The sequence below is a fragment of the Phaseolus vulgaris genome, chromosome 1, assembly GCF_051622355.1.
Source record: "Phaseolus vulgaris cultivar YP4 chromosome 1, ASM5162235v1, whole genome shotgun sequence".
Classification (NCBI taxonomy): domain Eukaryota; kingdom Viridiplantae; phylum Streptophyta; class Magnoliopsida; order Fabales; family Fabaceae; genus Phaseolus; species Phaseolus vulgaris.
Window position 1 is genome coordinate 32,879,915 of NC_143498.1, and position 72,089 is coordinate 32,952,003.

Genomic DNA, 72,089 nt, shown 5'->3' on the forward strand with positions numbered 1-72,089 from the left:
CCGAATATCCTCTGTGTTTGATGTGAATTTACAAATATGCCACTTAAAATTAAGTCATATTATATTAGTATTAATTTATGATAAATTTGAATATTTTTAATTAATTTTTATCATTTAACATTTTATGTAATTTTTATTTTATCTCATCAACTTACTTATTTTTCTACACGTGGGTTAAGAAATATAGACTTTATAATTAATATAAAATTATATTATTATTAATAAAAATAATAAATAACTTTTTATTGTTTTTATATAAAATATATTAGATAACAAGATCGTCATATTATTATTTTATATTAATTAAAAGGACAAATTTTATTTTAATTTGTAAAGTATATATCCATCTTTTAACATGAATGATTCTTTGTCATCACTACATTAGACAATCAAGTTGGATATTAATCAAGTTGGATATTAAATTTCTTTGTATGTGGCCAACCTTAACCAGCTTAAAGGTCTACTTTCTGATTGTTCCTCTTTTTATCTTTACTAAATTTTCTTTATCTTTGGATTATCCGTTTAGCTTAAGATTCAAGACTAGTTTATGTGAAAAAAACTCAAGGTCAATTTATAATATGTTTGTAGTTGACCATGCAAAAGTACTTATGTTAACTCGCAAAAATAGTCATAAGCTTCTCTTCCAAAAGGACATTTTTGTTCAAAAACAAGCTCAAAAGAAGATGACCAAGAATGTCAACTATAAAGGGTCATCTCAACAAGTAAAGGAAGACCTCATCAATAGGAGGAATGAACAAGGTTCACAACACTTGAAGTTCTTCCTATTAGTCTTCTTAAATATTTAGAAAATGTTGTAAATAAATTGGGCTGAAATGAGGGGTCCAAATAGTAGAAATAAGCTAGAATAAAGTCTCTTTAGCATAGTAGGGGGTGTGGGTAGCATTCTAGCTTGTTCCTAGCCCATTTGAATGCATTTTGACCTAGTTTCTAGAAGGATAATCCTAGAATACGGGATTGACTTAGTCAAATCCTATGGTTGTCCACTTTTCCCCATTCTACCCTCTTTTCTTCTTTTCCAAGGCTCCTAAATCTATAAATAGGGAGGCCTACCTCATGTATTGATAAGTTGAATGAAGAGTAAAGTTACTATACAAAAAATTGTGTTAGAATTGTTCCTAGCCCATTTGAAGGCCTTTTGACCTAGTTTCTAGAAGAATAATCCTAGAATATGGGATTGACTTAGTCAAACCCTATGGCTGCCCACTTTTTCCCTTTTCCCCATTCTACCCTATTTTCTTCTTTTTCAAGGCTCCTAAATCTATAAATAGGGAGGCCTACCTCATGTATTGATAAGTTGAATGAAGAGTAAAGTTACTATACAAAAAAATTGTGTTAGAATTGTGAGTGAGAGATTCTCCTCCTAAATTGGTCTTATCTTGTGAGTGTTGTGAGCTCTCAAGTGGGTCCTTATATTCCTCACCTTATGTTTGTTAAAATTTCGCACCATTTTATGTTATTCATATTCACCATTAATTGTGTTTTTTCTTTGGCCTTATGGAAATGAACTTTCACATCTACTTAACACTTGTTAAGTTAATGTTCAGTGAGAATTTTCCTTAGGCTTCTCACCTATACTTGTTCTAAAATCTAAATCTAAGTAAAGTGTCACTAATAAAATGAACAATCCTAAAATCAACTCACATCATGTGGTATCAAGAGCTATGGTTGTGTTTATCTTTTTGAGTTGATTTGGCACTTTACATTCAAGCAATTTACATTTAAACAATTTACATTCTAGCACCTTTAATTCTTATCTTTAAATTCAAGTACCTTTACTTTCTTGTTTTTAAATTCAAGTACTTTTACTTTCTTGTCATTATTTTCTTGCTTTTAATTTTTCAGCACCTTAATTTCTTGCAGAATTTTTTTAAGCCTTTATTATATTCATAGCATTTTTCGTTTTGAATATATTCTTGTGATATCTTTTATTGATCTTGCTTTTTACTTTGAGTCATATGTTCATTAGTGTTCTAGGTGTCCTTTTTTTTATTCTTCTTACTTGCTTTTAATTGTGAAGTTTACACATTAATTAGAAACTTGTTTTAGTAGAAGTTGATGTTCATTTCCAAACATATGATTTCAAGTGTTCAATTATATTGAATCCACCTAAAAAATTTGTGAAAATTTCAAGTTCTTGAAAATGTGCATGATGCAACCTATGATCATTCTTTGCCATAAGTCACATTAGGATAAAAAATATACAACAAGGTATTTTAAAACATCCCAAAAAAATTTGTGAAAATTTCAAGTTCTTGAAAATGTGCATGATGCAACCTATGATCATTCTTTGCCATAAGTCACATTAGGATAAAAAATATACAGCAAGGTGACGTTCAAAATAGTACTATTTTTTACTGTACCACAAAGTGACGTTCAAAACAGTAAAGGAATTGCAAAAACAACAAGCTATTTGCCCAAAGAAAAACAATATTGCAATTACAAAACAGCAAGCACAAGTGACGTTTTGAAAACAACAAAAACAACAAGTTATTTGTACAAAGAAAAACAGTACTGCAATTGCAAAACAACAAGCACATGTGACGTTTTTAAAACAGCAAAAACAACAAAGAATTTTTCCAAAGGCGTCTTGGTTATCACTTGGTATAGAACATCATTTTAAAAAATTATGGATTCAACTTGATTGGCAAATTGTTTTCTACTTTGTGGAATTTTGTATCCTTTTGCTTTAGCATTTTTCTAATCACCAAAGTTTCATAGTTAAAAGTTTAGTGAGTTTCTTAGAGTCTTCTTTTCTGCTTTTCTTGATTGTCTTCTATTCAAAGTTTTGTCACATTCTTTTCCTTTAAATTTGGTTTAACCTCTTTTTTGTTTTAAGATTTTCTTGTTTGTCTTTTCTTCTTTCCTCAAGTTTTATGGTGAATTATCTTTGACCAAGTGTTGAGGCTTTGTCCTTTTTCACTTGAGAGTTGTTCATACCACAAGAAAGACTCTGGTTAAGGGTTTAGTTGTTCATACGCCGAGCTTGAACAATTTTCCTTCGATCTCCCTTTCTTGGACGTCGCCAACTTTCCTGGTCGAGGTCGGTGGTTGAGCTTGGTTTCCAGAACTGTGGCTAGATAGCGACGACGTTGTAACTCCTTCTACTTTTTAGGCTGCTCTCGTAACATTTCTGAGCGTTCTTTTGATTGGATCATATCGTGATCACCCTTCCCTCGAGGGATGACAACTTCATCTTCATGTGTTTTATGGACGCTATTGCTCCTAACCTGTTTAACGAGGGTCTTCCCAACAATAGATTATAAGTGGAGGGAGTATTGATTACCACATACCTGATGACGATAGTCCTGGCGACTTCTTCATCTAAAAAGGTTGTCCTCCGGTCAATATATCATCGGCACTCCACCTGGTCTCATGCGAAACCGATTAAACATATGTCATGCAGCCTCAGCTGGTCGGAGGATAATCACAAGTTGACGAATGTGGACCAGAACAACACGTCTGCCGAGCTCCCTTTATCAATGAGAGCTCGATGCACCTTTCTTCCCACCATGACGACGGATATTACTACCGGGTCGTTGTCATGAGCGACTACACCCACCAAGTCTGCCTTGGTGAAATAGAGATTCGGGTCTGGGGTGTCATCGTGACCTTTTATCTCCAACGTCATTACCGCCCTCGCGTACCTCTTACGCTTGGCTGTCGTGCTTCTTCCACCCAAGATCGTGTTTAGCTCCGCGTGTACGAGTATCTCATGCGGTGGTTCCCCATAACCGTTTCCCCCTGTCGCTCTCTGTCGTCAACCTCAAGATACTCTTTCAAGAGGCCTTCCTTCAAAAGCTCGGCCAACTGAAAGCCTAAGGTCATGCACCGTTAGACACCATATTCGAAACCCCTTATGAAACTCACACCTGATGTTTTTCCTTCCTCCCAGGTTCCTATCAGCCTTCTAGGGGAACCTTAACTTCTCGGCCACTGCGGGTATGGCTATTAATTCCTTGTATGATATGCAGAATTTGGGGCGGACATCCTCCTCTTTGCCCCTCTCTTTGGACTCTCCCTTCCGTTTCGGTAGGGGTGTTGTCTTCATTTTGCCTTCTTCTCGGTCGAGGTTTCGTTAACCCTCATAGGCCGAGGAGCCTTGCTTACCTCTCTCGGTTTAGACAGCCGAGAGTGCGAACCATTGTTCCTGGCTAAAACCGGTTCTTCAGTATTGATGTGAGCGACTGCTCTTCGCCTAATTTCAGAAAAGGTTTCGGTCGGGTTCCTTATAAGGGAGTCGCAAAACGGCCCCAGAGCGACCCCTTGCTCGAAAGCGGACACCATGACATTTTCGTCATGGGTTTGAAGTGTTACGGTGAGAGCCCATAACCAATTCAGGTAATATTTCAATGTCTCCCCTTCCCTCTATCGCACATTGAAGAAATCATACAGTATGGGGGGTTTGACCCGATTTGCATGAAACTGTTCCCGGAATAGCTTAGCGAAATGGGCAAAAGAGGAGATATGGCCATTGGGGAGTCCACTGAACCATTGTATGGCCGTGCCTGTGAAAGTGCCCGAGATTATCATCTGGGCATTGAATGCAGTGAGGTGACTCTCGGGGTCTTCCACCCCCGTGAAAGCAATCTTGGGTGCCATATAGTGCGCGGGGAACTGTCTCGTCCATGATGGGCCGCGAGAAAGGCTTGGGGCAGTCTCTCTCAGGCGGGTTCGTCTCTCGGTGTCTCAGGATACGTCGGTCACGTCGCAAATCCTCATTGGTTTTGCGTAAATCTTCTCGCAATTTCTCTTGTTCTTGTTTGGACTGTTCATTGGCTTCTTGGAGGGCCCTGATGGTCTCCATAAGCTGCTGCAAAGTGGGAGCCTCGTCTGCACCTTCTTGCACCACTGGTACTTACCTTGCGTTCCTCATCTCCATCTATGACTTTCAACAAAGTGTGGATGGGATCAGGTTTTAGAGGGCCCCACGGTGGGCGCTAAATGTTCTTGTCGGTTGACTGCGTCGCAGATTGACTTTAGGTTGAACACTGCCTCCTAGATTTGTCTCCTCTGGAACTAGAATCACGTCTCCTTGTTGCGCTAGAATAAGGCTCCGTTGGGACAGAGGGAGCCCTACCTGTTGATTACACTCCGACGATCAAGTCAGCTAGGGCTTCCAAAAAATAGTAATTTAGTCAAGTGTGCAAAAACAACGTACGTTTACCTGGAGACCTATTCTCCTTTTACCACTACTCATGTAACATGCCACTATCCTCCCTGAAGATCAACGAATCTTAACAGATATGCAACAAAAACATGTAACAAATTCGTAACAGAAAAAACATTGCCACATACTAACAATAATAACAAGATTATATCTACCACACAAATATATCTTTTAACGGGTACATCAATGAAATTACTTTGTCATTGGCCCAAGTTTGCTTAGGCCCAAGCACCGAGTAGGTCTCTCGCGGCGCAAAGGAACCGAGCAGGCCTTTCGTGGTGCAAAAGAACCGAGTAGGCCTCTCGTGGTGCAAAAGAACCGAGCATACGAAACTACTACTGAGAAAAGGGCACTGGTTAGTACATAAACACAACAAAAAATTAAATAATAAGAGAACATTAAGTAATTTTTTAAAATATTAAACATATACTATAAAATTGGAAAATAAATCACATCTTATATAAATTAAAAAAATAATATTTTTTAATATTAAAAAAACCTTACAGTAATAGAAAATAAAAAATACTACAAACAATAGAATAAAATAAATAAGGTTAAATTTGAAAATAAGACTATAAATAAAAAATATTACAAACAGTAAGGAAAGTTTATTTATCTGATTGATCGGATCGTTGTAAGGATATTTTGAATTATCTTTAATTGTATAAATTATAAAACTATAAATTTATCCTTGTGTTTAAAAAAAAGAAATAATAATTAATAATTAATTTTTTCCACATTTTACTTAATTAAAATAATTTAAATTTTTTCAATTATAAATAAAATAATAAAATGATATAAAATTCAAATAAATAAATAAAATTTAAAATTTAAATAAAATTTTATTAATTTAAATTAATTTTATTAGTTAAATTAATTTATTTAGATAATTTTAATATTATTTATGATTCTTTAAATTATATTATGTTATATATATATTATATTTATATACAAAATTAATATTAATCATGATTTTTTATTATTATTATTAAAAAAAAAAATATTTTATAAATTAAATAGGTATTTAAAACATAGTGTGAACATTAGTAGTCAAAAAAATATGTAAAGTTATTATATTTGATATGGAGAGTGATAAAAACATGTTAATTTTTTTTTATAATTTTGAAATTATGTTAAAATTAAGAACATAATAATGTTAACTAGATAAAAGGAAAGCACATCTTCACTAATAACATTTTAATCCTTCTTGTAAAATATATTTAAGCCAATTACAAACTTATTCACATAAATAACTACCGTAAAATAATTTAAACAAATTAAATTCCTAAATCCTAAACATTCAAACAAAATATAAATTTAAACCACAAATTTAAAACAAAAACAAAAATATACATTAAAAAAAAACACATAACTAAATAAGAACACAACAACTGTGAGGAAGAAGAAGTTGTGTCTAAAAACAATACAGATTTCATTAAAAAAAGAAAACAAAAATCACGCAAAACAAAAATTCAAAAAATCTGAAGAAAAAAATATGAACATAATCGATTACCCTCTGCCTTAAAAACACAACTTAATCGATTATCCAAAGGTTTCAGAAGCATAATCGACTATGCCTTCAGTTAGAAGTCAAACATAATCGATTATGCTACAACATAATTGATTAAGCTCATATTTACACACACCAAATAATCGATTATGCTCCCAAAAAACAACACATAATTGATTATGTATTCAATATAATTGATTATCAACTATTTTCAATGACATAATTGATTGAGTGTTGTATTATTTTTCAATGCTAATCGATTAGGCCCGCTACAAAACTCATTGACTGTTAAGCTGAGATCAAAGATGAAATAACAAACTCACTCTCATAGCACTCTGCTAACTCATGAACCTCTCCAAGCTCATTCAACTAATGCAAAAGTTTGTTTAAATGAAGAGTTTGTTTCAATGTATTCTTAAGTTTCCCAGAACCATGCTTTTATACAGGTCGTGAATAAGTAGTTTATATTTATGACCTATCTACTTTGAGGCACTGCATTGATTGCATTCAACTCGTTCATGGTGGTCAAAGAGATTCCTTGTGCCAAAGTCAGGAATCTTTGAAATGGAATATTGTGTTGTTGTGCATGGCATGCTCGTATACAATGATGCTTTTGTCATTGTGCATGGCATGACAGTGGATAGAACTATTGTTGTAAGCTACGTTCACTTTCAAAAAAGTGAAGAAAAGCAAGGGAAGCATAGTATTTTTTGGTCTGTGATGTGGTTTTCTCCTCACAAATCTCTCTTTTCTCTTCAAGCTTGAAAGGACCAACAACCCTCTCCACTTTCTCTTCCCGCGCTCCCTTATCCTCAAGTTTGCACTAAACCAAACAAGAGTGACATACTCTCATCCGTCTTCAACTACAGTGTCATCCCCATAACCAAACAGTGTGTAAATAAGAGATTGAGGAAAAAAAAAAGAGAAATAGGTGGAGAAGATAGAGGGAATAAGAGATAAGCGGAGAAATATTGAGAGCTGTTGAGAAAGGGAAAAAGAAAATGGTGCGCAAAGAAAAAAGCGCATCCAAAGAGTAATGAGTTAGATGGACTAGGTAGCGTGTGAAGGAAAACAAGAGAGTGTGAAGAGCCCATGAGCGAGATTGGCTAGGGAGTGCGCGAAGGGAAACAAGGGTGTGTGAAGAGAAATGAATAAAATGGGCTTGGAGTGGGAGAAGGGAAACAGGGGTGTGCAAAGAGCAATGAACAAGATAGACTAAGGGGTGCACGAAGAGAAACAGGGGTGTGCAAAAAGTTTTGATCAAGATGGACTAGAGGATAAAAGAAGAGAAACAAGGGTATGCTGCCAAGATGGACTAGGGGCTGCACGAAGAGAAACAAGGGTTGAAAAAGCAAAAAAGGATTTTTTATTATTATTTTAAAAAACATTTTACACTTATTTTTATTAGGAACAAAAGTTTTAAATATTTAGACGAAATTGGGTGTTGACACCTATAAAGAAAAAAAAAATAGAGTCCTCTTCAAAATTCGATCAGTCAAAATTAGAGCCCTCTTAAAAAATAAAACCAACTACTTGAATTTCAAAAGATAACTATAATTTTGCATAATAAAATGCCAACCATCTAGAGATTAGGAAAGGATGAAGGTTTAGTAGAGTCTTTCCTCCCATAAATAGACCTTAACTCCAAGGGGTGAGGGGGGCAAGTGATTTATTATTCACCATTATATACACTCAAAGTTCGAGCACATAATAGCCATTTATTCTTCTTGAACTGGTGGTCTCACTTCAAATATGGCCTTAAACTTTATGTAAAAGGTTTGAAAATAATTATTTCAATTGGGTTGTAACTTGTAGCACTTTGGTCACTTTAAGTGTTGTTGATAATATCCTAAAAAAATAGTAACATTATTATAAAATAAGTTTACCTGTATTTTGAAGTTCTTAATATGTTCATATGGATAAGTGGATTCATATCTTTCTATACTGGGACACTTCCAATTGTAAGGAAGGTTTATACCCATTATCTTGGTTGTAAATGGGTGATCATCTTCATCTCCCTCGTGTGCGATAATGGTTTGTTAAACTTTTGTTATATCTTTGCTTACACCTCGTCTTTGTAATTTTCTATCTCCGGTGTCGAACTCATTTGCATTATGTTCGAATGTCGATGGCAAGTGCCAACATTAGGTTGATAGTGTGTTGAATTAACTTGGGCTAGCTAGCTTGCTCAGACTAAATGTTAGTTTGAATAAAATTGCGAGAATGTCATGTCTTCCATACTATCTTGTCTTTGATGATCCTAAACCAATATAGTTGTCTATAATTTCTTTTATTAAAAAAATATTAACTTTTATTCTAAAAATTTTAAACACCTTTCGACTTAAACGCGTTCCAGCAAAACCCAAAACCTCATAAATCCTATATCCCAAATTTCATCCTCCAAAGCATTTTTCAAATTCCAAATCCCACATCACCTACTTCCAAATCCACCCACACACTGGTAGTCTTCTTCGAATGCTTCCATGGTTTGGTTCTTCTTCGAATGCTTCCATGGTTTGGTTCTTCTTCGATTCCTTCTTCCAATTCACGTGCTACTCAAGCTCACGGTAGTCGTCGTCTTCTTCTTCGTTCTTCTACGGTTCGTTCTTCTTCAATTTTCCTTCGATTTTCTCATGGTTAGAATTGATTGATTCTATTAACCTACTCTTATTTTGGCTATTTTGGCCCTGAGTGTGCCATTTTCTTAATTTCATATACATATTATTAATATGATGTGGTTCTAGTCCTTGGGATGTATAAAACCGCTATTCCCACTTCTTATATGTTTTTCCCTCTGCTAATGCTTTATACTAGAATGTTGTTCAGGAAAATCACAAGTTTTACCTATTTCTTTTACTAAATACTCAATGTACATATTTGTAGAAAATTTGTAAATTAAGAACTTGATGTATAACTGGTTATATATTCAACCTTTAGATCTGGAAAGATTTTTAGCTTTCTCTCCTTACTACATTTATTTTCTGGGCTAGTATTTTATCGGAGGTTATTTTCTTTTTAGGATAAGATTTTTTTCTTATAAATTTTCATATGATATGACAATCATCTTAGGTATGAAAAATTGGCTAGCAAATCTAATGTGGAGTACATTGCTAGGTAATACACTCGATTCGAATTATTAGATTTCTAGTCATAGATTCTAGCTTTACTAAAAGAGCGGGAAAGAAAAGAGATGAAAGTGCACATTTCATCTTGACGAGTTTTATAATTTTCTCATCGGTAGGTGCTACTTAGAATTCAATCCGGGTTGCTCAGGTATGTACTTTCTTTTATGTAATGAGCTGAGTCCGCAGTAGTTGTGTAGCTAATCATTTGCCTTCTCTTCGTAACAGTGGATGCTTCAAGTACCTAATGCCACAGGTTACAAAGGCTGCATGGGAAAGGACAAATTTGGGGAGGAAATGAAGAAGAAATGTTCACTTGATGGTTTAATGGTAAGTTTATCTTTGATTATCTTGTCACTTAGAATTCCATTTCTGAAATTAACTTTCTATTCATTCAACAATTAGGTTCACTATTATGAAATCGATACTGCACCTATGAGAACTTGTGTTGTTTGTGTGGTTGGTGGTGAAAGGTGAGACGATCAAGCTTTCCTTGAGTTTCTATTCTACTTATTATAGAAATCAATAATTATATTTTATGTTTTTTTTTTGTAAATAGTATACTTCAGATTAACATATATTTGATCGCAAAACAAGTATTTGAAGCCTCCTATTTGATTGCATCTAATACAGGTCACTCGTTGCTAACTTATCAGCTGCAAAATTGCTATAAGTCAGAGCATTTGATCAAACTAGAAAATTGGGCATTAGGTACCTAGTTGATATAGTGTCCCTTTCTATCTCATATACCTGAATAATCCAAATAGCCGACATTTGTTATCACGAGTTCTGTTTAGTTGAAAAGGCCAAGTACTTCTATATTTTTGTTTTTTTCTCAGTGTATCCCCTGATTCCATTCAATTAGTTGTTGAACACGCAGCTGCAAATAGCAAGGTTAGATATGATTCGAACTTGGCATTCTCATTTTAATAGTAGTTTCTAAGAATAAGTATTCCATTCATGTTTGCAGACCTTCATGATGAACCTTTCCGCTCCCTTTATCTGTGAGTTCTTCAAGGATGCACTGGTGAAAGTGCTACTGTAAGGATCCTTCTCTCTTTATATTAAAGAAAAATTTACATATTGATTTTATTAACGATGTCCATTCTTGGATTCAGATATATGGACTATGTTTTTGGAAATGAGACTGAAGCAAGAATATTTTCTAAAGTTCAAGGCTGGGAGGTAATAATTACTCAACAGATAGGAGAATTATAATGAGTGCATATAGAAGGAGAATTATGATGAGATTTTTGGAGTTAGAAGAGAAAGAAAATCAAGGAGAGAATGATGCAATTTATAGCATTAAGCCAATGGGGTTTATATACATTTGAATAAGTTGAGAAAGATAAAAGTGGGAAGAGCAAATTGAGTGATGGAGTGTTTGTTTTCTATTCCTGCTCTACAGGCCCTCTCTGTTTGGATTTCTTTGATTCTGTTTTGTCCATAAAATAATCTGCATTATTTATTAAGCTTTTGCTTCATGCACTATTAAATAATCTCATCTTTCTATACAAGGAATTGTGTCCATGTGAAATTGGAAAACCAAGTCTACCTAAATATTATTTTTATCCACCTAATATATGCAGTTGTCATTTACTTAAAGCACACTGCTTCATTAAGCTTGGGGTGAGTCATATTATGCGGCCAAAGGGTTATATAGAAAACTTGTAACTGGCAGGTAAGTACTCAATCTATTTTTTCTGTTCACTGCTTAAAATGATACATTTTTTAGGGAATGTACTAAGACCGAAATTGGCAGGTTATATCTGTGGAGCCTCTTTTAAATCGTGTTGAAGTTACAAGGGACACAAGTTATCTATGTTTTGGTTCTCTATATGTAGAACTTAAGGTAGCTGAATGCATATGTTATTGTTACTTCAAGATCTGCTTCATTAGTTTTAAGCTGCAGCACGGGTTTCTATTTTATATGATTGGTTTTATTGTATTTAAAATTGGATTACTAACACTTAATTTGCATTGGTGTAAACTAATAAATATATGGCAATGCTGTAGGAATTGTTTTTCTTACTTTATCCCATTCTATATTCCATATATTTTCTCAATTAGTAGGACTAATTTACAGGGGAAAAAAGAGAGTAATTCACAGGGCAAAATTATAGATTGGTTTCTGGGTATGAAATGCTCTAACCATCAAATATAATTCACAGGGAATAATTTTTTATAAAATTATATATAAAAAAAACCATCAAATATAAAAGGTCATAAATCATACTTACAGGATATAAAATGCTCTAACCATCCAATCAAGTCAAACCACATTAGAAAATAAACTAAGTTTAGAGATTTTATAAAAAAAACTTAAACTTATATAAAATTCTATTTAGATAAATAAATTGGTCTCTTATCACAATATTTTCCAATTAAAATGAAACAGTACATTCAAAGTAAATCTAAGTAGACATGATTCTGAATGGATAATTAGTATGTCCCATTTTTTTGACGTCTATGATAACTTAGATTTACGATATTCATTTCAATCGTGAGCTTCGCTAACTTTTTTAAAATTAGATTCCTTATTAACAAGGTATTTTAAGTAGGAAAGTTAATTCTCTTTTAATTTCTACTTAGGTTCTATGATATTAATTGATTTAGTGTAGATTAAAGTTTAATATGTATAAATTTATAATTTTCTTGAATAATTTAAGTTTATAAAATATTATATTTGTGGAAAATTATAATTAATGTTGGTTAAAGCTTTATGAGCATGAATTTGCAATTTTAATTGAATTATTTAAGTTTATAAACAGGTAAAAATACCATTTTAAACAGGTATTAATAATAATACATATAAAAATAGCCACAAATTTATGTTTGGTCGCTGTAATTAAAAAAAAAAATTTAGCCACCAAAATTATTTTGTCGCTATTGGAGTCTCCATTTAGTCACCGAATTAGCCACCACCAGTTTTTTTAGTTAATTATTTTAATCCATTAGTGACCGAAAATGGTGGTCGCTATTAGCGACCGAAAGTGGTAGTCGCTATCAGCCACCGATTTTGTTATTAAAATTTGGTTGCTAATTTGGTCTCTAAATTCTGGTGACCAAATTTTCTGCGACCGATTTAGCCACTAAAATTTCGGTCGCAAATTTGCGACCAATTTATAATTCGGTCGCTAAATGTTTTGCGACTAAGGTTTTCGCTTCCATTTTTATTTGGTGACTGTTTCGGTCACAAATATGCTTAGCGACCGATTATAGTGCTTTTAGCGACCGAATTTGGTGGTCGCTAAAAGTGATTTTCTTTGTAGTGTATTATCCTCTCAAATCTTATCTGATACTATATATTTTTTAAAGTTTGTATTTTTCTCAACCGATTTCAAATACTAAAAGTAGATATTCCCTTATTTTTGGCTAAGATTCTGGATAATTTTATTGAATCTATCTCTTAATGACAAATAAGCCCTATAAATGATTCTTTAGATAAGTTGCATTCTCTTTTAATAAGAAATAAAACTAATTAACGATACATAGTCCCACTACCTCAGGTTGTGCCTAATCATTTTTTGGTCATGCACGAAAACATTAGACTACTCATTTTAATTATGACATAAGTTGTGCAGAATCGGTTTAAGACCTTGTTTTCTCTTATCATTTTACCTAATTTAAATTACCTTACAAGTTTATTATTCAATTATTGCCTAAGTTAAAAATGAACTTGTGTTTGTTTCACAATGTTAAATTTTAAGCAAATGTCATGTTAGTAGAATTAGGCAGCACTTGTTCGATAAGGTCGATCTTTTTGTAGATACATATGATAAAATCATTCTTATGTAGATGTCGTTTGATAAGTTCAACTTTATTTAGATGTCACTTGATAAGGTCAACTTCATGTAAATGTCACCTGATAAGGTCGATCTTATGTAGATGTCATTTGATAAGGTTAGCTTTTCAACCAAATTGGTGGATAAATGTTTCCACTCGAGCCGGTGACGACAAATATTTGCTATTGAGCTAGTGATAAATATTTGTCAGCCGAGTTAGTGGCGATAAATGTTTTTTAGTCTAACAGGTGGTGATAAATGTTTTCCCGTCAAATTGATGATGATAAACATTTCCAGCTGAGCTAGTGATGATAAATATTTTTTAGTCAAGCTGGTGGTGATAAATGTTTTCAAACCGAACTCATGGCGTTAAATGTTTTTTTAGTTGAATTGACAGTATTAAATATTTTCCAATGAAACTAGTGACGATGAAAGTATCCTAACCGAAATGGTGACGATAAATGTTTTCTAATGAAAATAAATGTTTTCTAACCATTATCATGACAGTAACCATGATGATAGATATTTTTTAATCGAGCTTGTGACAATAAATGTTTTTTAACTGAGTTGGCAATGTTGTCTAATAAAATCAACTTTACACTTGTGATACTAATTATTATCTTCTCCTTAAATCAAAGACTCATTAATCTTAACCAAATCATATAACATATTGCATTTGAATCACCTAAATCAAATTTATCAACACCATCACCATAGGTTACATAAGACCTATAGTTCATCCCAGGTTGCATAAGACCTACACTGCCTCCCTAAGTTGTAGTTGGAAGTGCTTTAGCTCGTTGGCCAATTGTATTATATATTATTCTCGCTATTTTGTTGAATAACAGTCATTCTGATTTGAATTGTTTAGTCGTATTTATGATGCAAAATTGTTCTTTTTAGAGTAATGTGTTCCATGAGTTTTGATAGCATTAGTATGAAAGATCTAACTTTTATTGCACTAGCTGTTAAAAAGGGTAAATCGCTCTTGAAATCTAAGGATATAAACTCTAAAAGAAAATCCTCCAAAAGACCAAATGAAAATTTACCATTTGCTAGCAAATAGAGCTTCCAACATTTAAGTAAGTAATCAATAAAACAAATATAAAAAAAACTAAAACTAATGTGCATGATGAGACTTTGAGATTTACTTGTACCCATATAGAGTATAGGGGCCCAAGTAATACCTGTTTGTTGGGTACACAATTGTTGACGTATCGGTTGTCCTTTAGTTTCTTCAAGTTTATTTCCTTTGTTGTAGGTGATTCACCGGTCGGGGGTTGATGTGAATGTAATAGCAAGAATACATGATTCTTTGACATTCTTAGGAACAACTTGAGTTGGTCATGAATTGGCACTTCAATTAGAATTGGATCAATGTTCTAATTCCAGAACTCACCAAGACTTTGCACCGAACCAAAGCTCACATGGAAGTCCATGTATTGTCAAATTGAATCAAGCAACAAGAATGGAAGAAAACACAATTGAACTCAGCCAAAAAAACAGAAAACTACCGAACAGAAATTGAAATACAGCAAAGGACCGAACAGAATTTAAAGAACAAGTAAGCTATAATGAAGAACATGAAAAGGAAACAAAGCTTGAGAATAGAAAACTTATGGAGATGGAAGGAGAGGTGAGTGATCACGCCACTTAGAGTGTGGATACTCCAAGATTAGTGAGTTGCCGCCACTTGAGGTTAACCATAAACACCCAAGATAAGACTTGATGAAGGCACCAAAGCTCTTCCAATTTCTCTCTCAAATTGAGTAGAGTTTTCTTACTACAATTTCCAAATTTGATTTGTACAAGCTAAGCACCTTTATTTATAGCCTATAAGGTGCTGAAATGCAAAGCTAATCAAATGCAAATGTGCCCCTAAATGACATGTAATTTCGGCGCCAACTAGTGCATGAAGGAAGTGTGACTTTCCTTCCTAGTTTGGCACCTCCTAACTCATATCTACACTCCCCTTAACATCCCTTACTAAGTTCACACCCCCCTAAGCTTCTACTATTTCTAAACTACAACTAAGGATGCTTTTACAAAAGAGGTTTCTTATGTTTCCCTCTAAGCACCTTCCTAAAGACTATTCTATATATTTTCTACTTAAAGAGAGATATTCAAAATGAAGCCTATTATTTGAGAGTTTGTAGACTTCTTTATCTTTAGGCTTGATCTTCTCTTTGACTTCTTTTAATTTGTGAGAAGACTAGAAGGAAGAACTTCAAATGTGTAGGTGAAAATCCTCTTCCTTCATTAATAAAATCCTCTCCTATTGGATATCCATCAGGGGTACCTGCGATTGCACTCCGACGCTCAAGTCAGTGCTATGATTTAAGTGTGTTTTGGTAGAATATGAAAAACGTACCTCACTTTCTCACAAAGAGTTCTATTTATAATGTTGACTCGTGGGCTTTTACCTTTATGGGATGGATAGATAGTTAACAACTAACATGCGTAGTGGTTCCCTAATATCATGGTAGTGTATCTTTCGGTTTGATCAGTTTCTATCGTTATATTGGGATATTTCCCGGATATTTCGGAGTGTGCATTTGACCCATTCGACATTATTTGTAACTGTTTATTTATGACGTTGTAAATGTTATTTGACTCGGGTGGTCGGTTACCCGGTTGTCCGAACCTGACTGGTACACTTGCCCGCAGGCTCAAATTGATCCATTTATGAAGAGTCGTGTAGGATGGTTGGAGTTCTCGAGGTTATGCATGACTGCTGGCAGCATTCAATGCGCAGTAGAGATGTGATGTTTGGCAGAGCCGCCATTTTGAGATGCATTGTTTTTTGGATGCATTCAATGGTGGGGATTTTGTGTCGTTTTGGATGCCGAGTAGTGCTGACCATTGGATCACATTAGATCTAACGGTGTTGGATGAAGGGTAGAGGACTCTTTCTCTTACTTTCTTTGCTATAAATAGCGCTTCATTAGAACATCGGAGGGTTTACGCTTTCCTTCTTGCTCGTAGAACTTGTGTTGTTTGCCCCGAGTGCCGAGTCCGCTACTTCTTTTAAGTTGTCAAGTTTTCAGGTTAGTAATGTATTCTTCTGATAACGTTGTTAATATCAAATCATATGTGACTCGTATTGCGTCTGGTAGTGCGATAGAGGGTAGTGGGCCGGTCAATCGTTGGACGACCCAAGTTATGATTGGGTTGATCCATCAGTGTTAAAAATTCCCACTAGGTTGAGGGATTCTGATAGTTTAGACCAGTTTTTGACTAAAAATTCATTTCTAACTCCCGACTGTCTGTCAGATGCAGTAATGGCTGATATTTGTGGTCTTGCCGATCGCGTATGCCACAGTCGGGAAAACACATCATAAGATTTTTTCTCTGTGTATACTTTTTCCGTTGATTAGCACATAACCTTGCCTTTTGATGATTTTACCATGGGGGTCCTTCGGATCCTCTATGTGGCACCTACTCAATTACATCCAAATTCGTGGGTGGCCCTTTAGGCGTTCTGAGTGCTTTGTCATCTTTTTAAACTTCTACCCACACCTGAAGCTTTTTTATATTATTATAATACCCGTCTGAGTACTCCTGTGAGCTGGTTTGTCTAACCGACCGGGAAATATTCGGTTTGCTGCTTTTACAACCTCATACAAAATTTTTAAAGAAAAGTATTTCAAAATTTTCGTGGAGCCGGATGGCTGAGATCTGTTTTATTGGTGGATGGGCAAACCAAAATTACTTTCCATTGGAAGGAGAATCCGATACAACTTGGTAATTAGTTGTGGTCATCTATGCCACCGTTGGATAAATCGATTTTGGTAGTTTTCGATCAACTTCCCTATATAAGCTGCCCACCCGAGAGGTGATAACTTTACATGGGTCATCTAAGAAGTGAACAGATTTCAATGGTACGTAGATTTCCTGCATCTAACTATGTATTCGTTATGTTGATGTGGGTTAATTTTATATGTACTTTTCAGCTCTTATCTTACGGATGGATTCGACCTTGAGCAAATTTATGAGTAATCTCAAGCGACAAGCGGCCAGATGGAAGCTTGGAAGCTTCGAGGTGGCTGAGAAAGAGAAAGCTATTGCCCAGTTGAAGTTATCTCGACCACTGCTCCGATTCCACCGGCTGTTAGTTGAAAGAGGGATCGTCCGCCTAAGGTCCAAGCTGGTCCTGAGGTCGGGTAGTCATCCATCAAGCAGCCTTCCATGTTAAGCCCTTCAATGCAAGTGGCACAGGCTATGCAATTTGACTTGCTCCCGGAAGATGAAGGCGTTCTAGTAGCCATACCCACCAGAAACTTGATAGAAGAATTAGTAGAATTGCAAAGTTGGGCTACTGTCGTGGGTAAGACGCTCAATGAAGAATTAAACAGGATTAATATAGTACTAGTGCCTAAGCTGAGGGTCGAGTTGGAAAAATTGGCCAATTTATTGAAGGTGGCCTTGGAGGCTGTTGAGGCTTGTAGAGAAAAGATGCAGAGGGATGAACTGGCGACCAAAGAACTACAAGAGGTTTTGAAGGCACACCTTACCAAAGTGGAGGCTGAGAGGGATCAACTTCTGAAAGAGAAAGTTGACGTTGAGAAAAAAGAAAAATCCCTCCCTATCGAGATGGAGAAGTGCTAGGAATTTATGCTACGAATAAATGAAGAAAGTTTCTATCATGGTATCCGCCAGGTAGCTTTTTATCATGACGTGCCGATGAATGACCCTTGTTATGATTTAAACAAAGATGTAGTAAATGGTGAGCTAGTGCCACTTGGTGGGAATGCTGAAAATGTTATGGAAGAGGAAGAATCTCAGCGTACCGAGGTGATCAAGCCAGAATCGTTGGTCGACGAGATAATAGAATGAATTTGAAAACATGGACCTGGGTTGTGGGCTTGGAACAAATTTTATTACCGCAATTTTACTCTTAACGGCATATGAACGACCAAATCTCTTTTACTCTTGTTTTTATATATTCGTTATCTGGCTTTGTTGAATGATTGGATTTGGGTAAAATACATGTGTGTAACTTTAGAGTGAGCTTCAGACCGAAAGAATGGTAAAACAACCTTTGAAAGAGTTAACAATGAATTTAGGGTTGAACAAATAGTAAAATAACAAAGTTATTAATGAGATTCAGACCAATGGACAGGTAAAATAATGAATTTCAGACTGATAGTCCGGTAAAATAACAGTTATTAATGAGATTCAGACCAATAGACCGGTAAAATAATGAATTTCAGACCGATAGACCGGTAAAATAATAGTTATTAATGATATTCAGATCGATGAACCGATAAAATAATGAATTTCAAACCGATAGACCGGTAAAATAACATTTATTAATGAGATTTAGACCGATAAACCGGTAGAATAATGAATTTCAGACCTATGGACTGGTAAAATAACAGTTATTAATGAGATTCTGACTGATAGACCGGTAGAATATGGATTTCGGACCGATAGACCGGTAAAATAACTTCTGGTTGAGGTGTTATGCGCTTGGTGAAATTTTATGGAATCATCACGATGCACCCTCTGGATGTAATGCAAAATAAAGAAAGAGATGTAAGACTGGAATGTTTTTAAAGTGCCTCGTTAAAACCTTCTCGGTAGAAAACCCTCCTTAGGGATAAAACGACCGAGCGAGGAAAGAGCACACTAATAAAGTTTACCAACTGTAATAGAATTTGAGATGCGTGGCATTCCACGTTCTTGGTATAGATTTTCCTGATAAATATTTTAAGTGATAAGCACCTCCTGCTCCTGTGTCGGCAATTCAGAATGACCCTTCCTATTTGCTAGAGAATTTTCCTCCCGTCTTCCAGGCGTCGCTGCGCATTTGCCATACTAAATCTTCTTTCTGAAAGTTTCTCGGTTTTACCCTTGAATTGTACCTCCTTGCCGCCCATAATTTGCACGCTTCCTTTGTTATCCTGCATTGATCTTTAAGTTCATTGATGAGGTCAAGGCCAACCAACAGACTCTTCTTGTTCAAGTCTAAATCCAATGTTTGCCGTCGTAAGGAAGGTTCCCCTACTTCGACAGGTATCGTGGCTATACAATGTTTCTTGGGTTGTAGATTGTGGCGTGCATCGGTAGGCCCATAAAACCTCGAGTAGTTCTTTTGTCCCATTACCTTTTGTTGGACCGAGTCTCTTTTTTAATTCGTTGAGGATGACTTTATTGGCCGCTTCTGCCTGATTGTTGGTCTACGGGTGCTTTACTGATATTGTAATGTGTTTGATGTTGAGTTTTCATAGAATTTAGCCAATCCTCGATCGGTAAATTGTCAGCCATTGTCGGTGATAATAATATGGGGTAGTTTGAATTGACACACGATATTTTTCCAAACAAAATTTTGGACGTTCGTGCAATTATTGTTGTTAAGGGCTCGACTTCGATCCATTTAGTGAAGTAATCTACGCCGACCAGTAAAAAGTTGCATTGTCCTTTGCCTGGAGCAAATGGTCCAATGTTATCCATCTCTCACTTCACAAATGGCCATGTGGAGATAATGGAATGGAGATTCTTGGGTTTCTGGTGAGATATGTTGCCATATTCTTGGCACTTCACACATTTTCGTACAAATCGGTACAGTATGTTGAAGATGGTTGCTGCCCCTTCAAGACATGTGTTTGATGAAGACTTTTATGTACAATTCCTGTATATTTCCTTTTGCTTTAAGAATGTCTTAAGTTGTGTTTAGAGGTTGTTTAAGAGTAGGCTTTTTGCTGAGTAACTCACCTCTTAACCCCTGATCATGTGATAAGAGCAAACACAAAATTTCTTAAACTGTTTTTCACATGTTTTACAAAAAACACGTTTATTGCATAAAAATAAATCTGTTCTTTTCTAAATAAACAAATTCTTTTTTAAACTGATGCTTTGGCTAAGTCTTGTGAAAATTAGATTTTGACTAAGTCTTCTACCTTTCAAAACGACTGTGTTTTAATAGTTAAGCTTTTTCTGTTATCGTTTTGAAAAATAAATCTGTTCATCTGTAAATGAATGGATTCTTTTTAGTCTAGTTCAAAGCTTATCTTAAACGGTTTTTAGTTTTTGTCCCTGCACCAGAATGGTTGACTAAGTCTCCTCACATAATAGATTCTCTAACTGCTTTTGAAAATAAATCTGTTCATTTTATTTTCAATCTGTTCTTTTTATAACAGCTTTAACTATTTTTCAAAAATCTGTTATAAGTTGGTTTTCTATAAAAAGAAAACTTGTTTCAGAGTTTAAACATCGATCATACATTTGAGAAAACAAGTTTTGCATAAGAGAATTAAGGATTTACAAAGAATTAACATTTGTTCTTGAAAGGTTTCCAAAATAAAAAATGTGCTTGTTCTTGTTTGGTTCCAAAGCTTGGTGAGAGGTGTTGCTACTGTTTAAGCGATCTGTTCTACTGGGTTAAGGCAGATTTCTGGATCCTCTATCAGGTGTATTCGTTTCACATTTCATTTCTTGTAAAAGTGTGGTTGTAAACTCTTCTTGATAGGGTTTCTTGATGAGTGTGTATGCTGAAATAGGGTTTTTCAGCAAGTGTACCAAAGTTTTTCTAGGGTTCAAAAACAGTGGTGTTTGTGGTTGTTTGAATTGTGATTTAGTGAATTTCACCTTGGTTTAGGTGAAGACTGGATGTAGCTTATTGGAGTGAACCAGTATAACTGCCTTGTGTTCAATCTCCCTTAATCTCTACACTCGAATTACTGCATATCTGTTAAACTGTCAAGAAATAAATTTGTTCAATTAATAATAAATCTGTTCTTTCTGGGCTTGTTTCATACTGTTCTTAATTTCTGGAAAAACTGTTTGATTATGAAAAGAACATATATAATCTGTTAAAAGCCACTGGAACAGATTGATTGTGATAGGTTACTCAATTAATTGTCAAACTATCAATTAAACCTTAATCACTTGCTTAAAATTGAAGGTTGTTGTTTTGTGATTCACTGGTTTTCTTTCTAATATCAGGGTGTGTGTGACTTGAAAATTAATCTGCATAATCTTGAGATTAACTTGGCTGATATAAACGTTTTTAAACATTAACAGTGTCAAAATAAATCTGTTCATTTTCAAATAAATCGATGTATTTTCTGTATACTATGATAAATACTGATTTTGCGAGAAACTTTTAAAAGGTCAATTCACCCCCCCTCTTGAACTTTGGCATTATTAAACCCAACAATTGGTATCAAGAGCTAGGACTTGTATTTTAATCAAGTTTGTTTGCAATAATATCTGAGTTTAAAGTGCTTTTTGCTGAGGGATCTGCTGTTAATAGACCACCTATGTTCAATGGAATGAATTATGCTTTTTGGAAAATTAAAATGCGGATTTTCATGGAATCTATTGATGCATTAATTTGGGAAGCTATGGTCCATGGACCCTATGTGCCAATGCAGGTGGTCAAGGATGAACAAGTGGTAAAGCCAAGATCTGAATGGAATGAGACCGAAAGGAAGAAGGCTCAATATGATCTTGTGGCCAAGAACATCATAACCTCTGCATTAACAATGGATGAGTTCTTCAGGATATCCCAATGTAATTCAACTAAGGAAATGTTGGAAGTCTTAGAATATGAACTGTTTAGAATGCAACCCGAGGAGAGCATTGCTGATGTGCAGAAAAGGTTCACTCACATTGTGAATCACCTTACTGGTTTGGGAAAGGAATTTGACAAAGAGGAACTCAACATAAAAGTGCTGAAGTGCCTCGACAGAAGCTGGCAACCAAAGGTGACTGCCATATCAGAAAGCCGTGATCTGTCAAAGCTGGGAACTGCTACACTATTTGGAAAATTAATGGAGCATGAGCTAGAGCTCAAGAGACTCAAAGAGCAGGAAACAACAGAAAGAAAACCCAAAGGACTTGCACTGAAAGCAAGTGAACAAAATGAGATCAAGGAAGAAAAAGAAGATGCTAAAAATGATGAAACAATAAGTCTTCTTACAAAGAGATTCAGCAGATTCTTGAAGAAGAAAAGCAGAGATAAGAACCAGCAGAAAAGAAGGTATCCTAAACCTAATGATTCAAATTCCTCTAACTATACTTGCTTTGGCTGTGGCAAAACAGGGCACATCAAAATGGATTGTCCAAACAATCAATCAAAGGAAAAATCTGCCAGCAAGAAGGTTGAAAGGAGCAAGGGAAGAAGAGCTTACATCTCATGGGAAGAAAATGAAGTATCTTCAACCAGCAACTCTTCAACTGAGAGTGAGGAAAACAATTTGTGCTTCATGGTGAAGGATGAAGAGTTAATCTCTGATTCAGTAAGTGAATTCTCTATGGATTCTGATAACTATGATCAATTGCTTGTTGCTTTCAAGGAAACAAATGATGAAGCAAATAGGCTAGCTGTAATATGCAATAAGTTGCAAAAGGTAAATAATGTGCTTGCACCTAAAGTAAAAACACTTGAGGAAGAACTGCATAAGGCCAAAACAGATTTGGTAAGCCTTGAACTAACATGCTTGCATGCCTCTATTAAAACCTGTGAAAACTGCAAAAAATTGGAAAAACAAGTGGAGTATTTGCTAAAAACCCTTTCCAATTTCACCAAGGGAAGAGAAAACCTTGAGTCTCTCCTTGGCTCACAGAATGCTGTTTTCAATAAAAATGGTCTTGGTTATACCCTTGGAAATGTAACCAATGTCAAAAAGCTTTTAAGTTTTTTTGTTCCAGCAAAATCAGGTTTTTCAACTTTTAACAGTTGCAAAAAGGCATCTCATGTAACCTGTTTTTACTGCTTGAAATCTGGAAATACCTCTAGGTCATGCATTGCTAGAAAGCATCTTGTTCCTAAGAATTTAGCAAAATGGCTACCAAAGAGAAGGTTTTAATCTGTGCTGGACCCTATACTGAAAAGGGTACCATTTGTATCATTTTTATTCTGTTTTGCAGATGAGCAACAAGAAAAATCAGTGGTACTTGGACAGTGGTTGTTCCAAGCATATGACTGGAGATCTTACAAAATTCACTAGCTTGAAGCTCAAAGCAGAGGGACATGTAACCTATGGTGATAATAACCGAGGTAGGATTTTGGGCAGAGGCATTGTTGGAATAGGGAATTCAATCACTATTGAGAATGTGCTTTATGTAGAAGCACTCAAGCATAGCCTTCTCAGCATCAGTCAACTTTGTGACAAAGGATACAAGGTGAACTTCAAGTCAAAGGGCTGTACAATCTCAAGTGATTCCTCTGGTAAAGTGCTGTTTACTGATAAGAGAGTGAATAACATATATCTGTTGAATATCATGGAAACTAACTCTTCAAATGAGTGTTTGCTGTCTAGAAGTGACGAGTCTTGGCTGTGGCACAGGAGCTTAGCTCACATACACACTAATCATTTAAATAAACTGAAATCTAAAGATCTAGTTTCTGGTTTACCTAACATTAAATTTCAGGATAACAGGCTCTGTGATGCTTGTGTGAAAGGTAAACAAATCAGATCCTCTTCAACTTAAAAGATATTGTTTCTACAAAAAATCCATTGGATGTATTACATATGGACTTATTTGGACCATCTAGAGTTGCTAGCTTGGCTGGAAATTTGTATGCTTTAGTTGTTGTGGATGACTACTCTAGATTCACATGGACTTTGTTTCTTGCACATAAAAATGATGCTTACATTGCTTTTAAGAAATTAACAAAGGTTCTGCAAAATGAAAATGGTTGCTGCATTAAATCAATTCGAAGTGATCATGGGCGAGAGTTTCAGAATGCTAGATTTGAGAGGTTCTGTGAGAAGCATGGGATATCACACACTTTTTCAGTCCCTAGGACTCCCCAACAAAACGGTGTAGTTGAAAGAAAAAACAGATCATTAGAGGAACTAGCTAGATCTATGTTAAATGAATCTAAGCTTCCTAAGTATTTTTGGGCAGATGCAGTCTATATTGCAGCTTATGTGTTAAATAGAACCTTAATTAGACCCATTCTTAAGAAAACTCCATATGAATTGTATGAGGGCAGAAAACCTATTGTGAGTCACCTTAGGGTATTTGGGTGTAAATGCTTTGTATTGAATAATGACAAAGAAAATCTAGGTAAGTTTGATGCTAAATCTGATGAAGGTGTGCACATTGGTTATGCTTTAAATGGTCATGCATATAGAGTCTTCAATAAAAGGTTGCTCATAGTAGAAGAATCAATGCATGTTGTATTTGATGAAATTGATCATAGCATATCTAAAACTGCTGCTGATGACCTTGACAGTGATAAATTTAAATATGTTTTAAATCAAAATGAATTGATTCATATTGATACTGCTGATACACATGGTATGAAAGAACCTACTGTGTCTGCAGGTTTGCCAAAAAAGTGGAAAAACCCGAGAGACCTAACCCTTGATAATGTCATTGGGAACATTGAGAAAGGAGTATCAACTAGGAAATCCTTGAACAACTTCTGTGAAGCAATGGCCTTTGTATCTCAAGTGGAACCCAAAAATCCGAATGAAGCCCTCAAGGACAACAACTGGATTTTAGCCATGCAAGAGGAACTGAATCAATTTGCTCTAAATGAGGTCTGGACTCTTGTTCCTAGAATATCTGAGATGAATATAATTGGAACAAAATGGGTATTCAGAAACAAGATGGATGAGCATGGGGTGATTACCAGAAATAAGGCTAGGCTAGTGGCTAAAGGATATAATCAAGAAGAAGAAATAAACTATGATGAGACATATGCACCAGTAGCTCGGCTAGAAGCTGTTAGATTGCTGCTTGCCTTCTCCTGCATCAAAGGGTTCAAGCTATTCCAAATGGATGTGAAGAGTGCCTTCTTGAATGGTTATATAAATGAAGAGGTATTTGTTTCACAGCTACCAGGTTTTGAAGACCATCAGCATCCAGAATACGTGTTCAAACTCAAAAAGGCTCTCTATGGGCTCAAGCAAGCTCCTAGGCAATGGTATGAGAGGCTAAGTGATTTCCTCACCTCACAAGGCTATGACAGAGGCAAATCTGATAAGACCTTGTTCATTAAGAAGAAAGGAGATGACACAATTATAGTACAAGTATATGTGGATGACATCATTTTTGGATCAAACAATGGAGAATTGTGTGAAACTTTTGTGAAAGTCATGAAGAGTGAGTTTGAAATGTCAATGATGGGTGAGTTGAACTATTTTCTAGGCTTGCAGGTCAAAAAACTCAAGGATGGCATTTTCTTAAATCAAGCTAAATACTGTAAGGATCTGCTGAAGAAATTTGAAATGGACAAGTGCAAACCAATCAGCACACCCTTCTCAACAAGCTGTCACTTGGATCATGATGAAGCTGGAATTTCTGTTGATGAAACCAAATACAGAGGACTCATAGGATCTCTATTGTATCTCACTGCCAACAGGCCTGACATAATGTTTGCAGTGTGCATGTGTGCTCGGTTGCAATATGCTCCTAAGGAATCACATTACAATGCTGCCAAAAGGATTTTGAAGTATTTGCAAGGAACTAAAGAAGTTGGCTTGTGGTATCCAGGTAACATTTCATTAAGTTTAACTGGATATTCTGATTCAAATTTTGCAGGTTGCAAAATTGATAGGAAGAGCACAAGTGGAACCTGTCACTTGCTTGGATCAAGCTTGATCTCATGGCAATGCAAAAAGCAGGCTTGTGTAGCTCTCTCCACAGCTGAAGCAGAGTACATTGCAGCAGGGAGTTGCTGTGCTCAAACTACATGGCTAAGACAACAATTAAATGATTTTGGTATCTTACTTAACCATATACCTCTGCTGTGTTATAACACAAGTGCAATCAACTTAACCAAAAATTCTGTCATGCATTCAAGAACCAAACACATTGAAATTAGGCATCATTTCCTAAGGGAACACATTTCAAATGGAACATGTGAGATTAAGTTCATTGGTACAGATTTACAGCTTGCTGATTTGTTCACAAAACCATTGGCTAAAGATATGTTTAATTTTCTGCTCAATGAATTGGGAATTATAAATGTTAATTGTACCTCGCAGTAGAAAAATTAAATATGTTTATTCGCAATTAAATTTGTTTATTTTTTGTACTGATATGCATTGATGACTAGGAAAGAGAAATTATGATCTTTGACTGATTGACTGACTTAGTGGGCATTAACCTCTGTACCTTTGACGGTTTTGGTCATGGTTATGTAACCGATTTGATGGTTTGGGTGCTCAATGAAGGTATGAGTTGTGTGCATCGTGACCCTAAATATTTGCTGCATATTTTCAAAGATTCTCTGCACAATTTCAGAGCATCAAATCTTTATGCATATCCATTCATAAATGCCATATCAACCTATTCATTTCTCAATATAAATCTGTGTGAAAATCTGCTACTCACATTGGTTGTCCATTTTCGGTTCTCACCATTTGAAACAAAGAGAAAATTCTGGTTCAACCATGGCTTCTTCTTCAAGACAGAAACAGAAAAATAAGGGTACATTGTCTTCTATGTGAAAGGGATCAAAATGAAGATCACAAGTGATGTTTGAAATTCTGTGGCTGGAATCAAGTATGCTGGAATGAAAGTGGGAAAAAAGGAAACACCAGTGGGATTCAAGAATTCAATAAACTGCAATATTACAAGAGCTGTATGAGGACCCCTACCCAGAGCATAAGCAGATTCCATGCAGGTCATTTGAACCTTACACCACGTCTTGTTGCCTACATTATAGCATGGTAACTCATCCCAAGAGTTACAAATCATGCTGTTTTACATGAAGAGGATTTAATCCTTTTATATTGCATCATGAACCAGATTAAGGTAAACTGAGTTTTGATCATCAATGAACATATGCTGAAATTTAAAAGGTTGGCTGATTATCGCTTTCCTTATGCTATACTTGTTTCAAAATTGATTGATTTCTTTGGTGTTGATGCTTCAAATGAGAGAAACGAACCCATCAAGGCTGTAAGTGAGATTGACAATTCAACTCTCACAAAAATGGGATTTCACAAAATAAAGGACAATTGGGTGGTTCTCAAAGGCAAGAATCCCCAAGAAGAACATGGAGCCTCAAACCTCAACAATGAAGATGAGGATGAAGCTATTCCCATGGAAGATGACACAGTTCAAGCTGCAAAACACTCATGTTATGTTATCCATCACTCCTGTGGGCAAGAGCAATCTGCTGAACATGCTGGAAATCAAAGGATAAGTTCTCCATCTGTAGAAATCAGAGGAGATTCACCAGCTCCACAATCAGTGCATGAAAAAGCTGCTGCAACTCACCAAAATGCTATTGTTGTGTATCAAGCTCAAGAATACAGGGGAGAGCCTTTATCCATGTTTGAAAGGCAAGTTCTGTATCGCCTTGATGCTATGACAACATAATAGAGGGCATACTTTGAGACCACTCAAGCAAGGTTTCAGCATTTGGATGATCAAATTGAAGGAGTTCAGGTGCAGCTTGCAGAGCTATACTACAAGGATTAGAAGTATCTTTCTTTCCATGCTTTCTTTTATCAGTTTTTAAATTTTTGTAATGCTGAACAATTTGTCTTTATTTTCTGGACTGTTATAGTTATGTTTCTGTTTTATCTTTCTCTATGCTTAAATGTTGTTTGATGAATCCAAAGGGGGAGAAAAATAGCTCACCATGCTAGGTGAAGCTAGCTGAAACAGGAAGTTACATTCTACACCTTAAAACTAATTCACATGTTATGCAATGTTTCAATTTTCTGGTTTAGTATTTGGTGCAATACAGATTCTTAAAGCAACAGAGCTTTGGGGATTTGTCTTCATCAAACAGGGGGAGATTGTTGAAGATGGTTGCTGCCCCTTCAAGACATGTGTTTGATGAAGACTTTTATGTACAATTCATCTATATTTCCTTTTGCTTTAAGAATGTCTTAGGTTGTGTTTAGAGATTGTTTAAGAGTAGGCTTTTTGCTGAGTAACTCACCTCTTAACCCCTGACCATGTGATAAGAGCAAGCACAAAATTTCTTAAACTGTTTTTCACATGTTTTACAAAAAACACGTTTACTATATTAAAATAAATCTGTTCTTTTCTAAATAAACAGATTCTTTTTTAAACTGATGCTTTGACTAAGTTTTGTGAAAATTAGATTTTGTGCATCAAGTATTTTGACTCAGTCTTCTACCTTTCAAAACGACTGTGTTTTAATAGTTAAGCTTTTTCTGTTATCGTTTTGAAAAATAATTTTGTTCATCTGTAAATGAATGGATTCTTTTTAGTCTGGTGCAAAGCTTATCTTAAACGGTTTTTAGTTTTTGTCCCTGCACCAGAATGGTTGACTAAGTCTCCTCACATAAAAGATTCTCTAACTGCTTTTGAAAATAAATCTGTTCATTTTATTTCCAATCTGTTCTTTTTGTAACAGCTTTAACTATTTTTCAAAAATCTGTTATAAGTTGGTTTTCTATAGAAAGGAAACTTGTTTATGAGTTTAAACATCGATCATACATTTGAGAAAACAAGTTTTGCATAAGAGAATTAAGGATTTACAAAGAATTAGCATTTGTTCTTGAAAGGTTTCCAAAATCAAAAGTGTGCTTGTTTTTGTTTGGTTCCAAAGCTTGTTGAGAGGTACTGCTACTATTTAAGCGGTCTGTTTTACTGGGTTAAGGCAGATTTCTGGATCCTCTATCAGGTGCATTCTTTTCACATTTCATTTCTTGTAAAAGTATGGTTGTAAACTCTTCTTGATAGGGTTTCTTGAAGAGTGTGTATGCTGAAATAGGGTTTTTCAGCAAGTGTACCAAAGTTCTTGTAGGGTTCAAGAACAGTGGTGTTTGTGGTTGTTTGAATTGTGATTTAGTGAATTTCACCTTGGTTTAGGTGAAGACTGGATGTAGCTCATTGGAATGAACCAGTATAACTGCCTTGTGTTCATTCTCCCTTAATCTTTGCACTCGAATTACTGCATATCTGTTAAACTGTCAAGAAATAAATATGTTCAATTAATAATAAATCTGTTCTTTCTGGGCTTGTTTCATACTGTTCTTAATTTCTGGAAAAACTGTTTGATTATGAAAAGAACATATATAATCTGTTAAAAGCCACTGGAACAAACTGATTGTGATAGGTTACTCAATTAATTGTCAAGCTATCAATTGAACCTTAATCACTTGCTTAAAATTGAAGGTTGCTGTTTTGTTATTCACTGGTTTTCTTTCTAATATCAGGGTGTGTGTGACTTGCAAATTAATCTGCATAATCTTGAGATTAACTTGGCTGATATAAACGTTTTTAAACATTAACAGTGCCAAAATAAATCTGTTCATTTTCAAATAAATCGATTTATTTTCTGTATACTGTGATAAATATTGATTATGCGAGAAATTTTTAAAAGGTCAATTCACCCCCCTTCTTGAACTTTGGCACTATTAAACTCAACACAGTATCCTTGCATAGTCAACCAATAATAACCTGCCCGTAGTACTTTGGCTGCCATTGTTCGTGCTCGGGAATGAGTTCTGCATACCCCCTTGTGTATTTCGCACATGACATACGTGACCTGCTAAAGAGTAAGGCATTTTAGAAGCGGACGAGTGTACCCTCGTCTGTAAAGGTTTTGATCTATTATGAGGAATCAGGCGACCTATTACTTCATCGTTTTTTCTGAGTGTGCTTCACATATTCCATCCATTAAATATTGTTTGATGGGTGGCATCTAGTTGGGCTGGGTATCAGTCATAAGGCAATCTTTGACATCTACACTTGGGTTAGCTAAAGTCACATAAATGACTGACTGATGAGTTCCTTTTTTCCTGACGGTTGTTAATCGGGAGAGCACATTGACTCTAGTATTATTTTTGTGTCGAATGTCGTGAATTGATACCTCGTCAAACTTAGTAACTAAATTTTGTATGAAATGAAAATACTGTTGCAGTAATGCTTCTCGGACATCAAATTCTTCGTTCAGCTATCCGACCACCAGTCGGGAATCGCTCTTGCACGCCAAGTTCTTCACTTTTAAATCAATGGCCAAGGTAAGACTGGCTATGATGGCTTCATACTCCACTTAATTGTTCGAGGCTTTGAACTCAAACTTGATGGCTTGCTCGATAAGAGTATTATTTGGTCCTTTTAGAACCACCCTCGCACCGCACGATCGGCTATTCGACAATTCGTCGACATGCAGTGTCCATTGGGAAGTTTTGGTCGTAGTGGACTGGGGACTAAGTTCAGCTGCAAAATCTGCGAGAGCCTGTGACTTAATTGCTCCTCTGGGTTGATATTGGATGTGGAATTCTGATAATTCGATAGCCCATCCGATCTGGTTTTGCCAAAAATTTGACAATGGGATAATCAGTCCTTACTATGACTCGATGGTTCTGAAAGTACATGCGCGCCATGGAGAACTTTCTCAATCATTTGTTACCGGACTTCTGCGCCATGGAGAACTAAGCTAACAAAATAAACACGTATTTCTTCGGTTTCTACTTCTTGGACCCAAACTGAACTCACTGCATCATCTGAGATAATCAGGTAAACAATGATGGGTTCTTTGGCGTTTGGTTTTTGTATGACTGGAGGAGATGCCAAAAATTCTTTTAACTGGAGAAAAATTTGTTCACAATTGTTTGTCCATTCGAACCTAGATGCCTTTTTCAACATTTGTACAGTAGGCTTTGTTTTTTCTGCAAGTTTTGTCACGAAACGGGAAAGCGTCATGAGTCAGCCGACCAACCTCTGAATTTACTTGATGTTGTTGAGGCTTCACATCTCGGCGATAGCTCGACACTTTTTAGGGTTGCCTTCTATTCCTCGATGGGTGAGCATAAAACCCAAGAACTTTCCTCCTTCTACGTCGGACGCACACTTGTCGCGGTTGAGGCACATACGGTATTTGCGAAGAGCTTGGAAGACTTCCTTCAGATTCGTTATATGTTGTTTGCATGAATTGGATTTGACGACTACGTTTCTTCCAATCATATCCTGAAAGACAAAATCCATTAACCGATGGTAGGTGGCTCCCGCATTTTTTAGGACGAAGGGCATGACTTCATAATAAAAGTTGATGGAGTCGGTCGTAAATGTCGTCTTTTCTATGTCTTGCGAGTGCATTTGAATTTGATTGTACCCAGAATATGCATCGCAGAAAATGAGAACGTTATGACCGGCTGCCCCGTTGACCAGTCGATCGATGGTTGGTAGGGGATAAGAGTCTTTGGGGCATGCTTTGTTGAGGTCGGGATAATCTACATAGATCCACCACTTGCCATTTTGATTTTTTGACCATGACTACTTTGGCCAACCATGTCGTATAGTTAGCTCTTCAAATAAAACCTATTTTCACCAATTTGTCGGTTTCTTCTCGGGCGGCCTTACGTCGTTCCTCCCCCAACTTTTGTTTCTTTTGGGCTATTGGCCTGACTTCCTTGTAAACAGAGAGGCGGTGGGTAATGACGTTGGGACTTACTCCAGGCATATTTGCAGCAGGCCAGGAAAATAAATCAGAGTTTTTAACTATGGTTGTGCTCACTGACTTCCGGTCGTTTGGGTTTAGGGACGATCCAATGTAAGTTTTATGTTCATCACGGAGGGGTACGGGCTAGAGGTCTTCACCTGCCTCCATATGGGCGGCTTCAAGCCGAGGATCTAAATCTACTAAGGCAACCATGTGTTCTTCTGGGTGCCTGTATCGGGAGTGTATCTCTGTTGACCGCTCCCGTCTTCTTGGAGATTTGTCGTTTGGTGACATCGTGTACAATCGTCTGGTGGGTTTGACCTTTAGGCTAGCAACATAACATTCCCGGGTTGTCCTTTGGTCTGCATGCATTGTTACAATATCCCCGATCGTGGAAGGGAATTTCATTGTCAAATGAGGGGTGGAGACTATTGCTTTCAGGTGGTTAAAGGATGAACGTCCAAGCAATGTTATATGAGGTATTTGCATTGACTAGTAGATACCTGACATTTATGGTTTTACTAAGGCATCATTCTTCTCCAAAAGTGGTGAATAAATCAAGATATCCCTTGGTATCAACCCGCTCACCTGAGAACCCGACAATCTGCTCCTCATAAGGCTGTATGTTTGTTTCTGGAATTCCCATCTTTTTTAAAGTCTTCCAATAAAGAATGTCAATCAAACTGCCTTGATCTACCAATACTTTAGTGATTGCAAATTTGTCTATCTCTACGGTGATTACCATAGGGTCATCTTGTGTTGGGTCTATTGCAGTGAAGTCGTCATCCGTGAATGTTATTGGGGGCATTCTTGATCGCTTTTGAGCAGAAATGGAGTGGATCAACTGAATAGCTCTAAGATGCCTTTTCCTGGTGGAATTAGAGCATTTACCACCTACAAAACCTATGGCTATATAATTGACTGTTTCTTTAGGTGCACTGAGTGACACGGGGTCGGCTATAGTGTTGATGACTTCTCGAACTCTGCGTTTGGTGCGATTATCCCTTTCAGAGCTTTCGCTGCTTGGTCGAGTTCTTCTTACTGGGCTATCGCTTTGTTTTTGTTGTGTTGGACGTTGATGATCGTCGTGGCTTCGAATATCCCTTCGTTCAGGGCGTTCACGATCTTTAAAGGATTGATCAATATCTCGTTGTGGTGACCGAAAAGTAGTGATGGTAGTCTTAATGAACTTGCGAAGGTGGCCAGCTTGGATGAGTTCCTTTATTTTATCTTTCAATGCTTGACAACCTTTGGTTGTGTGGCCATAATTGCGATGGTATTGACAATATTTGGAAGTATCAACATTGCGTGGATGTTGTGCTTGCTTAAGCATGGGAATTAATTTGTGTTGATCAAGAATGATCAAAGGCTTTGAAGAATCTGAATCCATGTGTTTGATGCAAGGCTGAAGTTGCTGTTGTGTTTAGGATAGGATTTGGGTAGTTTATCTGTGTAATCCACTCTTTGTTGAATCTAAAGCTAAAGTGTTTTTAAATCTTTCAAGATTAAAGTGTTTTTCAAACTAAGTGAAAAACAACCTGTTGTTTTGTCGAAACAACCGATTGTTTTACTCTTAGGTGTTTTTGAAAAGGTTGACAAAGTGTTTTGGTTGGTTGACTTGCTGTCAAACCAGAACAATCGATTGTTTCGTGCTTTCAATCGATTGTTTGTTTGAAAATCCTAACAAAATTTCATTTTGTTAGTTGAGTGTGCTTTAAATGATTTGAAACTGAATACACTTCTGTATTAAATGCTTTGGAAAATCTTTGAAAGCTATAAATAGTTTGTTTATGTTTTATAACAAACAAGAAAAACTAGATTTGAGTTTTATTTGAACATTCACTTTTCAGCTTTGGTTTTCTCAAGAGAGAGTGAAATATAATTACATCTGTATTGATTTCAGATTGTTCTGTAAACAAGTGTAATTCGTTCTGAATACTTTGTAAATTCTGGTGTTGTTGCCAAGAAGTGTTGTGTGCTCTTGAGGTTGTCAAGATCAACATTCTTGGTGTGTGTTGTGCTAAAGGAAGTGTATTTCTTGAAGGGTTCAAGGTCACTTCTTTGGTGGTTTTGTGTGTAATCTGTATTGATTGCTTAATGGATTGTCCAGTGGCTTCTGAGGACTGGATGTAGCTTTTGGTTTAGGAGTGAACCAGTATAAACTCTTTGTGTATCTCTTTCTTCCCTTAAATTCATTTAAATTCAGTTGTTATTGCTTTGCTGGTATAAACATTCGATTGTTTTTCTGGTGCTTCGCTGTTTTGTGCTTTATATCTTGGCTAACTGAATTTTTGATTGAGTTTCATACAAAGGATTTTGTTCTAGCTAAAAAAGATTTCAAAAACCCCCTTTAAACAATTCACCCCCTCTCGTTTAAGGCCATATATTTAAACAATTGGCATTAAGAGCTTGGTTCTTGAAAAATACTAAAGTTTGATCCTAAAATCTTTTTTCAATGGCAGAAAAACTACCTTTTGGGGAAGGTGTCTCAATCAATAGACTGTTAGGAATGTATGGCTTTAAACTAGAATTGGGGGGGGGGGGGGGTGAATTGTTTAAAGAGGGTTTTCGCAAACTTTTAAGCCAAGAATGAAATTACTTCGAGAAACAAATGATAAGGAATTCAGTTTGCCGAAACAATAAGCAAAAACAATAGCACCAGAAAAAGAATCGGTTGTTTATACCAGTTTACAAATTTAAAAACTGAATTTAAAGAGTTAAGGGATAGAGAAAAAGCACACAGAGATTTATACTGGTTCACTCTAAACCTAGAGTTACATCCATTCTTCTCAGAAAACTACTGAGGAATACCACTAAGCAATCAAACCTAGATCACTTACAACATAACCCAGAAAGTGACATTGATCCCCTCAAGACACACACTTCTCTTGGTCAACACACCAACACTAAGAATGCTGATCTTGATCCCCTCAAGAACACACAACACTTCTCAGCAAACACACAAAGATTCTTTCAACAGATACAAGGATTACACTTGTTACAGAAGCAAATCTGAAATCAATACAAGAGAAAATACTATCTCACACACTTTGATCAAACTCAATCTCTAAGCAATCTCAACTCTTTCAAAATTTGTATTTTTTGAAAAACCCAAATCTGTTTTTCTATTTATAAAACAAAGTTGTTGTTTGTTATCAAATCTTAACAAACTATTCATTGCATTTAAAGATTGGTCAAAGCATTAAAAACTAGAGCGTAATCAATTAGAAAATCATTTAATGCTTAGTCAAAGCACAAATCATTTTCTATTATGGTACCAAAACAGACAATCGGTTGTTTCCTCGAATCAATCGGTTGTTTTGGTTTTGACAGCTCAACCATTTGAAAAACAGTTTTCAACCTTTTCTAAAAACACCTAAGTATAAAACAATCAGTTGTTTCGACAAAACAACAGGTTGTTTTTCACTTAGCTTGAAAAACACTTTAGCTTGAATGCCTATGCTTTGGATTCAATAAAGAGTGGATTACATAAACAATCTACCCCAGATCCTATCTAAGACAGCTCAGGAACAACAAGCACTGCCTAACCTTCAAAACCCTAAACAATCTACCCCAGATCCTATCTAAGACAGCTCAGCAACAACAAGCACTGCCTAACCTTCAACATCCTTTAAAGGGGTTTGGATTCTTCAAAGCTTGAACACCACTTCGTTCAACATCCCCCATATTTGATGAAGACAAATCCCTGGTGCTTGTGTTTGATCTGATTGAATCTGAAGTAGTACCTGCAAAACTAGCATATATACAGTCCAATGATTCTTACAACAGCAGGTTAGATTTTCACATATTAAAAGCATAAATCCTGATAAACAATCGGTTGTTTACTCGAAACAATTGGTTCTTTCTATCAGCAGCAACAAAAAACAGTTTTATATCAGAGATTTTAACAAAATTAAACAGAATTAAATAGTTTCAGATAAGGATACACAAGACCAATTAATTCTCCCCCTATTTGTCTTCATAAATAGACTTCAACATGTATCAAAACAGATTTAGGAGAGATTATTAAGATCAAGGATACCTAACTCATTTTTAGAAAGAAGAACCTCTCTTTTGGTAGTGGTTTAGTGAAGATATCAGCTAACTGCAGTTTGGTCTCCACAAACTTCACTTCACAGTTCCCATTGTTTACATGATCCCTGATGAAATGATGCCTTTTTTCAATATGTTTGGTCACTTGAGTGCTGAATCTGATTTTTGGTAAGATTGATGGCACTTGTGTTATCACACATCAAAGGGACTTTGCTGATTTATAATCCAAAGTCTGCAAGTTGTTGTTTGAGCCACATAATCTGTGCACAACATCTTCTAGCTGCAATATACTCAGCCTCAACAGTAGAGAGAGCAACACATGCTTGCTTCTTGTTATGCCATGAGATTAGGCTTGAGCCAAGAAGGTGGCAAGTGCCACTTGTGCTCTTTCTATCTAGCTTGCAACCTCCATGTAGGAGCTTGATGGCATTGGAGTGCTTGCTTCTTTGCAACTCTCCATTTCAAATTTCTTGAGAATCTCCTTGCAATACTTTGATTGACATAGAAAGATCCCATCCTTTGTTTGCTTAACCTGCAATCTAAGAAAGAAAGACAGTTCTCCCATCATAGAAATTTCAAACTCACCTTTCATTGCAGCCACAAATTCTTCACATAAATTATCTTGTGTAGCACCAAAGATGATGTCATCAACATAGATTTGCACAAGAATTATTTCTGAATTTGACTTTTTGATGAAGAGAGTCTTGTCTACCATTCCCCTTTCATAACCATGAGATAGCAGAAAGTTGCTAAGCCTCTCATACCACTGCCTTGGAGCTTGCTTCACTCCATACAAAGCTTTCTTCAACTTGAAGACATGGTTGGGATGTTTATGATCTTCAAAACCCTGTGGTTGATCTACACACACTTCCTCATTGATGTAGCCATTCAAGAAGGCACTCTTGACATCCATTTGGAAGATTTTGAACCCAGTCATACAAGCAAAAGCCAGCAGCAGCCTCACAGCCTCCAACCTTGCAACAGGGGCAAAAGTTTCACCATAATCTATGCCCTCCTCTTGATTGTAGCCTTTGGCAACTAGCCTTGATTTGTTCCTTGTGATCACACCATCTTCATCCAACTTGTTCCTAAACACCCACTTCGAACCTATAATGTTCATCTCATCTGTGCTAGGGACAAGAAACCATACCTCATTCCTTGCAAACTGATTCAACTCTTCATGCATAACTTCAACTCACTTCTCATCCTCGAGAGCTTCATCAATTGACTTTGGTTCAATTTGTGAGACGAAAGCTGTGAGCCTGCAGAAGTTTGAGATGGAGCTTCGTGTGGAGACACCTTCCTTTATCTGCCCTATGATGTTTTCCACTGACAGATCTCTAGGAATCCTCCACTTTTTTGGCAACTCACTCTGTTGCAGAATTTCAATGGGTTGTTTCTGCGAATCAACCGGTTGTTTTTCTGCACAGATTTCCAGCTTTTCCAAACTAATGCTCTGTTCATCCTCTCCAGCTCTGGTCTTTGGGATTTGGATGTTTTTGCGATCTACCTCATTAAAGACAACATGAACTGATTCTTCTACAATCATCAACCTCTTGTTGTAGATTTTGTATGCATGACTTGTGAGAGAATACCCTATGAAGATGTCAAGATCCGCTTTCTCATCAAACTTCCCCAAGTTTTCCTTTCCATTGTTGAGAAAGAAACAACTGCAGCCAAAAAGATCTGAGATGGTTGATGTTAGGCTTCCTTCCATTGAAGATTTCATATGGAGTCTTCTTCAGAATAGGCCTAATAAGCACTCTATTCATCACATAACAAGAAGTGCTCACTGCATCCGCCCAAAAAGTACATAGGAAGAGATGATTCACTGAGCATTGTCCTTGCTAGCTCTTCAAGAGACCTGTTCTTCCTCTCTACCACACCATTCTGTTGTGGAGTTCTTGGAGCAGAGAAATATGCATAATCCCCATCTTCTCACAGAACTTGTTGAACTTCTCATTTTGGAATTCTCCTCCATGATCACTTCTAATAGAGCCTATGTTGCTGTTCTTTGTATTTTGCAGCCTTCTTGCTAGCTTCTTGAATGCAGAAAAGGCATCACTCTTTGATTCCAAGAAAAGAGTCCAAGTGAACCTAGAAATGTCATCAACAATAACAAGAGCATAATAATTTCCACCAAGGCTCATAGTTCTTGATGGTCCAAAAAGATCCATGTGAAGAAGCTCAAGGGGTTTTAAAGAAGAAACAACATTTTTTATTTTAAAAGAACTTTTCACTTGTTTCCCTTTTTGGCAAGCTTCACAAATATGGTCCCTCTCAAACTTGAGCTTTGGTAGCCCAATCACAAGATCCCTTGAAATTAACTTGTTCAAGTGATTCATGTGAATATGAGCAATTCTTCTATGCCAAAGCCAAGACTCATCTTGCTTGGATAAAAGACAACCAATTGAACATGGTGAAGAGATATCTAGAAGATACACATTATTGACTCTCTTACCTACCAACATTACCTCTTTGGTGTTGGGTAGACAAATTTCACATGTGTTTGACTTGAACATCATTTGATATCCCTTGTCACATAGTTGGCTAATGCTCAGCAGATTGTGCTTTAGACCTTCTACATAGAGCACATCATGGATGACTAAGATGTCTTTGTCTCCTATGGATCCTCTCCCAAAAATCCTTCCCTTGTTATTGTCCCCATAGTTGACATGCCCTTCTTGCTTAAAGGAGATGCTCAGGAACTTTGATTTGTCCCCTGTCATGTGCTTGGAGCATCCACTGTCCAAGTACCATTGTTGCTTGCTCTCCTCCAAGATTTCTTACAAAGAAGATTTTCAAGTACAAAGATTTGGTCCCCTTATGAATGTGGGTCCATTTGGTTTACATTCATCAATTGAATCTTTATTGCACTTAGGAATCCACTTTATAAAGCCCCTAGGAACAACATATTTTCTGATTTTACAGAACCTCACAGAATGGCCTCTTTTCATGCAATAAAATCATGTAACAATCGGTTGTTTCGATGGTCCAATCGATTGTTTTTCTGGCATTTTCGAAAATGATTTTGAAAATCTAGTTTGTTTTGTGGGTTAAAACTCAATCCAGCTTTTCCAAAAACACAGTTTTGAGATGCCAAGACATTCTCAAAGTTGGATTGACCTTTAGAAAGCTTATCCACAGTTTTAACAAGATAGTGGACCTTCTTTTCAAGATTTTCGTAATTTTCAAAAACAAGAGTATCACACTAGCAAGAAGAGTTTTTGTAAACAATTTCAAGGTTTTCAAAATCTGTTTTTGAATTTTCTAATTCCTCTTCCAGTGATTTTACTCTGTTTTCAAGCCATCTATTCATTCTCTTTAACCGATTGTTCAAGAGAGCCAATTGGTTGGCTTCTTCATGCGTTTCTTGAAAGGCTTGAAGCAATTGACTATAATTTTCAGAGTTTGAGGACTTAGATGAACTTACACTACTTGAGTCATCCTCCTTTCTGGCCATGAAGGAGAGGTTAAGGCTTTTCTTGTTTTGCCTTCCTTTTCTTCTTGCTTGACTCTCTTTGACCTTGCCTCCTTTGGTTCATTGTTTCCATGAGCAGCCTTGAGTGTGTCCCACATCTCTTTAGCAGTTTTGGATTTTGATACCCTGAAAAACTCATTAGTATCTAGTGCATAAGCTATTATGTTTTGAGCAGTACAATCAAGGTTGGCCATTTTACATTCTTCATTGGTCCATTGAGACCAAGGTTTTGCAATTAAAGAACCATTCTTTTTAAACTTTGGAATGAAAGGACCATTCTCAATTGAATCTCAAATTCCTTGATCAATAGATTCCACAAAGATTTTCATTCTTGCTTCCCAATACTTGTAGTTCAATCCACAGAATAAAGGTGGTTTGTAGATTGAAGCACCTTCCTCAAAAGATTGTTTTCCAGCCATAGAAAAAAGATTTTTGGATCAACTTGAATAACTTTCAAGAACCAAGCTCTTGATGCCAATTGTTAAAATGTATGGCTTTAAACTAGAGGGGGGGTGAATTGTTTAAAGAGGGTTTTCACAAACTTTTAAGCCAAGAATGAAATTACTTCGAGAAACAAATGATAAGGAATTCAGTTTGCCGAAACAATAAGCAAAAACAATAGCACCAGAAAAAGAATCGGTTGTTTCGTAGAAACAATCAGTTGTTTATACCAGTTTACAAATATAAAAACTGAATTTAAAGAGTTAAGTGATAGAGAAAAAGCACACAGAGATTTATACTGGTTCACTCTAAACCCAGAGCTACATCCAGTGTTCTCAGAAAACCACTGAGGAATACCACTAAGCAATCTTTTGATCCCCTCAAGACACACACTTCTCTTGGTCAACACACCAACACTAAGAATGTTGATCTTGATCCCCTCAAGAACACACAACACTTCTCAGCAAACACACAAAGATTCTTTCAACAGATACAAGGATTACACTTGTTACAGAAGCAAATCTGAAATCAATACAAGAGAAAATATTATCTCACACACTTTGATCAAACTCAATCTCTAAGCAATCTCAACTCTTTCAAAATTTGTATTTTTTGAAAAACCCAAATCTGTTTTTCTATTTGTAAAACAAAGTTGTTGTTTGTTATCAAATCTTAACAAACTATTCATTGCATTTAAAGATTGGTCAAAGCATTAAAAACTAGAGCGTAATCAATTAGAAAATCATTTAATGCTTAGTCAAAGCACAAATCATTTTCTGTTATGGTACCAAAACAGACAATCGGTTGTTTCCTCGAATCAATCGGTTGTTTTGGTTTTGACAGCTCAACCATTTGAAAAACAGTTTTCAACCTTTTCTAAAAACACCTAAATATAAAACAATCGGTTGTTTCAACAAAACAACAAGTTGTTTTTCACTTAGCTTGAAAAACACTTTAGCTTGAATGCCTATGCTTTGGATTCAATCAAGAGTGGATTACATAAACAATCTACCCCAGATCCTATCTAAGACAGCTCAGCAACAGCAAGCACTGCCTAACCTTCAACATCCTTTAAAGGGGTTTGGATTCTTCAAAGCTTGAACACCACTTCGTTCAACATCCCCCATATTTGATGAAGACAAATCCCTGGTGCTTGTGTTTGATCTAATTGAATCTGAAGTAGTACCTGCAAAACTAGCATATATACAGTCCAATGATTCTTACAACAGCAGGTTAGATTTTCACATATTAAAAGCATAAATCCTGATAAACAATCGGTTGTTTACTCGAAACAATTGGTTCTTTCTATCAGCAGCAGCAGAAAACAATTTTATATCAGAGATTTTAACAAAATTAAACAGAATTAAACAGTTTCAGATAAGGATACACAAGACCAATTAATTCTCCCCCTATTTGTCTTCATAAATAGACTTCAACATGTATCAAAACAGATTTAGGAGAGATTATTAAGATCAAGGATACCTAACTCATTTCTTAGAAAGAAGAACCTCTCTTTTGGTAGTGGTTTAGTGAAGATATCAGCTAACTGCAGTTTGGTCTCCACAAACTTCACTTCACAGTTCCCATTGTTTACATGATCCCTGATGAAATGATGCTTTTTTTCAATATGTTTGGTCCTTGAGTGCTGAATCTGATTTTTGGTAAGATTGATGGCACTTGTGTTATCACACATCAAAGGGACTTCGCTAATTTGTAATCCAAAGTCTGCAAGTTATTGTTTGAGCCACATAATCTGTGCACAACAGCTTCTAGCTGCAATATACTCAGCCTCAACAGTAGAGAGAGCAACACATGCTTTCTTCTTGTTATGCCATGAGATTAGGCTTGAGCCAAGAAGGTGGCAAGTGCCACTTGTGCTCTTTCTATCTAGCTTGCAACCTCCATCTACTGCATCATGAAGAAAGTCAAGATCAATTGGATTCATATCATCAAAGAGCATATGCAAAAGTCCATGAGGTTAAATGACTACCATTATCCCTATGCTCTTTTAATTTCTAAATTTCTACTCTATTTTGAAGTCAATCTTGAAGATGAAACCTCTGAGTTGGTAAAATCAACACAAGAAGTGAACAATGGTCACTAAGAAAAATGGGTTTCACCAAGATAAATGGAAGATGGGTAAGCAAAGATGGTGATCATGGTGGTTCCTCAAGTGCTGCAACTTCTGATTTGATGAAGAACATCAAGCTGCTGATATGAATATTCACAATGAAGAACAACCTGCAACTGACTTTGATGCTGGAACAAGTGCTGGACATCAAGGGGATGGGATTCCCTCAATGTCTTCTTTTGAAAGATACATGGTGGATAGACTTGATGACTTTGCTGAAAATCAAAGAAATCTCCATGATCTTTGTGTTACAAACTTCCAGAACATTGACAACAGATTCCAGAGCATGGACACTCGCTTTCAGACCTTGGATGAACAGATTGAAGTTGCTCAGAACCAGATCTTTGAGTTGCAATATGGCAAGGATGATTAAAGGAAAAACAACCGATTGAATGCTCGGGACAACCGATTGTTTTTGCTCTATGAAAGCTTTACTATTCTTTCTTTTTATATTCTGTTTTATCTGGAACAATTTCTGTTTTATCTCTTCCTAAAGTCTATTTGTGAAGACAAATAGGGGGAGAATTTTGTGTTGTGTTGTCTAAAACTCTGCAAACTTTATCTGCTTAAGTGTTTTTTTATTTTGCTGTTGCTGATGTTTTATAGTTTGAAAGTGGTTTGCCTTTTTGGTTGGTTTTCTCTGCTGTATTGGTTATGCAGAAAACAAGCTAAATGTGCTACTCTAACCTGCTGCTATAGATGTTGTGTATTGCTTAAAGTTTTGTTTTGCAAGAACTGCTTCAGATTCAAACAAAGTCCAACACAAGCAACATGGATTTGTCTTCATCAAATAGGGGGAGATTGTTGATCAAGAATGATCAAAGGCTTTGAAGAATCCAAATTCATGTGTTTGATGCAACGCTGAAGTTGTTGTTGTGTTTAGGATAGGATCTGGGTAATTTATTTGTGTAATCCACTCTTTGTTGAATCTAAAGCTAATGTGTTTTAAAACCTTTTTGAGTTTAAAGTGTATTTCAAACTAAGTGAAAAACAACCTGTTGTTTTGTTGAAACAACCAATTGTTTTACTCTTAGGTGTTTTTGAAAAGGTTGAAAACTGTTTTGGTTGGTTGACTTGCTGTCAAACCAAAACAATCGATTGTTTCGTGATTTCAATCAATTGTTTGTTTGAAAATCCTAACAGTATTCTGTTTTGTTAGTTGAGTGTGCTTTAAATGATTTTCAACTGAATACGCTCCTCTATTAAATGCTTTGACCAATCTTTAAAAGCTATAAATAGTTTGTTTATGTTTTATAACAAACAAGAAAAACAGATTTGAGTTTTTCAGTTCTGAAAGATTGCTTTCAAGTTTTGAACATTCATATTCAGCTTTGGTTTTTCTCAAGAGAGAGTGGAATAGGATTATATCTGTATTGATTCCAGATTGTTCTGTAAACAAGTGTAATTCGTTTTGAATACTTTGTAAATTCTGGTGTTGTTGCCAAGGAGTGTTGTGTGCTCTTAAGGTTGTCAAGATCAACATTCTTGGTGTGTGATGTGCCAAAGGAAGTGTGTTTCTTGAAGGGTTCAAGGTCACTTCTTTGGTGGTTTTGTGTGTAATTTGTATTGATTGCTTAGTGGATTGTCCAGTGGCTTCTGGGGACTGGATGTAGCTCTTGGTTTAAGAGTGAACCAGTATAAACTGTTTGTGTATCTCTTTCTTCCCTTAAACTCATTTAAATTCAGTTGTTATTGCTTTGCTGATATAAACAACCGATTGTTTCGAAGAAACAACTGATTGTTTTTCTGGTGCTTTGCTGTTTTGTGCTTTATATCTTGGCTAACTGAATTTCTGATTGAGTTTCATATAAAGGATTTTGTTCTAGCTGAAAAAGTTTTCAAAAACCCCCTTTAAACAATTCACCCTCCTCTCGTTTAAGGTCATATATTCTAACAATTTGGTCTATAAAGTTTCATTCAGGACTCTTCCTTTTGGCATTGTCAGAGGTGTGTAGTTGTTGAAATGAGGGCCTCAGTTTTGTCTATATCGGTCGGTTCCCACCATTGAGGGTCGGTTGCTTTTATTTTTGTCTTTAGCTTTTTCCCTTTCGGAGGCCTTGACTTGTGCATTCCTGTGGTAGTCAATGTGTTCCTCTATCTGCATGAATTTAATGGCTCGTGTCCTTAATTCTTCCATGTGTTGTGTCGATCTCTTGATAAGACTCTCAGTGAAACGTCCCAGACATATGGCCGAGACAAGTGCTGCATTGTTATTTCTGGGTTCAAGTTTCTGATTCCCATACAGACTTTGTTGAATCTGTCCATGAAGGGTCTCAAGGATTCTCCTTTTTCTTGCTTCACATTGAGGATAGACATAGAAGAGTGTGGTGAGGTCGGCTTGTCGCATATTATGTGGTGAATTTCGTTGTCAGGACTTTGAAGTTTGTCACAGAATTTGAAGGAAGCCCAATGAACCATCCTAATAGACCCTCCTGGAGGGAGGTGTGGAAAACTTTGCACCACACTGCTTTGTCGGTTGTATACAAGGTCATTTAGGTCTTGAAAATGTTCAAGTGTTCGTCCGGATCAGTAGAACCGTCAAAAAGTTTGATAGTTAGACCCCTCCATTTATTGGGAGTGGTGCGACAATTATTTCACCTGTGAAAGGGTGGCCTTTCTGGTCTTCTTCATCGTTGGGAACAACGCCATTTTTGGAACTTTGATGGGTCTGATGTGTTTGGAGGGTTTAAGGAGTCTGATGGGTTTGAGGAGTTGGTGGTACTGCTGTGGATTGGTGAGTTTGTGGTGGTAACGGTGTGTGAGAGTTCCTCTCGTTCGGGTTCTTCGAGCTGTCGTAGTAGTTTTTTGTTATGTTCCTTTAGAAGAGATACTCTTCCGCTTGCCGACACCAGTCTTCTTCTTGTCTATACTTATCCTCTTCATTACGTAGTTGATCTGCGATTCCCTTTTGTCATAATTCCTCCATTTGTGCTTAGAGTGCATGAATCATCGTTGTCTGTTCTTTTGCCATATGATCACTATTTGCATTGTTTCTTATTGACATCATCGTTGTTAAGTTTTTTGTTGAAAATTGAAGATTACCTCAGTCCCTCGGTGTTGTTGCATTATATATGATGTGATTTAAGTGTGTTCTGGTAGAATATAAAAAGCGTACATCACTTTCTCGATAGTTAACAACTAACATGCATAGTGATTTTCTGATATCATGAGAGTGTATATTTCGGTTTGATCGATTTCTATCGTTAAATTGATATGTTATATTGATATATTTTTCAGATATTTTAAAATGTGCATTTGACTCCTTCAACATTATTTATAATTACTTATTTATTACGTTGTAAATGTTATTTGACTCGAATGGTCAATTACCCGTCATCCAAACCCAATCGATACATTCCTCGTTTAGTGAATCGATTCAAATCAAGAAAGAGAGAAAGTGAAAAAAAAAAATTAAATATAACCACCGTTGACACGAACAATTTGACCATTGACCCATTCAGAAGCATCAGTGGCCAAAAACCCCACAACAGGAGCCACGTCTTTGGCCTCACCCAGCCTCCCCAAAGGACACTCTTGCACGATCCTATTCACAGTCTCCTCCGACTTCCCCTCGAAGAACATCTCCGTCGCAATGGGCCCTGGCGCCACGCAGTTCGCCGTGATCTGCGTTCCCTTCAGCTCCTTCGCCAGCACCTTCACCATTGCCTCCACCGCCGCCTTCGACGCAGCGTAAACACCGAATCCCGGCCGCAGCGCCGCCACCTGCGACGACGAGACCAGGATGATCCGCCCCCCGCCGCCGCGCTTCAACCGGTTCGTCGCCTCCCTCGCGCACGCAAAAGCGCCGCGCGTGTTTACTGCGAAGGTGCGGTCGAAGGACTCCACGGTGGTGTTCCCGATGGAGGGGTACGTGCCGTCGAGGACGCCCGCCGAGTTGACCAGGATGTGGATCGGCGAGTCGAAGGCGCGCTCGGCCGAGTCGAAGAGGGACTTGACTTGGCTCGGTTCGGACACGTCAGCCTGGACCACGACGGCGCGCGGCGAGGTGGAGTTGGCGTTGATTTGAGCGGCGACTGAGTCAGCTTGGGACGAGTTGGAGGTGTAATTGATGACGATTCGCGCACCGAGTGAAGCGAGGTGAATCGCGATTTCGCGGCCGATTCCTCGCGAGGAGCCGGTGACGATTGCGACTCTGTCTTGGAGCGGAAGTGGTTGGGGTTGAGATTGGGAAGCGGTTGCCATTTGCGTTCCGTTGCCGTATGTATCTACTCCTCCGTTATTTAATTGTGCACTTCAATATGCCCAAATGCCTTTTCTCTTTATACCCTGTTTTTTAGCGTTCTTGGAATGTTCTAGATAAACATGAAATCGTGTCTGAATTCTGAAATGGAGATTGAAAAAATCACATTCACCTATTTTTTTTTAAAATCAAAATGATCGTTTGTTTTTGCAGACTTTTCCCCCTTTTTATCCTTTTACAAGTTTTTACAATTGCATAATGAAAAATCACTTATTAAATAATATTATATATGGAATATAACTTGTTTTTAAATATCTTGTGCTGTTCCAAAGGGTTACAGCAAAAAGAAACAATTAGTTGAGTATGAATAACTATGAAACGGATAAAAAAAATGAATAACTCTGTATAATTACAGGAGTAGATCACATGGTTTCATTGCTTTCGTTAGTTAAGTTATCTTCCGAGATTCGTTAGGATATATTTAGAATCAACTTTGTACCTGTCCACAAATGTAAGTGATATACATTTTTGACCCGTGCAATACGGGAATATTTTCATTATTTGATATTTAAATAATAATATTATAATAAAAAATCTAAACATTAAAATTAAGAATGATGGTAGACTCAATTAAAATTATAAATCAAAATTATATAAATTATGAATTATTAGTAAAGAATTAAGAATACATCAAATAGACAAAAATAAAAATTTAAGACCCAAATTACAAATAAGTGTTTGATAATATCTTATATTTATCGTGATAACAAATTACAAAATATATTGAGATTTATCTTTCTCAAATTTAAAAGACAGACTTGATCCATAGATAGTAAAGTTCTATTGTGAAATTGTAAGCTTGAGCATTTTCTTGTTTATCAAATTGGCAAGGGCTGTTTTGTAGCTGAAAAAAATAAAGCATAGAGAATATTTAAATACCATATTTGTGAGGTAAATATGCATGAGGTAGTAATAAAGAAAGTAATTTTATAAATCATATATTCATGTAGTTGCCTTATACATGTTAACCACATAGAAAATGGTAAACACATTGTTCCAAAAACAACAAGCCAAAACTTAAATGTATACTCCTACATGTATACATAGTATTGTAAATCAATGTATTCTGTTTTCATATTATTAAATAAAGACTTTTGACATAGTAATTGTCACCTAAAGCAATGTCATGAATTATAGGAAATACTATTATAGAATAAATAACAACTTCATTACTTGTGACCAAATGTATTTAACGCTGAATTCATACAACAATTTTGCAACAATTTCATGGAAAATGTAAAATAAATTCCATAACAAAAGAAGTAAGATGTATGGTTAAATTCAAAGCTTATAACAGAAAAAAAATACTCAGTAAAAGAACAAAACATACTAAAAACAATAAAAAATGGACTACATAATTACTTTTCTTTAGGTGCTATAATATGAGCATTGATCAATATTGTATTTAATGTCAACACATATGAATTCGCACCACATGTTAACTACATTATTGCAAAAACTAATAAATAAAAGAGAAACCTCAATATAAGAATGGACAATTAATATAATCATGGAAATATTGAAAATTATTAAGAATGATTGAGTACTTGTCATAGGCTTTGTCTCAGTATTTTAAAGAAATGTACTGCTGAAGTTAATAGTTATGAAACAAATAAGATAGAATAATATGATACAATAAATTTAATTAATAAAAGTTTTATTAATTTTTGGTGACTATACTGTTTGTTTTTGTAAACAAAGAACCATATACATGTCTCAATACAGGTAAAGTCTGATCACTTTATTTAGGGAGCATTATGTAACAACACATGTGTAAAATATTATAATACAGAACCTGTGTAAAGTATAATAGCTTCCTATTTTCTGTACTGAATATCCCCTTGTTTCTCACTAAGTGGAATGAAGTGCCTGTATTAAAATCCTCCAAAAGAAACAAATTTATCAAACCAAAATTATACACAATTTAAATTATGAAATTTATTAAGAAGTTATAGATGAATACCATTCTTTGTAATGCAATATAGTCATGTTGAAAGATTTACTATGGAAAATAAGAAGAAATCTGTAAATACAAAAAAAATTGGTTTGTTGTTGATATATTAGAAGAAATATATGAGAAATATAAATAGTTTTGGATTAAAAAAATTTCATACCTGGTAAGTATGGCTGTAACAATATGTTTCAAACATTTTCAAATATTTCTCTGTAAACCACATTAGTAGTTGTAATAGTGGTATTTCCAATATCATCCAAAATCAATATTTTCAACCCTTTCTTGGATTTTACTCTGGAAACAGCAACATATAACTGTCCATGTGTAAACACTGGACATGGTAGATATAAACCAATTTTATTAAGTGTTTGACCTTGGGTTTTGTTTATTTTCATAGCAAAGCACAAAGATATTGGGAATTGTCTTCTCTAGAACTTAAAAGGCATGCCTGATTCAGAAGGAGTCAAATTCATTCTAGGAATAAATATGTTATCACCAATATTTTTTTCGGTAATAACTTTGGCACTAATAACATTCTTCCTAAAGTGAATTACTTGTAATTTGGTTCCATTGCAAAGTCCATTGGCTTGATCAATGTTCCTTAGAAGCATTGGAACTCCAACTTTTTAATTTAACACTATGATTAGGAATTTCGGAACATTTGATATCATTCAAAAATTCAGTTGTAAACCACTCAGCTTGAGCATTTTTCTTGTTGATCAGATTGACAAGGAGAGTCTGAACTTAAATAAGTAACTTCTTCTCCGGGGATTAAAGATAGAAATGAAGTCATTCACTTGGTCCACACATTCTGTAGTAGGACACAATATTGCACCATCATCAAAAAATCCATCACAGTTCAGATTTTGCATGTACCCTGGATAAACAAATTCAACCAAGCGTAATAAAGGTTGTTCAACATTTAGAATTAGAATGTCTTTTGGTATTTCAATAGTTGCTTGTCCCAACTCATTTAAGTCCATATCTCCATCTCCAATATGAAGTATCTAATCTGCAAACTCTTTTATTTCTGATGCAGTTTGCTTTGATTTTTCAGTGTTTAATCTCATATTTTCTATAAGTTTGAAGACTTTGCAATGTTTCCACAATTCTGAGTAGTTCACTGTTGCCTTCACAATGTCATATCTTGATCCCTTTTTTACAACAGACAATATCTACCTAAAATCACCTCCCAATACAACGACTTTTCCACCAAAAGGTTTAAGAGCATTTTCTTCACTTACAACCCTCATGACATCCCTTAGAGTTCTATCCAGAGTTTGAAAACATAATCTATTCATCATTGGAGCTTCATCCCATATAATTAATTTAGTTTCAATCAACAATTTGGCACGAAAACTTCCTTGAGGTATGTTGTAGGTTGAATGTTCATTTATTAACAAAGGAATGCAAAACGTAGAATGAGCTGTTTTTCCTCCAGGTAGTAACAAAGAAGCTATACCACTAGAAGCTACATTTAACACAATCAACCATTTTGATCTAATTACAGTAGACAAAGTTTTCCACATAAAGGTTTTTCCTTTTCCACCATACCCGTATAGGAAAAAAAACTACCAACTTGTGACAGTACTGTTGTCATTATATTCTCATACACCACCAGTTGCTCCGCAGTTAGAGATTGAAAAAAAGAAGAATGCATTTCAGACATTTGTAACTTGTCATAATTTAATTCATCAATAATTAATCTATTCTCAGAAATAAAAGAATTTGAATGAATAGGTTGCGGAAGACTGTTAAAGTCTTTTAAAGATTTACCATTAGAAATTAATAACTCTTCTAGTTGTAGAAGACAAAGGTTTTGTATTTGATCATCTTCAATTGTAAGACCTAGCAAAACAACATGTCATACCTTGAGCAAAATAATATGTTATAAAGTTTGAGGAAAACAAAAAGTTATACTTGGTAGGTTAAACTCATTTCTTTATTGGTATACAATGTCATCAAATAACAATTTCCAAGTTTTGTTCCAAACTTCCTCAGGTCTAGACATAGTATTCATGAGTAGTAGTGTAACAAACAATCTTCTCAACTGAGCTCCTGAAGCAAGGTTGTTGGCCTCTATAATGGCATCAATAAATTCTTTATCCTCTGCCAATTGCCCCATGGCATAGCATGTTGAACCAAGTGGTGTTCAAGCTTTGAAGAATCCAAATCCTTTGAAGGATGTTGAAGCCTCTGCTGTGCTTGATGTTTTTGTGCTGGTTTAGCTTAGTTCTGGGGTAGTTTGGATGTTGTAATCCACCCTTTGAATAAATCTAAAGCATAGGCATTCTCAATCTTTGTGAAAGTAAAATGTTTTCAAACTAAGTTAAAACAACCGATTGTTTTGTCGAAACAACCGATTGTTTATACTTAGGTGTTTTGAGAAAAAGATTGAAAACTGTTTTTAAAATGGTTGAACTGTTAAGAACCAAAACAACCGATTGATTCGAGGAAACAACCGATTGTTTGTTTTGGGACCATAACAGAAAAACTGTTTTATCTTTGACTGAGCTTTAAATGATTTAACTGCTTACGCTCCAAACATTAAATGCTTTGACCAATCTTTGAATGCAATTTAAGAGTTTGTTAAGATTTGATAACAAACTACATTTTTGGATATATTCAGAAAAACAGTTTCTGACAATGAATCTTTGACAAGTTTTTGCTAAGAGTTTTTGAGTTTTTCAAAGATCTGAGATTGCTAAGAGTTAGTGATTGATCAAAGTGTATGGAATAAGATTCTGCTTGTATTGATTTCAGATTATCTTCTGTAACAAGTGTAATCCTTGTACTCTGTTAAACAAGTTTCATTTATGTGTTTGCTGAGATTGGTTGTGTGCTTGAGGGGATCAAGATCAACAATCTTAGTGTTGGTGTGTTGGCCAAGAAGAGTGTGTGTCTTGAGGTGTTCAAGGTCATTCTCTTGGTTGTTGTGTAAGTGATTAAGGTGTGATTGCTTAGTGGATTTCCTCAGGGTTTCTGAGAAGACTGGATGTAGCTCTGGGTTTGGAGTGAACCAGTATAAACAATTGTGTACAATCTCTCTATCCCTATCTCTTTAAATTCAGTTGTTATTTGATAACTGGCATAAACAACCGATTGTTTCGGTAAAACAACCGATTGTTTTTCCAGTATTGTGGTTTTGCTTTATGTTTTGGAAAAACTGATTTCTTAATCAAGGTTTTCTTGAATTATTTTCATTCTAAGCTTAAAAGTTTATGAAAATCTTTCTTAAACAATTCACCCCCCTCTTCTTAAGGCCATATATTCTAACAATTGGCATCAAGAGCTTGGTTCTTGAAAGTTATTCAAGTTGATCTAAAAATCTGTTTTCAATGGCTGGAAAACTATCTTTTGAGGAGGGTGCTTCAATCTACAAACCACCTTTATTTTGTGGATTGAATTATAAGTTTTGGGAAGCAAGAATGAAAATCTTTATTGAATCTATTGATCAAAGAATTTGGGATTCAATTGAGAATGGTCCTTACATTCCAAAGTTCAAAAAGGATAATTCTTTCATTGCAAAACCTTTGTCTAAATGGACAAATAATGAATGTAAGATGGCTCAGCTTGATCGGTCTGCTCAAAACATTATAGCTTCTGCACTAGACACTAATGAATTTTTCAGGATATCAAAGTGCAAAACTGCTAAGGATATGTGGGATACACTCAAGGTTGCTCATGAACCAAAGGAAGCAATGACAAAGAGTCAAGCAAGAAGGAAAAGAAGGCAAAATAAGAAAAGCCTCAATCTTTGCTTCATGGCCAGAAGGGAGGATGACTCAAGTAGTGTAAGTTCATCAAACTCTTCAAACTCTGAAAATTATGGTCAATTGCTTCAAGCCTTTCAAGAAACGCATGAAGAAGCCAACTGATTGGCTCTCTTGAACAATCGATTAAAAGAAAAGAACAGCTGGCTTGAAAACAGAGTAAAGGCACTGGAAGAGGATTTAGAAAATTCAAAAATAGATTTTGAAAATATGGAAATCATTTACAAAAACTCCTCTTGCAAGTGTGATACTCTAGTTTGTGAAAATTGCGAAAATCTTGAAAAGAAGGTCCACTATCTTGTTAAAACAGTGGATAAGCTTTCTAAAGCCCAATCCAACTTTGAGAGTGTTCTAGCATCTCAAAACTGCGTTTTTGGAAAAGCTGGATTGGGTTTTAATCCACAAAACAAACAAGATAGATTTTCAAAATCATTTTTGAAAATGCCAGAAAAACAATCGATTGGACCATCGAAACAACCGATTGTTACATGCTTCTATTGCATGAAAAGAGGTCATTCTGTGAGGTTCTATAAAATCAGAAAACATGTTGTTCCTAAAGGTCTTATGAAGTGGATTCCTAAGGGAAATAAAGCTTTAATTGATGAGTATAAACCAGATGGACCCACATTCATAAGGGGACCAAATCTTTGTACGTGAAAATCTATTTTGTAGGAAATCTTGGAGGAGAGCAAGCAACTATGGTAGTTGGATAGTGGATGCTCCAAGCACATGACAGGGGACAAATCAAAGTTTGTGTATCTCCTTTAAGCAAGAAGGTCATGTCACCTATGGAGACAACAACAAAGGAAGGATTCTTGGGAGAGGATCCATAGGAGACAAAGACATCTTGGTAATCCATGATGTGCTTTATGTAGAAGGCCTAAAGCATAATCTGCTGAGCATTAGCCAACTTTGTGACAAGGGATATCAAGTGATGTTCAAGTCAAACACATGTGAAATCTGTCTACCCAACACCAAAGAGGTAATGTTGGTAGGTAAGAGAGTTAATAATGTGTATCTTCTAGATATCTCTTCACCATGTTCAATTGGATGTCTTCTATCCAAGCAAGATGAATCTTGGCTTTGGCATAAAAGAATTGCTCATATTCACATGAATCATTTGAACAAGCTAATCTCAAAGGATCTTGTGATTGGGCTGCCAAAACTCAAGTTTGAGAGGGATCACATTTGTGAAGCATGCCAAAAAGGGAAACAAGTGAAAAGTTCTTTCAAAATTAATAATGTTGTTTCTTCTTTGAGACCTCTTCAACTTCTTCACATGGATCTCTTTGGACCCTCAAGAACTATGAGTCTTGGTGGAAATTATTATGCTCTTGTTATTGTTGATGATTTTTCTAGGTACACTTGGACTCTTTTCTTGGAATCAAAGAGTGATGCCTTTTCTGCATTCAAGAAGCTAGCAAGAAGGCTACAAAATACAAAGAACAGCAACATAGGGTCTATTAGGAGTGATCATGGGGGAGAATTTCAAAATGAGAAGTTTAGCAAATTCTGTGAAAAAGTGGGAATTCTGCATAATTTCTCTGCTCCAAGAACACCACAGCAGAATGGAGTGAGAGAGAGGAAAAACAGGTCTCTTGAAGAGCTAGCAAGGACAATGCTTACTGAATAATCTCTTCCTATGTACTTTTGGGCAGATGCAGTGAGCACCTCATGTTATATGATGAATAGGGTACTTATAAGGCCCATTTTGAAGAAAACTCCGTATGAACTCTTCAATGGAAGGAAGCCTAACATCAGTCATCTCAAAGTCTTTGGCTGCAGTTGTTTCGTTCTCAACAATGGAAAGGAAAACTTGGGAAAGTTTGATGAGAAAGCGGACCTTGGTATCTTCATAGGGTATTCACTCACAAGTCATGCATATAGAGTCTACAACAAGAGGTTGATGACTGTAGAAGAATCAGTTCACGTTGTCTTTGATGAGGTAGATCACAAAGTCAATCAAATCCCAAAGACCAGTGCTGAAGAAGATGAACAGAGCATTAGTTTGGAGAAGCTGGAAATCTGTGCAGAAAAACAACCGGTTGATTCGTAGAAACAACCGATTGAAATTCTGCAACAGAGTGAGCTGCCCAAGGAGTGGAGGATTCCTAGAGATCTGTCAGTAGATAACATCATAGGGCAGATAAAGGAAGGTGTCTCCACACGTAGCTCCATCTCAAACTTCTGCAGGCACATAGCTTTTGTCTCTCAAATTGAACCAAAATCAATTGAGGAAGCCCTCAAGGATGAGAAGTGGGTTGAAGCTATGCATGAAGAGTTGAATCAGTTTGCAAGAAATGAGGTATGGTTTCTTGTCCCTAAAACTAATGAAATGAATATTATTGGTTCGAAATGGGTTTTCAAGACCAAGCTAAATGAAGATGGTGTGATCACAAGAAACAAAGCAAGGCTAGTTGCCAAGGGCTACAATCAAGAGGAGGGTATAGACTATGGTGAGACTTTCGCTCTTGTTGCTAGATTGGAGGTTGTGAGGCTGCTGTTAGCCTTTTCTTGTATGAGTGGTTTCAAGCTCCTCCAAATGGATGTCAAGAGTGCCTTCTTGAATGGCTACATCAATGAAGAAGTCTATGTAGATCAACCACCGGGCTTTGAAGATCATAAGTATCCCAACCATGTCTTCAAGTTGAAGAAAGCTTTGTATGGATTGAAACAAGATCCAAGGCAGTGGTATGAGAGGCTTAGCAACTTTCTGCTATCTCATTGATATGAAAGGGGAATGGTAGACAAGACTCTCTTCATCAAAAAGTCAAATGCAGAAATAATTCTTGTACAAATCTATGTTGATGATATCATCTTTGGTGCTACACAAGATAGTTTGTGTGAAGAATTTGTGGCTGCAATGAAAGATGAGTTTGAAATGTCTATGATGGGAGAACTGTATTTCTTTCTTGGTTTGCAGGTTAAGCAAACAACGAATGGGATCTTCTTAAGTCAATCAAAGTATTGCAAGGAAATTCTCAAGAAATTTGAAATGGAGAGTTGCAAAGAAACAAACACTCCAATGCCATCAAGCTGTTACATGGATGTTGATGCTGCTGGAAAGAGTGTAGATCAAACAAAATACAGAGGATTGATTGGATCTTTGCTATATCTAACAGCTAGTAGGTCGGACATCATGTTTGTGGTGTGTCTATGTGCAAGATATCAAGCAAATCCTAAAGAGTCATACTTCAAAGCTGCAAAAAAAATTCTGAAATATCTCAAAGGAACATCATTTGTAGGATTATGGTATCCTTCTCACTCCCCAATTCATTTAATTGGTTATTCAGATTCTGACTTTGCAGGTTGCAAGCTAGATAGAAGGAGCACAAGTGGCACTTGCCACCTTCTTGGCTCAAGCCTAATCTCATGGCATAGCAAGAAGAAAGCATGTGTTGCTCTCTCTACTGCTGAGGCTGAATATATAGCTGCTGTGCACAAATCCTGTGGCTCAATCAACAACTTGCAGACTTTGGATTATAAATCAGCAAGGTTCCTTTGATGTGTGATAACACAAGTGCCATCAATCTTACCAAAAATCAGATTAAACACTCAAGGACCAAACATATTGAGATAAGGCATCATTTCATCAGAGATGATGTACAAAATGGGAATTGTGAAGTGAAGTTTGTGGAGACCAAACTGCAGTTAGCTGACATCTTCACAAAGCCTTTACCAAAAGAGAGGTTTTTCTTCTTAAGAAATGAGTTAGGTATCCTTGATCTTAATAATCTCTCTTAAACCTGTTGTTGATACATGCTAAAGTCTATTTGTGAAGACAAATAGGGGGAGAATTAATTGGTTCTTGTATATCTTTATCTGATACTGTATAAAATGTTAAAATCTCTGTTTTTTCTGCTGCTGTTGATAGAAACAACCAATTGTTTTGTGTAAACAACCGATTGTTTATCATGTTTTATGCTTTGAATGAGTAATAATCTAACTTGCTGCTGTAAGAAGCATTGGACAGTATAAATGCTATTTTTGCAGGAACTGCTTCAGTTTCAATCAGTTACAACACAAGCACCATGGATTTGTCTTCATCAAATAGGGGGAGATTGTTGAACCAAGTGGTGTTCAAGCTTTGAAGAATCCAAATCCTTTGAAGGATGTTGAAGCCTCTGTTGTGCTTGATGTTGCTGTGCTGGTTTAGCTTAGTTCTGGGGTAGTTTGGATGTTGTAATCCACCCTTTGATTAAATCTAAAGCATAGGCATTCTCAATCTTTGTGAAAGTAAAATGTTTTCAAACTAAGTTAAAACAACCGATTGTTTTGTCGAAACAACCGATTGTTTATACTTAGGTGTTTTGAGAAAAAGATTGAAAACTGTTTTTAAAATGGTTGAACTGTTAAGAACCAAAACAACCGATTGATTCGAGGAAACAACCGATTGTTTGTTTTGGGACCGTAACAGAAAAACTGTTTTATCTTTGAATGAGCTTTAAATGATTTAACTGCTTACGCTCCAGTCATTAAATGCTTTGACCAATCTTTGAATGCAATTTAAGAGTTTGTTAAGATTTGATAACAAACTACATCTTTGAATATATTCAGAAAAACAGTTTTTGACAATGAATCTTTGACAAGTTTTTGCTAAGAGTTTTTGAGTTTTTCAAAAGAGCTGAGATTGCTAAGAGTTAGTGATTGATCAAAGTGTATGGAATAGGATTCTGCTTGTATTGATTTCAGATTATCTTCTGTAACAAGTGTAATCCTTGTACTCTGTTAAACAAGTTTCATTTTTGTGTTTGCTGAGATTGGTCGTGTGTTCTTGAGGGGATCAAGATCATCAATCTTAGTGTTGGTGTGTTGGCCAAGAAGAGTGTGTGTCTTGAGGTGTTCAATGTCATTCTCTTGGTTGTTGTGTAAGTGATCAAGGTGTGATTGCTTAGTAGATTTCCTCAGGGTTTCTGAGAAGACTGGATGTAGCTCTGGGTTTGGAGTGAACCAGTATAAACAACTGTGTACAATCTCTCTATCCCTATCTCTTTAAATTTAGTTTTGTTATTTGATAACTGGTATAAACAACCGATTGTTTCGGTAAAACAACCGATTGTTTTTTCAGTATTGTGCTTTTGTTTTATGTTTTGGAAAAACTGATTTCTTAATCAAGGTTTTCTTGAATTATTTTTATTCTAAGCTTAAAAGTTTCTGAAAATCTTTCTTAAACAATTCACCCCCCCTCTCGTTTAAGACCATATATTCTAACATAGCAAGCTTCTTTATACGTTTTGTAAATTACACCATTAATAGTCCTGATGTTATCATAATTACAACAACCCTTTTTAAAATTCAACAATAACCTGAGATAATATAATTCCCCTGGCCCAGGAGGAATATATGTAAGCCTTCCAATACTAACACCCCTCTTCCTTGGTTTCCATTCTCTTTGTTCTGCCATCCACACAAAATGATTAGGGTATTCAGAATAAGTCAAATTTTTCCCCTCTGGATACATTTTATTAGCCTCAAACCAAGCTAAAAACATTGCTCTTTTATGTTCATTTGTATGCAATATTTCATCAATATCTTCATTGTCTTTAAATTGAATGGGTTGCTCATATAACAGATGAAAAATCAACCTTTGAACTGGAGGCCATCTATGATGAATGTCAAAGGAAAATATTCTCCACACAGCTTCACAGGGAGATATATATCTACAATCAAATATTGTTTAATTTCATCTATAATTGTTGTCTCAGTAGAGTCTTTCTAAGGATTAGTAATTTTCAAATTTGCTCTATGTGGACCTTTGTTGACATATTTAAACAAATACTTGATTGAATTGGATTTGTTGCAATATTTCGTGTTAACATGAGCCTGGTACCTCAGTAGTAGCAATGGGCTATATGGGACAACATTTCTATTGTCTAACTTAATTCCATTTTTAAGAATGAATATTCCATTATCTCGACGTCTGTAACATGGATATTCATCCTCATCAATAGTAGTCAACAATTTAAATTTCTTGGGGTAAAATTTTGAACATTTACCGTTAGTCATGCAAGGTGAGGTAAACCGAGCGGCTCCGCATGGACCATGTATTATGTATGTTGCATCTGCCTTTGACAATTTATGATATAAATCTGCATGCAGTAACTCTACTGAAATTACTCTATCAATGTCTGTTGGAGTTCTTAACTTTTTCTCTCCATCCAACCATAATAATATGTGGGCATGAGGCAAACCCCTTTTTTGAAATTCCACAGTGTACATACCTATAATAAGATAGAAATTGTTTGAATTATAATGCATAAAATGTCAACAAAAATTTAAAATATGGATTAATGTCATTACCTGTATTAACTTTGCCAAAATATTCATTTTTTTCAAGTCAACCATCTTTTGATCTAATTTCATCTTGAAAACTCTGCAAACTATGTCTGGCCTATCAACAATAGTTAATCCTCTTGATGTAACAAACTCATGTATTTCATACCAGTTTACATTGCAGGTAATAGTGATAAATAAATCAGGATATCCAAACCTTTTACAAATGGCCATTGCATCTTGGCAGTTTTTGAACATGTACCTCATTCCTCCGGTAAATGATGCAGGTAAAACTATACGCTTCCCAACTGCAGAAGAATTGGTTTCTCCTCTATTCATTGCCTCTTGTACACCGTGGAGAATATTACAACGTATTGTTTTTTGGTTTTCTCTTATGAATGACAATCTTTGAGCTTCAACCATAGTATATGCATCAACCAAGAATTGTTGAAACAATCGATGTGAATGGATTATATTTTCAAACTCAACACTTCTTTCTTGAATTCTAAATGCAATGAATTCTCTTAACGATATACGACTTCTTTTACGTTCTTTCCTATTACTTCTAGAATTACGTATTGGAATATCTTCTTGATACCCATCTTCTCCAAAAGGGAATATTAAAGGATATTGTAATGGGATGAAGGTTGTATGTGTCTCATGCAACCTAAACAATTGTCCATAAATTTTTTCACTATGATATCTCGTCCTACATCCATGTTGGTCATATCACCCACAATTAACGCTGCTACCTCATCATTTGTAGAGGTATTGTACACTCTTGGATCTTTGAATCGATGTCTAAATAACCTCAATCCAAAATCTGAATGTACATCATAATTTACAAAATCTCTAACTCTTCTAAAACTTTTTGCCAGAACATTGTTATCATCAATCATCTTCGTAAGATCTTGAATCAATTATTTATCAAACTTCAACTCTTTCAAATTGGACCTACATAAAATTTAAATAAATAATTAATCCAAAATGATTTTATAAATGAATTTGCTGAAGATAAGCTAACCTAATGTAACACATACTCAAAGTGAGAAACTCTGTTTGAGACTTCATTTTGAGTATCATATATGTAAGATTGTGCGAACTTGGGCGTTTCTCCACTTTCAGGGAGTAAGCTTTCAATCCTATTATAGTTTTGTCCATGCAGAATAAATTGAGGAGGCCCAAACCCATCATTTACTGAAGAGTGAATTTTTCCTCCAATTGACGTAAATGAAAACATACTATTGTAACTTCCGATATGTTGTAAATAGTGTTGGCTTCGTGGATTTTGACCATTTAATAACACTAACATCAATTTAGGAGGTTGTTGTTGGAAAGGTAGTTGTACTTTTCCTTTTTCACAACATATAGAAAAATCAACCTTTAGGCAAGTCTTTACTTTCAGGGATCTTTCTTCATACCATACATCGACCAAATAATATTCACATTGAATATTAACTTGTCCAAATGAAACAATATCTATATTGAAATATTAAATAAGGTTATATATTACCTTCACATAACATTTAATTTGAATACAGAAGTTAAAGTTAGAGACATGCACCTTCATTTTCAGCTTTTGAATACAATTCAGAAGTGTAAACTTCTATGCTCTCATTTGAACACAAAACACAGTAAAACAAAGTGCTTTTGAAGCAATTAAAATTAACATTTAAACTTTGTTTATTACCATTATTTGCTTCATTTTGCTCATCTTCTTCAAAATTCAAGGTCTTAGTCACTGATTGCAGGATTTCAACATTGTATGTACTGGACCTGTTATCTAACCACATTATATTATTACCATTATTTGCTTCATTTTGCACATCTTCAAAATTCAATCTCTTAGTCACTGATTGCAGGATTTCAACACTGTATGCACTGGACCTGTTATCTAAGCTTATTGTGTTATTAACTACACTTCCTCGATTGTAATTACTTGTAGAAAAGTGCATTTAATAAGTATTAAAACATTTGGTAAGTTACAAAGTCAATATCAATTTGTATTTCCTTTTTTTCATAAATGTATGAAAATCATTAATTTTTTAAATTTATAATTGTAGTACCTCTTCTTGGATGATATTTTTTGCGCAATCTAGCAATTAAGTTTTTGCTATTTCCTCTTGTATCTTTGGCCATATCTGGATTAATAGAAACAAAATAACATGTTTCTATATTAGTATATGTTTAACTTTGTACTATCAGTATCAATTGTAATCAACCTAAGTAAATGAGGAGTTGTGAACTCACCATCAAGGTCTTCTGTAAGGCTACTTTGTCCATTAGTAATTTTTCTCATTGATGACACTACTTTTGTAGTTGAATGCATGGTGTTGAATTCTCTGTTGGGAGTCATGTTTCCAGAGATTGCATAATCTCTGCCCATAATAACCGATGATTGAGAAGAAACATAATGAATTGACTTGATAGTATTTTGACCTACAACAAATAATTTCAAATCGGTGATGTGAATTATCTTCAGTGATCCTGCCGCTTGACTTGAGTGCAAGAGTCTTGCCACGTCAAAGATCTCTCCTCTGGATCAGCTTCGTACCACGTTAGCTTTTGCTCTTCACGCCTTAATTCCTCGCAAGAACCTGAAGAAAACAAAGTGGCGCCACTGCGGCCGATCGCGCTCCGACGCCCAAGTCAGTGGAGGAATCACCAAAACCTCAGAGAGAATATCTCAACTCAAGGAACCGTGCGTAGTGAATCTCAGTGTATGAAATGCGTTTTGAAAGCGTACCTCAAAAATCTGTTAAGTGTTCCTTATATACCTGAGCCTTTTCTCTCTCCTGACGGTTACACCTCTGGACGCGTGGCTCACATCCAGCAGTACACGTGTCACCATCTAGGCTGGGGTCGCAGGTTGTACCCAGCCCTACACGTGTCATCATCTAAGCTAGGATAACTCAAGCGTCACTTCTACTCTTCTCGCCATTCGACTAAGTTATCCATACAGGGAGTAACTCGGTGCACGGCTTTCCTTGGAGCGCGACCCCTTAAGTGGCGAGTACCGGGTGCCACCACGTGCACCATCTCTGTGGTCTCGCCTGCCGCCATCACGATCTGCTTCACTTGCACACCATGCATGTTCTGGAAAACTGTTCCCTCGACCCGACCTCTAGCCAGGGTGTGATCATCTGATAACCTCATCCTCCGCTGCTACGTGACAAACATATCACTCGTCTTCCATACTTGTACCTCTTGGAAACCTTAAATAAGCCTCTCGGCGATCTCTAACCACCTGATCTCCTAGTACTCATATACGCCGACTGTGGCGCAACTCTGGTGACCGCCGGTTACGCACATTAGAGATCGGAGAACGCCACTTCAGCGATCGGCGACTATACTGACTTCCCGATTTACTTCCCTTCTGTCGCCCAGGTGTCCTGTTCAACACGCCTATATTGTCGCTTGCTGCCACGTCATCACACCCGATGACCTGATCGGTACACAAGCCCCCCAGTCTTAAGCTGAGACTTGACCAGCGAAAAGACTAAGAAGTCAAATCATCGTCGATCTACGTGGCCCTTGTACGGACTTCCGTACGTTCGTGCTCTTTTGCCTTTCTGACTCTTCACCAACCCCTTTTTAATCAAACGACACGTGGCTTCATCAACGGTTGTTTTCAATTGTCGTTTGCGCTTCCTACAACGTTCGAAACCCTTAAACCCTTCGGGCCATTCACTGTTTCATTATCTTTCTTCATCTTCCAGCATTGTAAACGTTCTCTCTGCGAACTACGAAACCTTTCGTCTCCCACAATCTTCAACTTCCTTCAACATTTACCTGATCATCAAAAGGTAACTCTTTTACTCCTTCCACTGATATTTGTTGCATTTTAATCGGTTTGCATCATCCATTAACTGTCTGTAGCATACGTTGTGGGTTGTTTCTCTTTTTCTCGTAACTTAGAGTTTCATTCCTGATAACGTCTACCCCAGTGAACTCTCACTCGTTCGTTCTATCTTCTTCATCCTCAATCGAGTCATTCTCTTGCTATCCTCATTTCTTCCCTTTTCTTTTCTTTGCAGTTTATGCGATGGCTCACACAAAGTCCACCGCTAATCCTCCTTCCTCATCGCGAAACCCTCCTCCCAAAACTCGTAGGGTTATCCTTGGGACAAACCCTCCACCAACACGCAACCCCCCATGTGCCTCTGGTGCTCCCTCCACACAGGCTGAGAGGCCTGCCTCTTCTCGTGCCAACCTTACCAAAGCAACTCCACCACAAGCCGGGGGAGTCTCCCTTCCTCCACGGGACTACCAAGAGCTCTACCCTTGGGCCACCTCAACTATACTGAAGGAAACCTCGTCGATAAATACTGAGGTGGGGGTGCTTTGTCTGAAGAAAGGGGATCGACCCAACCTATAATTTCACAAGGAGCACGATGACAATGTGACGGTGCTGCCTTGCCTCCCTGGAGAACCAATCTGTGCGGACGATAAGGGGAACAACGGCGAGTTGTTCTACTTCGTCTACGCCACGCTGTTCAAGAAAGTGAAACTTAGGTTTCCTTTCACTCGTTTCGAGAGGGAGCTATTGACCGAGCTCGACATCGCCCCTGCCCAGCTCCATCCCAACAGCTGGGCATTCGTGAGGGCGTTTCAAATCCTTTACGTGCACTTGGGGCTGCCGGTTTAGGTTGATGTCTTCCTTTTTCTATTTGAGGCAAAGAATCCTGGAGATCGCCTCTGGGTCAGCTTGAATGGAATTGCTGGGAGGTCAATCCTCTCCATCTTCCAGCAATCCTACAAAGACTGGAAGGGGAAATTCGTCAAGGTGTGCCAGAACGACCAAGACCCTTCGTTGCTTGATGGCTTCCCCTTGTATTGGGTAAACAAGGGGAAAAAGGATTCCAGGGACAACTTCAGGAGAGCAAGAAGTCCTGACAACATGGGGGATTTGGACAAAGACCTTTGTCTCTTCTGAAACATTGTGGCTTTTGCCAACATCACCTTCCCCACTGCTCCAATAATCTCCTTCGAATTCCTCGAGGACCAACTTGAAATGTACATAGGTTAGCCCTTACCCCAACACCAAGACTCTTGTTTTGTGTTGAAACTGTCTTAGCATTTCTACCATTCTGTCTTTGGCATTCTGTTTGTTCTGTACTGGTCTTGATCATTCATCCATGTGCTATTTGCTTATGTTATTTCTGTATGTATATACTTTTATGTTCTGCTTCTGCTTTGGGGCATACTCATCTATTTTTTACCTTGTGCAGACGCAATGTTGGGAAAAGGAAAGCTGGCAGAATTGAGGGCGATCGCCCGATCCCACAAACTTGCGGCGGGCTCCCAAACTGTGCCCAACTCGGTTGTGGAGATCGCCGCTGCCCAAGGAAAAACTCCTCCCCGAGGTCCAACTCCTTCTAGGGCCCTACCCGCCCCAGAAAGGAAAAAACTGGTGTTGAAGAGACCAAAGAGGAAGACCCCTCAGGTGGTGTCGGAGGAAGAAGACGACGACGAAGACACCGAGGATGGTCTCATCACCAAGAGGAAAAGGGTAACCACCTCTACACCACCTGCACTCCCAACACCAACACCGCCATCACCTCCAGCTCCGCTAGAACCGGTCCAAGCAGCACCATTGGCCGCCGCGCCCCCAGTGGTCGAAAGCAGCGGCCCTAACTATGTAGAGAACCCTCCAAGCGCCTCAACACCATTTGTATATGTTGGAGAGGGTCCTCCTTCCACCACATCCATCGCTGGGGCCGCACTAGAAGAAGATGAGGGTGCCCAGGCTTCCCCAATGCCTATAACAGAAGCCCCAGCCTCACCACCACACCTTGAAGCCCCCCTTGCTGTACAAGCTCAAGAGGGTGGTGGTGAAAGTCAACATCAAACTCCACCAGCACCTCCAGCATCAGCCTCAAGTCTCCCAGATTCCTTCAGGGAGACCTTGGGACCCTTCGCAGCTCAACTAAAGGCCATGGCGGAAGGTTTCCCTTCGATTCTAACAAGAGCTGCGACAGATTCGCTCAAGAGGCTCCAACAGGAAAATCTCGAGCTCAAAGAGTCGAATCTCATCATAAAGACTGAGGCTGAAAAGCTCACATGCAATCTGCTGATGACGAAGATGGAACATTCAAGGCTGGAGGATGCGCTGGAAGCGGAACTAAGGAACACTCGCAAGGAAGCCTCCGATTTGCGCCAAAAGCTGCACACTCAACTCCAAGAAAAGATTGACCTGGAGAGCAAACTGGTCCCATTTAGGGTCAAAGTGGCAGATTTGGAGGCTGCACAAAAAGCTGAAGCTTCCAGGATGGAGAAGATCGAAAAAAGATCAGCAGAGAGGGAGGTCCTCTTGGGGAAGGTCGAAGCTGAGAGGGACAAGGCTCTCACTGAGCTCACCGAAGCTTGTGAGGAAACTAAAAGAATTGCTGCAGAGCTGGCCCAAGCTCGGGACGAGAGCAAGAAAGCTGCTGAAGAACTGGCTCGGGCTCATGAGGAGAGAGAAGAGTTGAAGAAACAAGCGTACGAGCTCAACCAAAGCGTGGCTCAGGTCCTCACCGCCGGGTTTGACGCCGCTTTGGAGTAAATAGCATGCCAATATCCGGAGCTCGACCTCTCCATGTTATCGATCTGCAACGAAGTGGTGGATGGGAAGATTGTGCCTTCTGAAGACTAACTGCTTTCCCCCATCACCTCCTCTTTGAAGACCTTGAATTTGTCTTTTTTTTGTAATATTTGAACTATGCACAACTTTGTTGGCGATGTATATATGACTTTTTTTTATTAGAGCGCTATCTTCTATGTTTTCACTTGACTTGGTCTTCTCTCTCTATCTACTGCGTGATCGACCAACATAACTGGTAACACTCATTCAACTGGAGTAACTCATCGTTACCTGAACTTAACCCTTCACACACTACTTTAACTCGAGCAAACTGTTAACCTTATAACAAACTTAACAAACTGTTAATTCAAAGTAAACTCGAGCCACCATCAATTATCGGCGATGACTTATACTTATACTTAAGGTAACAAACCTTATCGCAAAATCACTTGCTAGGCAGCAGGTTTTAACTCAATCTAATATTCTAAACACACCTTACCTGATCTGCCAAGTGAAGTTCACGCTTCTCCTGTCATCGCCGGCAATTCCTCCGATCTGGTACTCGCCATACAACCCCCTCACTATCTCAACCTTCACGCCATGGGGTTCTGGCGATGTTACCCTCTTTTGCATAACTTGATCATTGTTCCCTCATCTGGGGGCAGAGGCGCCTTTCGGATCCTTCTCTACCTCCCTGAGTTTTAGAACAATGATCTGGATAGTGAGGTGTTCTCTGCGAACCTATCTCAGCTATCCTTTAACTTCTTCCACCTTTCACGCCGTACCTGAACTCGTTCAAGACGAGAAGGATTTTATCTATCTTCACACCGCTCGCAAGCGTGGAAGCTTTATCTGGTCTTACTGGGTCAACATTGATGTTTCACTTAAAGGGGAAAAGGCGTTTTCCATCAACCTTCCCTTCCCGCCGTTTAAGGTCATGAACACCCCTGACTTTTCAGTTTCATCTTGCCTGAACTCACTCTAAGGTGAGAAGGACTTTCTCTGGTGCCTCAACTTGCCCAGGGTGTACATCTCCCCCCTGGATGCACTGAGGACTTTTAATCTTGCCTCAATCTGCTTATGCAAAGAGGTCTTTCAATCTGTTCTTGCCTGCACTCGCTCAAAGGCGAGGAGGACTTCTCCTCTTTCTCGCCTGCACTCGCTCAAAGGCGAGGAGGACTTCTTCTCTTTCTCGCCTGCACTCGCTCAAAGGCGAGGAGGTCTTCTTCTTTTCTCACCTGCACTCGCTCAAAGGCGAGGAGGTCTTCTTCTTTTCTCACCTACACTTCGCTCAAAGGCGAGGAGGTCTTCTTCTTTTCTCGCCTACACTTCGCTCAAAGGCGAGGAGGACTTCTTCTCTTGCCTCAAGACGCACGAGAGCGTTGAGGGCTTTAAACATTACTGGTGCCTCCGATCGCCGAAAGACGATGAGGTCTTTAAAACTTTTAACTATTGCCGCCGATCGCCGAAAAACGATGGGGACTTAAAACTTTACTAGAAAGCATGCAATCTTAGAAACTCTAATCTTAAAAACTCTTCTTTATTGGGTGGCCTCATTAAAAACCCTCCTTAGGGAAAAAAGAGTGCCCCCTTGAAACTGTTTTAATAGAAACCATTTAAATCTCTTCATGTTCGTCTCTACTTACAAGGCTTTAACTGCACTACATCCACCCCCTGAGAAACCTCCAGCTATGGTGTGGATCTCGCCGTGAATGGGCACCTCATGCTGCTGGCCTTCACTACTCGCCGGCTGGGAGCTCGACGCTTGCCCCGTTCTCTTGTGCAGCAGGTAATCCTTCAAGAAATCGCACTCGACAAATTCGGCGAGTTGGTAACCCAGAACCAAGCACGAATCAAGGGAGTGACCAAAAATTTTGTGGAATTCGCACCATGTGTCCGATTTTGGTCCCAACACCTTGTCTGAAACTTTCTCAGGCACTTTAAGCCTGGCAGCTATGTTGGGGATGGTGATCAGGTCTGCCAATCCCATGACGAACTCGTACCTCGGGGGGCGGTTGAACTCTTTAGGCCGCCCTGGCCCTCTCCCCTTGTTTTTCTTTGGATCGTAAGGATGGCGAGTCCTTTGATCCTTCTTGGCCGCCGCCGTCTCCAACACCCTCTGCGGCTGAATTCTAGTTTGGGCCCGTGGCTTAGTAGGAGCCACGTTCCCTCTCTTTTCTGCAACCTCACTCTCAGCGGCGATGTGAGCCACAACACGTCGTCGGATTTCAGCAAACGTGGCGGGGTGGCTCCTAATCAGCGACTCGCTGAAAGGTCCAGGCAGCATGCCCTTTTTGAAGGCGTGCACAAACATCTCCTCGTTCTTGCCAGGCAAGCGGACTATCTGTGCTCCAAACCTATTCAGATAGTCCCTGAGGGACTCTCCCTGATGCTGCCTTACGTCGAAAAAGTCATAAGACACCATAGGTAGCACCATGTTCACGATGTACTGGTCGACGAAAAGCTTAGAGAACTGCTGGAAACTAGTTATGTGACCTGTAGGCAGGCTGACGAACCATTCCAGCGCTGTTCCATGGAGTGTGCTCATGAACATCTTACAATAAACTGCGTCTGAGCCCCCTGACAGCATCATCTGCGTATGAAACGCGGTGAGACGTGCTTCAGGATCCTCCAAGCCGGTGAAAGAGGCTTTCACAGCCACCATGCTCGCAGGGACCACCGTGTCCATGATCGCCTGAAAAAACGGCATCGGAAAAACGCGCGGTGGTGACGACGGTGCAACTTCTTCAACGGTTGTGCGTCCTCTCTGCTCGTGAAGAGACTGACGCAGCTCCTCATTAACCTTGCTGAGCTCTTCGTTTCTGGCCTGAGATGCAACCAGGCCTTCGTGCATCTTCGCTTGCTCAGCGCGCGACGCCTCCACATTCTCTTGCAACGTGCGCATCATCTCCATCATTTGCGCCATGGTTACGGCGCTCTCTTCAACAGGTGGCACAACGGGACTTGAACACGTATTTCTCATCTTTCTCATGAAATATCAACAGATCAAACTCCAACGACTAGGACCTTCACCACCAGAATGACTGATCCAACAATCAATCGGTCAGAACTTCTCTAACCTCGAAAAACTTCCAAGAAAACAACCGCGACAGCGAACGATCAACTCGGATATTCAAACCTCCACAGAAACTCGTGATCTCAACACGAACTTCCTACTTCTCCACTAAAACCCCCGATTCACCGATTGAAAACTCAAACGAACGGCGAAAACCTCGATTCACCGATTGAAAACTCAAACGAACGGTGAAAACCTCGATTCACCGATTGAATGCTCAAACGAACGGTGAAAACCTCGATTCACCGATTGAAAACTCAAACGAACGGTGAAAACCTCGATTCACTGATTGAATGCGCAAACGAACGGTGAAAGACTTCAGAAAATGGTTGCACCAGCAAACAACCACACAAGAACTGTAGAAACTTCAAGAAACTCACGTTGTGGACGGGAAACACATTTTACACGGCCCCACGATGGGCGCCTGATGATCCTGCCGCTTGACTTGAGTACAAGAGTCTTGCCACGTCAAAGATCTCTCATCTGGATCAGCTTCGCACCATGTTAGCTTTTGCTCTTCACGCCTTAATTCCTCGCAAGAACCTGAAGAAAACAAAGTGGCGCCACTGCGGCCGGTCGCGCTCCGACACCCAAGTCAGTGGAGGAATCACCAAAAACTCAGAGAGAATATCTCAACTCAAGGAACCGTGCGTAGTGAATCTCAGTGTATGAAATACGTTCTGAAAGCGTACCTCAAAAATCTGTTAAGTGTTCCTTATATACCTGAGCCTTTTCTCTCTCCTGACGGTTACACCTCTGGACACGTGGCTCACATCCAGTTGTACACGTGTCACCATCTGGGCTGGGGTCGCAGGTTGTACCTAGCCCTACACGTGTCATCATCTGAGCTAGGATAACTCGAGCGTCACTTGTACTCTTCTCACCATTCGACTAAGTTATCCATACAGGGAGTAACTCGGTGCACGGCTTTCCTTGGAGCGTGACCCCTTAAGTGGCGAGTACCGGGTGCCACCACGTGCACCATCTCTGTGGTCTCGCCTGCCGCCATCACGATCTGCTTCACTTGCACACCATGCATGTTCTGGAAAACTGTTCCCTCGACCCGACCTCTGGCCAGGGTGTGATCATCTGATAACCTCATCCTCCGCTGCTACGTGACAAACATATCACTCGTCTTCCATACTTGTACCTCTTGGAAACCTTAAATAAGCCTCTCGGCGATCTCTAACCACCTGATCTCCTAGTACTCATATACGGCGACTGTGACGCAACTCTGGTGACCGCCGGTTACGCACATTAGAGATCGGAGAACGCCACTTCAGCGATCGACGACTATACTGACTTCCCGATTTACTTCCCTTCTGTCGCCCAGGTGTCCCGTTCAACACGCCTATATTGAGAAGAAACATAATGAATTGACTTGATAGTATTTTGACCTACAACAAATAATTTCAAATCGGTGATGTGAATTATCTTCAGTACTCTAATTCTATAATTAGTAAACAGTTCATTGTAAGAACATAATATAATTAACAGACTTAGGAGGTAATTACATTCAATGACATAGTGTGACAGTTAAACAAAAAACAAAATGTCATTGTTACAAATGAAATGATTCTATGGTTTAAATTATTTCTTCTTTTACAAAATTCAATTTAGTTGAACAATAATGTTAACTGTAATTGTAATATAAAGAGAGGTATAGTACCTGTTCTTTTGATATTTGTATTGTGCAATTCAGACTGTATATTTTTTCTTTTTCTTGTGGCATAGTTTGCATCATCAGGATCCAAAACTAAAACAAAAGTAATTAGTCAAAAAAATATATATACATAACATACGGTAGTTTGAAGTAAAAAAACATATAAAATTAAGTTTACTATGGCTTCTCTCTGATAAGGATATTGTTTTCTGACTTTGATGATCAAATTTTGTTGTTCTTCCATTTCTTGCATTTTCAAGATGACAAACTAAACAAAATTAATTAAAAAAATATACACTAAGATTTGTCATTTAAACCAAAACAAAAAATAAAATTCAACTTACCATTGCTTATCTCAGTTAACAGTTCTCTGTTGGGAATGACGTGTGTGAATATGAAATAAGATAGCATAGATTCAATTCAAGCTGAAATGGTTATCTGAGTTAATGGTATTCCATTTACAATTTTTGATGCTATAATTAAAAAAAAATGGATTTATTTGGGAGAAACAAAAAAAAAAGATATAAGAATGTTTCAAGTATTTAGTATCATAAATTGTTTTCTCATTATTTTGGCTAACAAATAATATTTACGAATAAAAACTACACTGATGTGCATGTTCAGAAAGACAATGAAGAACATATATGACTCAAGAAACGTAAATATAAATGTAGTTGTATTCCCTGATACATTACCGTTTGCCTAAGAATGGGAACCAACTCCGTTTCTTGTAGTAAACTTTGGCCTCAGTTCCTCCATAACTTCAGAGAGTATTGTACTAAAAACTAACTATTTTCAGGTATACAAATCCTATTGTTATAATTACTTAGTGTCTACACTATCTTTCTTTTGCCGCCAAATTTTTGGATAGATTTGGAGGAACATTAATTCCTTATGTCTCATTACTTTTGCCATAATATATTTAATAAAAATACTTATAAGATTAGTTACTGTGCAAAATATATACATGTCAGAGTAAGAAGTTATTAACTTTTTAAAGGATATGAGGTTAAAAACAAAAAATCAATTAAACATTTAATTGAGTATAACTAATAGAAAAAACCAAATATAATATTTGATTTCATGGATCATTAATAAAAAAAAAAAGTTAGACATGCAACTTCTTTAAAGAGCATATATGGTTTTAATATAACTATATTTAATTGTTGATGTTCTTAAATTAAAAAAGTTACCTTTCAACAGAGAACCAGTTGTACTCTTGTCCATCATTCCGAAATATAACCTAATTAAAAAATTATAATAAGAACAATAAACTGAATTAGCAATTTAGGCAGTATAAGTTTTCAATGAAGAGAATGTAATGCATGAATCCAAGTGGATATCCAAAATGGGAACTTAACTTTTTAACTATGGAAACAAATTTTCTTTTTTATTCAAAAGAATGTCTTTCTATTTTAAGCATTACCATTAATGAAATTCTTGTTTGAGTTTAGAAAGAAACCACCTGCAAGTAAATATAGCTGTCAGGTTGAATACAAAACAGATTTAAAGTGACAATTATTTGTAAAGAATAACCTTAAAGAATGTCCAAGTTAGTTGTCAAAAAGATGAAAGCACTTATGTAGTAAGCAAAAAAAATGAAAACTTTATGTATGTTTGTTCTGGACAATTCAAAAAGTCCTCTTCTATTTAACCCAAAAAAAGAACCCTTGCAAGAAACCCTAAAATTTGTCAACAACCCACAAAAGCTCCCATTTTCTTACATTGTCTGTTTCAATAAATGGGTTGTGATGCCAAATTCCAGGAAAAGATAAATGAACAAACAAAAATCATGGATAAGTAAATTGTAAATAAAATAGGGTTGATTTTTTAATGAAATTCTTTAACCTAAAATTTGTGAACTAAATGCATGTAAAAAACATAACTTTAATTAATATTTGTATGCATAATCAACAAAGAAAGAAAATTACTTTCACTTCAGAAACCATGCATACCTCTAAAATGGGTATGTCAAAATAAAAGAGAAATAGGGTCTTATGTTGTAGAGCTCAAGAATAAAGCATTAACAAATTAGAAATGTAAAACACAAAACCCACCAGATTCTGCTAAAATGGAGAAAGGAAGCAACCCAATTCGAAACAAAGGATGGAAACACAGACGTTTGCAACAAAGGTTATCTCTCTGCTGGAAAAAAACATAACTTTGCTTTCAATATAGAAATTCCAAGAGATGAAAAGTGAATAATGAATTGGGAAGTAAGGTTAGGAAACCCAATGGTTTATTTGGTGTTTCCAGAAAGTTCCAATGTCTACCTTTTTTATTTATCATTATTATTTCAAGTAAAATACTTTTCAAATTAATTTTTTTTTAATTTGAAAATTTTGAAATTGTATTCATTTTGATTTTGCTGATTAATTTTGTTACTTTTTAAAGTGTTTGTAATATTATTATAATTTTGGGAAATAAATTTAAAAAGTAATTTGTTCAATTAATTCAAAATTTCAGACAATACTTT

General features: G+C 37.0%; 2 protein-coding genes and 1 long non-coding RNA gene across 5 annotated transcripts; 1 reads left to right on the forward strand and 2 right to left on the reverse strand.

Annotated features, from left to right (window-relative positions):
- The first annotated feature begins 9,197 nt into the window (after positions 1 to 9,197).
- LOC137816135 (uncharacterized) lies at positions 9,198 to 11,773 on the forward strand. 3 transcript variants are annotated; one of them, XR_016523056.1, is made up of 8 exons: positions 9,198 to 9,297; positions 9,768 to 9,971; positions 10,049 to 10,150; positions 10,660 to 10,714; positions 10,791 to 10,861; positions 10,939 to 11,005; positions 11,410 to 11,501; positions 11,583 to 11,763. It is a non-coding gene; the product is annotated as an uncharacterized LOC137816135 (long non-coding RNA). The 3 variants fall into 3 exon arrangements; XR_016522997.1 differs by having other exon boundaries at positions 9,768 to 10,150; positions 11,583 to 11,766; XR_016523124.1 differs by lacking the exon at positions 10,939 to 11,005 and having other exon boundaries at positions 9,768 to 10,150; positions 11,583 to 11,773.
- A 20,698-nt stretch (positions 11,774 to 32,471) lies between these two features.
- On the reverse strand, positions 32,472 to 33,275 carry LOC150029583 (uncharacterized). Its single transcript, XM_090296156.1, has one exon. It carries the CDS (start codon positions 33,273 to 33,275, stop codon positions 32,472 to 32,474), a length of 804 nt encoding a protein of 267 aa, XP_090152282.1.
- Positions 33,276 to 45,318: 12,043 nt separating this feature from the next.
- On the reverse strand, positions 45,319 to 46,438 carry LOC137813847 (NADPH-dependent aldehyde reductase-like protein, chloroplastic). Its single transcript, XM_068616290.2, has one exon. The coding sequence runs from the start codon at positions 46,249 to 46,251 to the stop codon at positions 45,460 to 45,462; it is 792 nt and encodes a 263-aa protein (XP_068472391.1). The 5' UTR covers positions 46,252 to 46,438; the 3' UTR covers positions 45,319 to 45,459.
- Between the last annotated feature and the right edge of the window lie 25,651 nt (positions 46,439 to 72,089).

Excerpts from the sequence above, each read along its gene's own strand:
- LOC150029583 (XM_090296156.1), bottom strand. The coding sequence starts at position 33,275 with ATGCTTAAGCAAGCACAACATCCACGCAATGTTGATACTTCCAAATAT.
- LOC137813847 (XM_068616290.2), bottom strand. The coding sequence starts at position 46,251 with ATGGCAACCGCTTCCCAATCTCAACCCCAACCACTTCCGCTCCAAGAC.